The sequence below is a fragment of the Sesamum indicum genome, linkage group LG4 (genome assembly GCF_026168435.1).
Source record: "Sesamum indicum cultivar Baizhima isolate 11 linkage group LG4, ASM2616843v1, whole genome shotgun sequence".
In the NCBI taxonomy this organism is placed as follows: domain Eukaryota; kingdom Viridiplantae; phylum Streptophyta; class Magnoliopsida; order Lamiales; family Pedaliaceae; genus Sesamum; species Sesamum indicum.
The window spans coordinates 19,570,776-19,642,864 of NC_142660.1; the positions used below are offsets into that span (position 1 = coordinate 19,570,776).

The window sequence follows — 72,089 nt, forward strand, 5'->3', positions numbered from 1 at the left end:
TATATATAAACTTGTGTGAGAGTAAATAAAAAAGAATGTACTTTTTTAGGGGAAATTATTGTAATAATGCAAAGAAAAAGAAAGTTACAAGAGTGGGGTGGTTTTGGAGGTGTTTAAAAAGTAGGCAGCACCGCTGCTGCTATTTTTTATAATTATACTGTTTTTTTAAAATTCTTAACAAGTAAAAGAATATTATTTATTTTAATTCTGAACAAATAAAAGGATTTATGCTATATTTTGAACAGTTACGAAACATAAAAAATAAAAAATAAGATAGAATTATGGAACAATCACATCATTATGGGCATCAACTGTGGAGTGTTAGGCTGTGGCCCACTGCTAGCAATTTTCAGCCCACATGCGATAATTGGAAACTAGCATTCCACCATTTGAAAATCAGTATTTTCAGCCCAATTTAAGGAATGTTATTTGTTCCAACGTGGCTTTATTTGCTTTTAATTTCTTAAATCCGATTGTAATATTTCAAAATATCGTTTCGATTGCTTGAAATCAAATATTTTTCCAACATAACCCTTCTCCTTATTTTGTATTAATAAATAAATAAATTAATATTATACTAATATAGTTTAGTATATAAAAAATTTTAAAACCTTATTAAAAAATATTTTATCAATCAAGAATAAGAAATTTTCTTGTTAATAAAAATATTCATTAAAATGATTATTGCTCATTTATTTTAAATAAATTCCTAGCAAATTAACAACGTTGAAATGTTATTTGCCTATTTATTTTTAAGAATATAGTGTTCATTCTTTAATTAGTTTAGAGAAATTAGGAATTAATGGCAAATAATTTTCTTCTTCGACAGAGTTTTGCTCTTATGTCTTTATACAATAGGACTGAAACACTTAGACTATATTTGAATTGATGGATTTGAAGTTTAGATTAGTGTTTATATATTATTCACATTTTATTTATTTTAAATTTTACTATGCCAAGTAAAGTATAATAAAAATATCTTCTATCAAATTAATCGTGTTAAAATATTATTTTGTATTTAATCTTTTTATTGGATATATAGTCTGTTTCCTACTTGGTCGTTTACTTGATTCATCCTGCTGTCCCCTTGGACTTGATGTTGTCATGTGTGGCGAGTTAGCCAGATAATTCGAGTGAAGTTTGTTCCTCTCAAAATAAAAAATAAAAAAAAAACAGAAAAAGATAGAGAAGGTATAATAGTGCACATGAGAAAGGAAAAAGAAAAATTGCTTGCTTGCTCAAACCATGGTACCACATCAAATATTTACTAACAAGATAGTAGGAAACAACTACATAGGATCTCTAGGTATCACTTTTAGGCATGAACCAGACATACTTTCCCTGTTTCTGGTTTCCTTAATACATGATTATGATCTAAGTATTACAAACATGCTTGGTTCTATTTACAGTAGGAAGATTTACTTCCACGGCGAACCCATGAGGCTCATACTTAGAATTACTTGAACGCCACAACTGATATCGACAAATCCATGAACGTTGTTAAGTAGACTCTTTCATTCAGATCATCTTCACTGCTAACTTAACTGCAAAAGCAAAGAAGAAAACTTGAGCAAAATCAACCATATAAGAAAAGTATGCAACACATAATGGCATGTAAACTATAGGACAACCTATATCCTTCTCTGGCATTTCTACCCAAAAAGCAACCTTTGTCCCCATCCATTTCACCTCTACTGATTTTTCCCCATATTTAAAAATCAAGAAATATTGAGACCATTTTATTATCCTTTGCATAATTCAAACCCAAAATTCGGACTGATTTCTATTATGCCTTCACGTTCTCAACATTCTTATGGGGAAAGCAATAGGATTATGAATTCCAAGGCCACTTTAAACATGACGGACGCAAGGCAGTTCGGAGTTGAGGCCTACAAGAGAGATAATACTCCAATGTTTTTGTAGATTTATTCTTGGTCTGTTCATTATGTTGGCTTTTGGCCTCATGTTGCTTTCTTAGAAATTTTTGTTTGTCATACATTTGTATTTTTGTACAAATTTTACAAAAACTCCATATATGTCCATGTCATTGACATCTAACATTTGAAGGTGTATCACAAAAAAATTTGTTGAAAAATCATTATAACACAATCACACGAAATTCAGAAATCAAATACTGCATACTAAATTGCAAAACAGTCGAGATGCCAATCTCATTATTTGTGTTAAAATCACTTGTATATATATCTTAAAAGACTTTTATCATTTATCAAAATAAAAGATAGTGATGGATGCAATTTGCTAAAAAATAGTGTACTTTTTTGGAAGTCTAAACAAAGATGGTGATGAATGCAATTTGCTAAAAAACAGAAAACTTAATGCAGCTTAAAATTTTCCAAAGAGCTGCAAAAACTGTTTTGAATCCAATTCTTTTTTATGGAAATAAAAATCAATAACAGATTTCCTTGAAAATCCAAAAACGTGACTTATTCATGCATTTATCAAAAATAATTAAATGAATATATGCCCATGAATAATCAAATACAAAAAATATTCTAAATGCTGTAAATTTATTTTAAATAATTTGAAAGAAATTACTGCAATTCAAGCTGATTTTGAGAATTAAAGAAGACCACAGCTGATTTTGAGAATTAAAGAAGACCACCCACAAGAAAAACAAATCTTTGAGTCAAAGAGAAAAATTTATTTTAAGAACTTTACGTGAAAACAAAAGAACACTTGACAAGGAAAACAAATCTTTTGGGCAAAAGAGAGAAACAATTCTCTAGTAATACATTTCAACTTATCAAAACTTTGTGTTCCTTAAAAATCATTGATGAACTCTTGAACGTACATAATAATACTCACAAAAGTTTTACCAAGTAATCTTGAAAAATATATTTTTAATTGGCATCTCGACAACTGTTCCACATTAGCATAGCATTTAATCCCAAAGTTCGCAAATAAAAAATAATTCATGATTGTATAATATAGATGTTCCAACATATTATTCTGTAATACACCTTCAAAAATAAGATGTTAATAACAAGAACTAACATGGTTTTTGTAAATCATACACAAATGTCAAACGTATTAACAACAAAAAGTTTTAAGGCAGCTCATGAAGAAAACCCAACATAATAAACGAACCAAAAATAAATTTACAAAAAGATGAGGTATTTGTTCTCTCATTAAGGTCTCAACTCTATACTTGCATCATTCACATTTTTGAGCAGCCTAAAAAATCCCTAATCCCATACTTTCCAAACCAGAATGGAGAAAGCACGGCTTTCCAAAGAAATCAGAGCAGCAAATTTTAGGTTTGAATTATACAAAGTATAAAATCAATGGTCTCAACCATTCTTGATTCCAAAATATAGGAGAAAAATCAGCAAAGAAGAATTGATAGGGGCCGTTGGTTGCTTTTCAGTTAGAAACTTGAAGAGAAGAATATGAAGATACGTAAGGCTACCATTAGGTTCTAAAATGTCAACAAATTCCCACACAATTCTTATCGATATGAGGTTATCTAGTTTGCACCTAATTGGCAAACCCAATTCAAACTCTAGCCTTCAATCTTTTAATAAACAAGTATGAAAAACCTATACTAACTTATATGCTTCACTTTAATGCATGTGGAGAATGATGTATCAGGTAGGGTGATGCCCTTTGCTAATTGAACGCTATATGTGTTAGGGCTAAAGAAAACCAGATATCACCTCCAACATCAGTTCAATATAGTCCAATTTTTATTTGAAAATCTCTTAAAATTTCACTTTATATGTACGGATAGAAATTCACCAATAAATAAATACTCACCTTACCTAGTCAATGGGTTGTGGGACCCAAAACCTATCGAACAATTCACAATTTTAATGCAATTAGAAACAAACTTGCAAATAAATATGGGTTTCAGCGAGACTTCAGTGACGGCATTGCCTGCATCAAATTTAGAGTATAGTGCTTTTTTCAACAAATAAAACTTGCAAATAAAAGAATTGATAACAGCAATTCCGTGTGACTCTATTGAATCTCTGTACTTTGTATCAAGACAGAATTACGAACAGACATGGAAGAAAACAACATAGATACAACATTGTAGCACTCTCCAATTAAAAGGCATAAGAACAAATACCGCACTTGATGCACTTGAGAAAAGATATTTTGCTGGCCCATCAATTGAGCAAGTATCAATTGGTTTACGAAGTTCCAATACAGTCCAAAGAGGAAATTGAGATATTTAAAGTCAAGTTCATATTCAGCGAATCACATATATGCATTAAGAAAGAAGATAAGTGAACTTGATCGGCAACAAAGATAATAGCAGGAAAAACAAAGTGTTACTTACTGTCTTATGCTAGATTGTGTAAGATAATCGACATGGTGTGACTAACAAAAATCATCATATTTCTAGTATATCCTAGCCCCATATATTAACAACTGCAGCCAAACATTTTCAGAAACAAAGTCCCACGTAGACCAAGGATCATTGGCAGCAATTTATACGGATGGAAAATGAAAATCATGGCCAATACATTCACACAAGCAAAATATATTAACAACTGCAACCAAATATATTAGTAAATAACTTTTCTGAAACACAACATTCATGCAAATTATAACATTGCTAGACTCACATTCTTTCCCAACCTAATGGTAGGGAAGATCAGCCAGCGTACAAAGATGACAATCCAATCCAAAGCCTGCAGGTTCTCCTGGCAGATTTGGAAAAACAAAGGTTTTGCCCTAGGAGTTACTATATCATTAACACTCGTGAAAACTTGATTCGAAACAATGATTAACGCATGCATTATTAACAAAGAACATGTAAAAGACCAAAAGATTACCAATTCAATGCCAGTAGTCTCGTCGATTCGAGTCCCTAAACCCAACATAAGTTTCGTTCCCACTCCATCTCTATACGAATCCCCTGTGAAAGCATTTGGATGCAATTAAATAACATTATAAGATGGGAAAAGACCAATGAAATCAGAGCCAAAAAGAAAAAAGGAAAAGCTAGACACAAAAAATGCAAGTGGAATAAGCAAAGCCAAATCTGCCTTCAAGAAAGAAGCTCTGAAAAACAAGACTGCCAAAAAATTGACCAGTTTGTGAGTGTAGGCAATATGTATTAATATCCCTCAAGACACTAGCGATCAAAATGACAACAGGATCACTACTGAATATAATCATATGAAAAAACAACCATACCCAAAGGGAAAAGCCTTCAAAACCTCCAATTCAGAGAGCCATCTTGCCTATTCTCTGAACAAGTTCTGATCCAGCAACAATGTCCACACCAGCATCCTTGTATGTAAGTCCCAGACACTTGTCCGCAGACTGCAGTCGTAATCCAAGACATACAGTAGAGCCCATGTGTAATTGAAATTCAAGAACCTTGAAATAACAAATCGAGACCTTAAAAAAGACAAAAAGGAAAAAGAGTAAGGCCGTAATTTCACAATTCAGTGACACTGAAAAGTACTCGTATTAAATCTTCCGTTGGGAAGACAGACTTCCTTTAACCAAGATACTCTTAAGTTCACAATGCAAGAACCCATAATGCAAGAAACTTAAAAGAACTCTTATGCAATGAGGTGATGTCAGACTCTCAAGAAATACCTTAAGAAAGAACAGATCGAGGCTGAGGGCAGTCGGCGGAGGCGGCCGGACGTCTGAGACGATGTTCAAAAACGCCGCTGTTAAAAAAGAAGGGCATGTCAATGTGAGCGCCCTCTTGCTTTTCTTCTGCACTATTTTTGATTTTTCAAAATCTGGTCGTGGATGTTCCTCTTATATAAATATGCGCCGGCGCGGGGAACACAACGGTAAAGTTTTTTTGTTCTTTTCTTTCTTGAAATCACAACGGTAAAGTTGGGAAGATTAGGTTTCACTGTGGTTTGAGGGTGAGAAAGTGACAGACCCGTGAACAAGATGATGATTTCAAGGGTAAATTGCATTTTTGCCCCTGTATTATCATCAAAATGCAAAGAACCCCTATATTAAAAAAAATAGGTTAAAAATTCGATGTTTTTATTAATCTTGTGTAGAACCTTATTCCTGTTAGGATCTGGCGAAGAGCGAGAAATATTAAAAAATGCTATATCAATACAATATTATATCATATGATATCAATTAGAAAATCCACACCATTTTCGTGTTAATACATTAATATATGACTGGCATGTGTTGAATTAAAATATAATTAAATCATACATAATTTAAAAATATAATCACATATAACCCACACATGTAGGTGAAATAAGTGCCATGTTATAAAAAAAATGGGGTTAAATGCAATTTACTCATCTGATATACGAAATGAGCAAATATCCCCTTATGACAACACATCAAACAATTTACTATTTTATTTTTTATAGAGGATTTTTTGCTCATTTATATTATGCAATTTGATATTTTCTTTTTACATGTAAGTGTTTATGTAGCGGATGAAAGACTAATTAAAAAAATGTCCAATCAATAAAATCCTCAAATTAAAAAATCTCAATTTTGTCCATCTCACCATATTTTAGCCACTTTTAAAATCGACGATCAGAATCTTGCAATTGTAAAAAATCAATTAATTCGAGGTTACTATTTTGCCACCTCTTATATACATGACAGTAAATGCAATTAAAGCTTAAAAAATCCCACTATTCAATTTCGGCATTGGATCTTCTATTTCATCTCCTATTGCTTTTTGGGATGATTGCCGTGTGGATAATCTTAAGTGAGAGAAAATGTGGTGTAAAAATCGTGGGGCAAGAGAGAGAAAATATATAGAAAAAGTAGATCGAAATAAAAAATTAAAAAAGATAAATTCTATGGCAAAGAGATAGAAAATTATCGATAAAAAATAATTAATGATAATTTTAATATTATCACAAATTATATTTATTTAGTGGAAAGAATTATTATTTTATTACAACAATGAATTTTAAAGTTTTATTGAAGATAATTATTTTATAAAAATTATAATTAGTTTCTAATTGTAAAAATTAACTCTTATATTTACCAGTTCAGTAACTCTTGAGAGAGTTAATGGTCGTGAACAAAAAAATAACGCCAAGAGAGGTAGTACAGTTAGTGAGCTGGTAAATACAGGAGTTAATTAAGTGAACTAGCAGATATAATTATTTGGCAAAATTTCACTTTTGGTCCCACTAAATAGGGCCATTCTCACTTTTGGTCCCGTGCTTTAGGTGCTCAACACTTATAATCCCAAAATCCTAATTTTTGAACACTTTTAGTCCCACACCGTTAAAAACTGACGGAAACAGCACGTGACGCGCACGTGCCGTTAGTTAGCTGGTATGGTCCATGTTGGTCAATGGCAAAATATCACTTTTGATCCCGCTAGATAGCGTTATTCTCACTTTTGGTCCCACGCTTTACGTATTCAACACTTGTAGTCCCAAAATCCTAGGGCCCGTTTGGTTGTGTTTTCATTTTCATTTTCAATTTCCAACATTTGGAAATAGGTAGAAATGCTTTATTGGTTTTTGTGCGAAAACTGATAATATATTTGGATTAGTTGTTTCCAAATATAGGTATATAGGTGTGAGAATGTTGAATATATGTATATGTATTTTTGATGTGACAGAAATTAGTTATAAGGGTTGACCAAATTGATTGAACATTTGTGTCTTTTTCGATTCATATTTATGTATAGATATATACATATATATTGTGAATGCCAAATAAAAATATGAAGAATATACTTTATTCAATACTTTATTTAAATAAGTTAGGTCTAAATTAAATAAATAATTTAATATGACCAAGACATCAACAATATAATTCTGTTTATATTTTCAATTTCAATTAAAATTTTTTTTTTTTGATTTTATATATATCAATAAAATAGTATTTTATATTAAGGTGCAATATAAATTTTTTAACACCTTTAGACCCACTCCGTTAAAAACTGACAGAAACGGCATGTGACAAGTCATGTGCCATTAGTCATAGGGGTGGCAGATGAGTCGAGCCGACTCGACTTTGAGCTCGAGCTCATGTTTACTTGTTCACCGCTCGCGAGCTGGTGAATTTTTTTTATATATTGTTTTTAATTTTTTTATATATTTAATTTTATATCAAATATTTGATCAGTTTTATAATCTAAATTGATCGTATATTATAATTATTAATCAATATCATCTATTTTATTTTGTATAATAATAAATTATGATACTTTTATTTATATATTTAATCTTTATACAAAAATAAATCTAATCAACAACTTAGCAAATTATAATATTTTTTATAATTAAAATTATTATTTAATATGATATATAGAACTTTATGTTATATTTTAATATATATTTGTATTACGTTAATATTTTTTAAATTGACAAGTAATTCACTTATGATTCTTTATTATTTATAAATTTATGTCAAAATTTAGTAATTCTTATGAATTAATCTAAAAATCATAATAATAATAATAATAACAAAAATAATAATAATGATGATGATGATGGTTGAACAATTCTAATTATTATTTTTATTAGATATATAATGAGATTAAAAAGTTTAATCAATAATTAAGATATCTTAAAATTTGGGCACCTGATTCATATGAAATTTAAATATATACAAGATTGTGTCTATTAGATCATATCAGACGGTATGATTTAAAATCACATGGCCTGATTCAACGATACACCGTCTTGAATGATTACTCTTATATTTCGATATCAGATGGTTTGGGTGTGTTTTTAGCATCTTGTTTAATTTTTTTTCTTGGGTTTGAGTGTGTTTATAGGGGACAATGATTTGTTTATTTCTTGTTGTTGTTGTTTGGTTTTATAAAAGAGTTGTAATGTTGTATGGAAGACCATTATCGATTAGCAAAATTTCTGAAAAATTTTGTATGTAATATTGTAAAATTCCTCTCCTTCCCACCTCTATTCTTCTGCAATTTCTGGAACAAAATCGAGCTCGAGTTCGAGCTCGAAAATAATGTATCGAGCTCGAGCTCGAGCTCAACCTCGGTGAGCTTGTCGAGCTCGAGCTCAAACAAAGAACCCTCTCACACTCAGTTTCTTTTTCCTTCCCAACCTCATTCATGGCGGCTCTTAGGCCTCTCTGTCTCTCTGCATTTTACCATACCAGTGGTATTTGACTGAGAAGTTGCAGGATTTGGTCTAGAGGATGACTCAATGAACATAGCTCAAACAAAGAACCCTCTCACACTCAGTTTCTTTTTCCTTCCCAGCCTTATTCATGGCGGCTCTTAGGCCTCTCTGTCTCTCTGCATTTGCATTCTTCTCACTCTCACTCACTCTGCTTCAGATGTTGAGTTGCTTTTGATGAAGATTAAGCTTTCACTGCAAGGAACCGCCGAGAACTTGCCGTTGTTGTGCTGGAATGTCTCAGTCCCACTCTCCATTAGGGTTTTGGGACTACAAGTGTTGAAAACGTAAAGCGTGGGACCAAAAGTGAGAATGACCCTATCTAGTGGGACCAAAAGTGATATTTTGCCGTTGACCAACATGTACCATACTAGTTGACTAACGGCACGTGACAAGTCACGTGCTGTTTCCGTCAGTTTTTAACGGCGCGGGACTAAAAGTGTTAAAAAATTAGGATTTTGGGACTACAAGTGTTGAGCACCTAAAGCGTGGGACCAAAAGTGAAATTTTGCCTAATTATTTTGTAAAAACTATTCTTTAACTTAAGAAAAAGTATTTTAAATACATTTGAAAAAAATATATTACATCAACTATAATCATTATATATTATTTTATCTCACAATTAATTATGTATTAAAAAAATATTGATTATACTACAAAAATAATGATTATTTTATATTATTATATGTGTCTTTCATTAACGCGTATTATTATTGAAAATACATTAATAAGTAACTTAAAATCATTATTATTGAAAATATTAATGAGTACGTGAATGTACCTTTTAAAATAGTATAACATATTTAATATTTTGTAATTGTTGTAAATAAAAAATTTGCATTTTTGGCACAAGAATATCATCTAACTATGAGAATCAAGACGCCATTTATTATTGGACCTAGCCAAGTATTTTCCACACTCAACCAATTACATAATTAACTTAAGAACAGTGTCTCTTTATATCTCAAAATGTAAATAGTTTAGGCTGTAATTACTTGCGAGTAAAACATATTTGATTGAGATAAGATATTAAAATTATGATTAAATACTTTTTATTGATAATTTTCTATTTTCTTGTAGTAATAAAAAATAAATTTTTGTCTCCTATCTATCGACGGTTGTCATGAGGGATAATGGCACATGTGACAGGGAAGACAACAACCATAAAAGTGCCACACATAACTGCTATCATCAATAAGCCTGAGCGCATATATTCCCGTTCTTCCGCGACGCACATTGTCTGCTAGTCTGCCGCACGTAGGGTGCTGCCTGCCGCACAACTTGATGTCGTCTAAACATTAGATGTTGCTTGCGCGTGCAACTTCCTGCCTTTTGAACGTCGTAACCTATATGAGTGCATGACATCCGGTCTTACTGCAAATGCATGCGGCCTGTGTGGGCGGCACCTTTCTTTGTTGCTACTCAAGTGCTATCTTCACTAAACTCGGGTACCATTTAGCCAACCCCCGCAACCTTCCATGCAAAGCCCCTATCCACACATACCCACAATCATTCACCACTGTAGAACAAGGCTACGACACCAACGTATTGTTGCTCATACCTCTGCATGGCTAATCGTCACTCTAATACGATGAACAGTCTGCCTTAAATTGGTTCAACACTTAACCAGCTCGAGTGCCACACCATGCTGGCACCCATGCACACTGACAGGCAAACCTGCCATGCCAACGTCTGATAGAGCTTCAAGGGGCTTACAGGAACATCGTGTAAGACTGATCCGCCATTTGCTTCCAAATATCAAGAATGCTGAGGCATGGCCTTCTCAGGTAGTATAACATGTCCCCTTTCTTCCAGATTACCCCATCCACCATTAACACCCTGTCTTCACAATATTGGTTTCTTCTTTACATGGATGGGAAATCAAAGAGTGTAGCAGGCCTAGCGTAGCGATCGAGGGAGAAAGCGGCTTCCTAGTTGGAAAGCGCGAGAGACCGACTAACGGGGGGGGGGGGAGGGGGGGTTACGGGGGGGTGTCCCCCTTGTTTGGCGTCGTAATCTATATACCAGTGCCCCCTACCAGATTACTATAACTAAACTATATGCCCTAATCCCCTTTAAACGACACTTTTTTGACTATATCATTTTAGAAGCGGGCTCGGGATCTTTAACAATCTATAAGACAACTCAGAAGACCATGATAGTCTAGAGAAAGCTCATAAAGAAAAATTATTCGTAGCTTCCTTGCCAGCAGAATTACCAATCCAGGGCCTTCATCAAATCGAAGTGCTTCTTACACATATCTACGAACTTCGGATGCCATGAAAACGCTGCAGGTACAGGACAACCAAGAGTATGAAACTTCATCGTCTGAAAAAATTGACTGCATTTTTTTCTCAATTTTATCGGCCACAAATTTGAGAAGTTTTGCTTAATGATGCCCCCTCCTTGTTTCGAATTTTCCATTTCCTTGTCTGTCCGTCTTTTTTTTTGTGGTGCCTGGGTGTGGTGTGTGTGTGTGTGTGCATGCACGTGTGCGGTGTTGGGTGTTTGTGTGAGTGTATGCGTGTGGATTGTGTGGGGGTGTGTGTGTGTTTGGGGTGGGGTGTGTGAGTGTGTATATCACGATAGGACATGTTTTACTTTCATTTTGAACATAGAAGAAGTGAGGTGTTGCTTTTATCTTCAGCGCCAACGAATGTCATCTGTCTTGTTACATTTGCCATCCTCCTTCAATTTCTAAGTCTTCATTTTTATCTACACAACCTTTTTTCTTGTGCAGGATATCACCATAGTTTTGCAATATTTTATACTCATTACGGGTATTGTGTGTCTTTGTGGTCTATTTATGTCCTTTGTAATATTTTTGTGTGCTTGCATAGATGTGTATCCTCATTTTTGTTTACCTGATATTAAAGAGTATTTATTGAAATAAGAGCAATAACAGGATAGGAGAGAGTGTATTGCCCTCTTCTTTTTTCCTTTCAATATATCTCGTTAGCAAGAGTGGTCTTGGATTGATTTACTTTACTAGAGGGGATATAGTAAGGAAAAATGAGTGGAGGATTGATAAAATCTGATAACTGCCTTGGGTGGTTATGATATGCTAACCAATTCTTGAATTGGTTGTCAGCGACCATTACAAAATGTTGTAGTTTTGATCTTGACTTTGGTGTGTTTAGCCATATTGATTTCTTTCCTGCTAATAGTGGTCTCTATAATTTTCACCTTTGAATCACATGGTAGTTTCTGTAGCTTCACCGCGATTTTTGGATACTCGCATGGAAGAGGGAGAATGGTGCTTTTGCTCAAGAACAATTAATCAGTTATATATGTTGTAGCTGATGCTTGACTCATGCTTGTGCTTACATGTGGCTTACTGTTTATCAGGTAACAATTAATCAATACGTGGACTCTGAGCATTTTTTTTCCATTGCTCAGCTAAGGTACAGTTGGACTTCAATACATTCATTTATATCATATTTGTTTTTCCAGGCAAATGAGGTCTGTGCTTGATGTGATAACCAAAGGAAGACTAGTTCGTATTTTTGTTCCTTCTCTTACAACATAGTTCATCAATCAGTATGACCTTTGCTCAGAATTATTGAATTGATTGTTTCCCATATTGTTATTCCTGTAGCTAAAGCATATTCCAAGTAAATAATTGCAATACTCAAATCTTATTAAAATTTGAACTCTTTCAATAGATTAAGAGATGTCTTAATTAACTTTAACTGTTTGTGGCGGCTATAGAGCTTGGTAAGTTATCCACTCTGCTCTTTTTGTCTGGATCCAACCTCAGATCAAATGATATTCTTAGATGATGGATTCCATGAGCAACAGCAGCAGCAACAACAAACACTAGCCTGAAGATGATGAAACCATGAAGAAGACGACACTGATATTGTAGACGCAAGATGAAGTCGCTATTGTCACACGCTTGTTTTATTTTTTCACTTCTTACATCTGATGTGTATGCTGATTCATTTATTCTCATGTCTATTCGGCCACGTCATTACTTAGTCAGTTAATCTGTTAGTGATAGTTATAGGAGCTCATTTGTATATAAATCACAATCATCTTCTTCCTCATTGATATATACACGAATTCACAGAAAACAGAGCTTGAATGTTCATTTTCATGGCTTCCACTCTGTCATATCTCTTCAAGATCAAACTTTAACATGGTATCAGAGCCTTCCTTGTGAAGATCTCGGGGTGCTAAAACCAATTTTACTTCAATGGCGCATAGAGAATTGCTGAATTATGGCGGATTCGATTGTGAGTCCGAGCAGCAAAGCTGCTGCAGAACAATTGGAAAGAGATGCACTATATATATATATCCCTCTAAGAATTCGAGCTTGACACTACCCTCTTCTCCATTAGATGGAACAAACTTTCTACCATGGAGTCGCTCCGTTTATGTAGCGCTTGGGACAAAGATGAAACTCGGTTTCATTGATGGGACTTTCCCCAGACCAACAGCTAGTTCGGTGATCTTTGAACAATGGAGACGGGTGGATTTAATGGTCACGTCATGGATTTGGAATTCAAGTTCCAGAGATTTCGTTGAGTCGTTCATGTACGTATCTTCCTCACGTGAACTTTGGCTTGAGATTCAAGGTAGATATGGGCGGAGTAATGGCCCTATGGTCTACCAAATTCAACGGGATCTATCACTGACTGCTTATGTGACCAGACTTAATAAAATATGGAACAAATTGTCGTACCTGGCGCCTAATCCCAAATGCACCTCTGGAGGCTGCATATGTGGTTAAACAAAGCAATTGCAGAGAGGAATGAGAACACACAATTGATGCAATTACTCATGGAGTTACATGAAAACTTTGATTATGAAAGAAGCTAGATTTTGATGCAAGAACCTTTGGCAGATTCAGAGCGAGCATTCTCCATGGTTTTCACGGTGGAGAAATAAAGGCAGGTTCACACTGATATAGGAGAAGTCTCAAGACAAATGGTCTACCAGCTCATGTTGAAACATAACAAGAAGGATGTAGGAGATATGTTCTCAAACAGGAGGAAACCATATTTGAATAAACATAATTTGTTGCGCACCTACTGTCATAAACCTGGTCTTACATAAGACACATGCTTCCAGGTTCATGGAGAGCAAAACTGGTACAAGTACAAGTAGAAGGAACAAGCAATCAAAATTTTGTTGCTGCAGCAACACTGGATGAAAGGGCAACATCTGTAGATACCAACCACTACCGAACTTTGCTTGTCACAAAATACAGAAGAGTTTGCTGGTAATACCTCTGGACCATCTGAAAATGATTCGGACTGTTGGATAATTGATTGCAGGGCTACTAACCATATATGTGAAACATTCAACTTTTTCATTCATACACTAAGCCTCCACACACCAAATACATTCACTTGCCTGGTGGTTCCATGAAGCTTGCATCATATGTTGGCATTGTTCACTTAAATGACCATGTCACACACACGCAAGTCTTTATATTCCTTCTTTCTCTATCAACTTGTTATTTGTCAGCCAGTTATGTCATCACAATGCTTATACTTTTCAGTTCCCTTAAGCTAAGTGCTTATTGCAGAACCAAGTTACGAAAGAAGCTTGGTTGAAGGGACTGCTCCCAAGAATCTCTACATTGTTAGACAGTGCCTTAACACATATGCCTTTCCTCCCTCTGTGCATTGCAATATTGCATGTTCTAGCTCAGTTCAATGTGAGGTACAAACCTAGCACAATAGGCTGTGACATTCTTTTAAACGTAATGAAACATATTCCAATTTGTGCTTTCACTCATGTCGATCTTGATGTACCCTGTGATGTGTGTCACAAAGCCAAACAAACTAATGACATTTCTTTCCAGTGAATCACAATCTGAAGCACCCTTTCATCCTATACATTTAGATGTTTGGGGCCATTATACAACCTATACAATTTAAAAGTGCAACTATGTCCTCACAATTCTAGATGATTACAGTCGCGAATTAATGGCAAATAATTTTCTTCTTTGACAGAGTTTTGCTCTTATGTCTTTTCACAATAGGACTGAAACACTTAGACTATATTTGAATTGATGGATTTGAAGTTTAGATTAGTGTTTATATATTATTCACATTTTATTTATTTTAAATTTTACTATGCCAATAAAGTATAATAAAAATATCTTCTATCAAATTAATCGTGTTAAAATATTATTTTGTATTTAATCTTTTTATTGGATATATAGTCTGTTTCCTACTTGGTCGTTTACTTGATTCATCCTGCTGTCCCCTTGGACTTGATGTTGTCATGTGTGGCGAGTTAGCCAGATAATTCGAGTGAAGTTTGTTCCTCTCAAAATAAAAAATAAAAAAAAAACAGAAAAAGATAGAGAAGGTATAATAGTGCACATGAGAAAGGAAAAAGAAAAATTGCTTGCTTGCTCAAAACATGGTACCACATCAAATATTTACTAACAAGATAGTAGGAAACAACTACATAGGATCTCTAGGTATCACTTTTAGGCATGAACCAGACATACTTTCCCTGTTTGTGGTTTCCTTAATACATGATTATGATCTAAGTATTACAAACATGCTTGGTTCTATTTACAGTAGGCAAGATTTACTTCCACGGCGAACCCATGAGGCTCATACTTAGAATTACTTGAACGCCACAACTGATATCGACAAATCCATGAACGTTGTTAAGCAGACTCTTTCATTCAGATCATCTTCACTGCTAACTTAACTGCAAAAACAAAGAAGAAAACTTGAGCAAAATCAACCATATAAGAAAAGTATGCAACACATAATGGCATGTAAACTATAGGACAACCTATATCCTTCTCTGCCATTTCTACCCAAAAAGCAACCTTTGTCCCCATCCATTTCACCTCTACTGATTTTTCCCCATATTTAAAAATCAAGAAATATTGAGACCATTTTATTATCCTTTGCATAATTCAAACCCAAAATTCGGACTGATTTCTATTATGCCTTCACGTTCTCAACATTCTAATGGGGAAAGCAATAGGATTATGAATTCCAAGGCCACTTTAAACATGACGGACGCAAGGCAGTTCGGAGTTGAGGCCTACAAGAGAGATAATACTCCAATGTTTTTGTAGATTTATTCTTGGTCTGTTCATTATGTTGGCTTTTGGCCTCATGTTGCTTTCTTAGAAATTTTTGTTTGTCATACATTTGCATTTTTGTACAAATTTTACAAAAACTCCATATATGTCCATATCATTGACATCTAACATTTGAAGGTGTATCACAAAAAAATTTGTTGAAAAATCATTATTACACAATCACACGAAATTCAGAAATCAAATACTGCATACTAAATTGCAAAACAGTCGAGATGCCAATCTCATTATTTGTGTTAAAATCACTTGTATATATATCTTAAAAGACTTTTATCATTTGTCAAAATAAAAGATAGTGATGGATGCAATTTGCTAAAAAATAGTGTACTTTTTTGGAAGTCTAAACAAAGATGGTGATGAATGCAATTTGCTAAAAAACAGAAAACTTAATGCAGCTTAAAATTTTCCAAAGAGCTGCAAAAACTGTTTTGAATCCAATTCTTTTTTATGGAAATAAAAATCAATAACAGATTTCCTTGAAAATCCAAAAACGTGACTTATTCATGCATTTATCAAAAATAATTAAATGAATATATGCCCATGAATAATCAAATACAAAAAATATTCTAAACGCTGTAAATTTATTTTAAATAATTTGAAAGAAATTACTGCAATTCAAGCTGATTTTGAGAAATAAAGAAGACCACAGCTGATTTTGAGAATTAAAGAAGACCACCCACAAGAAAAACAAATCTTTGAGTCAAAGAGAAAAATTTATTTTAAGAACTTTACGTGAAAACAAAAGAACACTTGACAAGGAAAACAAATCTTTTGGGCAAAAGAGAGAAACAATTTTCTAGTAATACATTTCAACTTATCAAAACTTTGTGTTCCTTAAAAATCATTGATGAACTCTTGAACGTACATAATAATACTCACAAAAGTTTTACCAAGTAATCCTGAAAAATATATTTTTAATTGGCATCTCGACAACTGTTCCACATTAGCATAGCATTTAATCCCAAAGTTCGCAAATAAAAAATAATTCATGATTGTATAATATAGATGTTCCAACATACTATTCTGTAATACACCTTCAAAAATAAGATGTTAATAACAAGAACTAACATGGTTTTTGTAAATCATACACAAATGTCAAACGTATTAACAACAAAAAGTTTTAAGGCAGCTCATGAAGAAAACCCAACATAATAAACGAACCAAAAATAAATTTACAAAAAGATGAGGTATTTGTTCTCTCATTAAGGTCTCAACTCTATACTTGCATCATTCACATTTTTGAGCAGCCTAAAAAATCCCTAATCCCATACTTTCCAAACCAGAATGGAGAAAGCACGGCTTTCCAAAGAAATCAGAGCAGCAAATTTTAGGTTTGAATTATACAAAGTATAAAATCAATGGTCTCAACCATTCTTGATTCCAAAATATAGGAGAAAAATCAGCAAAGAAGAATTGATAGGGGCCGTTGGTTGCTTTTCAGTTAGAAACTTGAAGAGAAGACTATGAAGATACGTAAGGCTACCATTAGGTTCTAAAATGTCAACAAATTCCCACACAATTCTTATCCATATGAGGTTATCTAGTTTGCACCTAATTGGCAAACCCAATTCAAACTCTAACCTATACTAACTTATATGCTTCGCTTTAATGCATGTGGAGAATGATGTATCAGGTAGGGTGATGCCCTTTGCTAATTGAACGCTATATGTGTTAGGGCTAAAGAAAACCAGATATCACCTCCAACATTAGTTCAATATGGTCCAATTTTTATTTGAAAATCTCTTAAAATTTCACTTTATATGTACGGATAGAAATTCACCAATAAATAAATACTCACCTTACCCAGTCAATGGGTTGTGGGACCCAAAACCTATCGAACAATTTCACAATTTTAATGCAATTAGAAACAAACTTGCAAATAAATATGGGTTTCAGCCAGACTTCAGTGACGGCATTGCCTGCATCAAATTTAGAGTATAGTGCTTTTTTCAACAAATAAAACTTGCAAATAAAAGAATTGATAACAGCAATTCCGTGTGACTCTATTGAATCTCTGTACTTTGTATCAAGACAGAATTACGAACAGACATGGAAGAAAACAACATAGATACAACATTGTAGCACTCTCCAATTAAAAGGCATAAGAACAAATACCGCACTTGATGCACTTGAGAAAAGATATTTTGCTGGCCCATCAATTGAGCAAGTATCAATTGGTTTACGAAGTTCCATTACAGTCCAAAGAGGAAATTGAGATATTTAAAGTCAAGCTCATATTCAGCGAATCACATATATGCATTAAGAAAGAAGATAAGTGAACTTGATCGGCAACAAAGATAATAGCAGGAAAAACAACGTGTTACTTACTGTTCCTAAAGTAGGTTCGTAGTTGCTGATCTAAGTGAAGATACATGTGGGGTCCCATTAGTTTCAAGCAACTGTCTTATGCTAGATTGTGTAAGATAATCGACATGGTGTGACTAACAAAAATCATCATATTTCTAGTATATCCTGGCCCCATATATTAACAACTGCAGCCAAACATTTTCAGAAACAAAGTCCCACGTAAACCAAGGATCATTGGCAGCAATTTATACGGATGGAAAATGAAAATCATGGCCAATACATTCACACAAGCAAAATATATTAACAACTGCAACCAAATATATATTAGTAAATAACTTTTCTGAAACACAACATTCACGCAAGTTATAACATTGCTAGACTCACATTCTTTCCCAACCTAATGGTAGGGAAGATCAGCCAGCGGACAAAGATGACAATCCAATCCAAAGCCTGCAGGTTCTCCTGGCAGATTTGGAAAAACAAAGGTTTTGCCCTAGGAGTTACTATATCATTAACACTCGTGAAAACTTGATTCGAAACAATGATTAACGCATGCATTATTAACAAAGAACATGTAAAAGACCAAAAGATTACCAATTCAATGCCAGTAGTCTCGTCGAATCGAGTCCCTAAACCCAATATAAGTTTCGTTCCCACTCCATCTCTATACGAATCCCCTGTGAAAGCATTTGGATGCAATTAAATAACATTATAAGATGGGAAAAGACCAATGAAATCAGAGCCAAAAAGAAAAAAGGAAAAGCTAGACACAGAAAATGCAAGTGGAATAAGCAAAGCCAAATCTGCCTTCAAGAAAGAAGCTCTGAAAAACAAGACTGCCAAAAAATTGACCAGTTTGTGAGTGTAGGCAATATGTATTAATATCCCTCAAGACACTAGCGATCAAAATGACAACAGGATCACTACTGAATATAATCATATGAAAAAACAACCATACCCAAAGGGAAAAGCCTTCAAAACCTCCAATTCAGAGAGCCATCTTGCCTATTCTCTGAACAAGTTCTGATCCAGCAACAATGTCCACACCAGCATCCTTGTATGTAAGTCCCAGACACTTGTCCGCAGACTGCAGTCGTAATCCAAGACATACAGTAGAGCCCATGTGTAATTGAAATTCAAGAACCTTGAAATAACAAATCGAGACCTTAAAAAAGACAAAAAGGAAAAAGAGTAAGGCCGTAATTTCACAATTCAGTGACACTGAAAAGTACTCGTATTAAATCTTCCGTTGGGAAGACAGACTTCCTTTAACCAAGATACTCTTAAGTTCACAATGCAAGAACCCATAATGCAAGAAACTTAAAAGAACTCTTATGCAATGAGGTGATGTCAGACTCTCAAGAAATACCTTAAGAAAGAACAGATCGAGGCTGAGGGCAGTCGGCGGAGGCGGCCGGACGTCTGAGACGATGTTCAAAAACGCCGCTGTTAAAAAAGAAGGGCATGTCAATGTGAGCGCCCTCTTGCTTTTCTTCTGCACTATTTTTGATTTTTCAAAATCTGGTCGTGGATGTTCCTCTTATATAAATATGCGCCGGCGCGGGGAACACAAAGGTAATGTTTTTTTGTTCTTTTCTTTCTTGAAATCACAACGGTAAAGTTGGGAAGATTAGGTTTCACTGTGGTTTGAGGGTGAGAAAGTGACAGACCCGTGAACAAGATGATGATTTCAAGGGTAAATTGCATTTTTGCCCCTGTATTATCATCAAAATGCAAAGAACCCCTATATTAAAAAAAAATAGGTTAAAAATTCGATGTTTTTATTAATCTTGTGTAGAACCTTATTCCTGTTATGTTCTGGCGAAGAGCGAGAAATATTAAAAAATGCTATATCAATACAATATTATATCATATGATATCAATTAGAAAAATCCGCACCATTGTCGTGTTAATACATTAATATATGACTGGCATGTGTTGAATTAAAATATAATTACATCATACATAATTTAAAAATATAATCACATATAACCCACACATGTAGGTGAAATAAGTGGAGTTAATTATTTTTTTATTATAAAAAAAATTATTTTATTATAATTATTTTTAAATATATAACAAAAACATGTCGAATCGCGACTCGTCATTAAATAAAGGGGAAAAAATGCAGAATTCCCCAAGTCGGGAAACAAAATCCCGACTTCAAGTCGGGTTTTTGAATCCCGACTTGGAGTCGGGATTCTGAAACCCGACTCCAAGTCGGGATCCTGAAACCCGACTCCAAGTCGGGATTCTGTTTCCCGACTTGGGAATTCTGCTTTTTTTTTTTCGTTTAAATTATTATTATATAATTTAATTTAAATATAATTAATAACAATATACTAAAATCCAAAATTAATAAAATTAACATTGCATTAACTTAAAAAATTACAATTAAGGGTACAAATGTAATAGTTATTTATTATTTTGTACAATTGTAAAAAATTACATTAAATGTATACAATTACAAATATCAAAAATGTCCACCCGTTCCACAATGTCGTCTGTGGCGTTGACGTCGAGGTCTTCTAATTTCCTCGCTCACATTTTGAACTAGCTCATTTTGCGCCTCATTTTCTTCACCAACAAACCGACTTGATGTTTCAGAACTTGACTCCACATTGTCACGATATGCACCAAATGATGGAAATGGAATTGGTGAAATATTATATCCTTGTGTATATGGTTGATTAAAACCAAGACCAAGGTCAAGAGAAAAATCTTGTGTTTGATTTGACATATATGGAGTCGATTGAAACCAATCACCTTGAGATGGTTGAGGCATATAATAATCTTGAGGCGGTTGAGGTACGTAATAATCTTGAGGTGGATATACTGTAGAAGGACCAGCTATATCCACCCCAATATCACGACGTTCAACTGAACCAGTTGACATTCGGCTAGAACTTCTTCTTTGCCTGTGGGATGTTGTGGGAGCATCATCGGATGGAGAAGCAATTTGTTGTGGCTATTGGGTTATAGCCTCCTTGATAATATGTAACCCATGTTCAAATCTATCCACCAATTGACTATATCCTTCGATATTTGGTGGTCTAGATCGACATAAAGTTTCAAGGGCATTCACCTCATTTGCCTGAAAAGTGTAGAAAAATAATTAGCCTTGTGTTGTTAAAATATATATAAAATAAAACATGTAATATTATATAATAACGTACCACAACTTGCAACATAGGTGCTTCTCCAGGTTGGTACCCGTTTTCCACACGTCTATCAGTAGATGACGACACGAAATTTCTTGTTATGTTGTAGTACCACTCCCAATAACCTCGTTCTGTTTCCCTTCTATTAGAAATGAGTGGCCTATGTACAACCGTGTCATATCGTCTTTGCCATCTATTGATGTATTGTATGTGTTGCAGAGACCAATCTGCGCCCGCGTGATTTTTACGGGAAATCTGATGGAGGCTCATATCACGGGTATCCGTCGATTCTGGTACATTCTGCCTCATCCCGAATTGGCGAACAACTCGTTCGGGACGATGCATTTCAACTATTGCGTAGAATATCAACGGAACAGATGACCTCCACAATTGGGGGTTCAATTCATCGGCGTAAGCCATAATGACATCCGAGTCCATGTCATACGGCTGCCATATGAACTGTAATAAAAACAAAGATGTAAATTAATATGAATTTAATTCACGGTATAAATATACGAATAATATTAAAATTTAGTTACCTGATCCGTCTGCATCTCATCCAAAATTTCTCGTATGACTCGTACAGTTCCCCGAACTGTAGTGGTGAAAGTGTGCTGACAATTCCAAGTAGCACCATATGGTGCTGCTGGGAGCCAGCGATTATTGTCCATTTGCACTTGGCCCATAAATAGCCGTTGGGCACCAAGTCCAGGATAAAGTGGCGTAATTCGTGACCACGCCCAAATCTACACGAACAATACAAATATGTGTTATTAATGAATATCAATAGCAAAAAAAAAAAATGTGTAAGACTTTTTAAGTCAATTTTACCTGTAGCAATTGCAGCGCTCCACCAATTGCCGCTTTGCCTTTTGTGCTGGCATTGCACAATTCGCGATATAAAAATGCCAGCACAGCACTCCCCCAACTATAGTTCCTCGCGGTTTTTATATCTTCTAATTTTGAAAGATATAGTAATGAGACATAGTTACCTGAGGAATTTGGGCACATCAATCCCCCAAATAAAAGTAATGCAACGGCACGTGCGTACTGGACGACGACAGCCTGGGGAGTATTATAAGTAATTTTGACCGCCGCCAAATGAGATGTAATTGCCGATGTCTGTAATCTCGAGCCCTTCAACACATTTGCATCCGGGCTAAAGCCTATGTAAGTCAGGCAATATTCTTGCCATTGTTGTGTTGTGCGGTCGAAATCAATTCCAGTCACCGGCTCGCCGTCTATTGGGAGTGCCCAAATTATTTGTACATCTTGTTGGGTAATTGTGGCTTCCCCTACACGAAAATGAAAAGTGTGCGTCTCCGATCGCCACCTCTCCACTAATGCAGTGATGAGGTGTTGATTTAATTGAAGGCGTCCGCACCTATAAACTCCATAAAATCCTATTTGGTGTAGGATTTCTTGTACACGCTCGGACATATTATTTTGGTTAAAGTAGCTCCAAAAGGTACCATCCGCACGCCGTGAAATGAGTACGGCGTCTAGGTCACCATCTGGAATATCGTCAGACCTATGTTGGGCTTGTTGAGATAATACAGTACTATCATGAGGACCGTAGACTGATCGTCTATCCATTTGTGTGGAAAAAAAAAATTGAAGACAAACTCACGGTATAAGATGAAGGTGGGTGAAAATTTTTGCTGGTGGATGAAGTGAGTTTCCACCCACCTTCATCCGTCCAATTTATAATGGTGGATGAGGGTGGGGGAAAATTTTAATTTTAAAAAATTAAAAAAAAATTAAAGGCAGGCCGCGGTCAGCCGGCCAGGCTGCCAGCCCTCCATTAAAGGGGGCTGGCCGCGAGATCCTCAGGATTATGAAGACGAATTTATGGAGGAAATTAACAAAATAGAAAAATTCGTCAGGAAGCCAATGCAAACCAAATTTTATTATCCTAGGCCAACACCCCAAGATGTCCTTTATGAAGAACAAGAGATAATTGACCAAAATAGTTATAATGGGAAATAAATTTATGAATGGAACATTGATGGATTTACAGAAAGACAAATCTATAATACTATACATAGAATGATGATGTACAGTACTATTTGTAAAGGAAATAATAATTCCGATAAATCTATTGCTAAAATGATCATAGCTGGATTTACTGGCCAATTAAAGGGATGGTGGGATAATTATCTCAGCCAAACTGATAAAGATGAAATATTAAATACAGTAAAAATTGAAAATAATATCTCAGAAGAAAAGGCAGTTTATACATTAGCCATAAACATAGTTGAGCATTTTACAGGTAGATGGTCAGATAATAGTGAAAATATTCGAACACTTTTACAGAATTTAAAATGTAAAACATTAACTTCATTTAGATGGTACAAAGATGTATTCCTTAGTAGAGTAATGGAACTCCCAGAGTCAAATGATTCTCATTGGAAGTCTAAATTTATAGACGGCCTCCCTCATCTTTTTGCAGAAAGGGTTAGAAATGTCCTAAGAAAAGGAGACCTGCATATCAACTATAATCAATATACTTATGGGAAGTTAATTGGAACCTGCATTCAGGAAGGATTAAATTTATGCAACGAAATTAGATTAAATAAATAAATTAAAAGACAAAATTTGACAGAGAAAAGCCAATTAGGACAGTTTTGTGCCCAATTTGGGATGGAAATGAAACCATCCGATAAATCAAAAATCTCTAGGAATAGAACTTCGAGGTTTAAGGAAAAAAGGTACAAAAAGAGAAAATTTAGAAAAGCAATAAATAAAGAAAAAGACTTAGCTAGAAAAAATGAATGGAAGGCTAAGAATAATACCACAAAGAAAATAAGAAGCTGCTATATTTGTGGAGAAACAGATCATCTTGCTAATAGATGCAGAAACAAAAAAGGTAGAAGGCTGAAAAAGAAAATAAATAATCTTAATTTACAAGAAGAAGAAAAACAAGAAATACTCAATATAATATTTTCAGAAAAAGAAGAATCCTCTGAATCAGAAGAATCGGAAGAGCAAAATGAACTTAAAAATATCGAAGAGAATTTTGAATATTCATCAACCACTTCTGAATCTGAAGAAGAAGAGCCATCTTGCTCATGTAGGCAGGAAGATAACTCACATCAAAAATTTTATGAATTAATGGCAAAATTTAAAGAAATGGGAAAAATAAATGTTCTCACAGATAATCATATTATTGAATTACTTAGGGAAATAAAGGATCCTAAAGTTAGGGACATTATCCTAAGCAAGATTGATAGTAATAATGCCTCCACATCTGAGCCTATCCCATTTCATGATAGGACTATTAATAAACCCTTTGAACCATATACAATAGTGAGGTCAAGAAATTACTTAATGAAAAACATTCCATTAGAGATAATCCCTCTACTATAGAGGATCTCAAAATTGAAGTCGAAAAGTTAAAAGAAGAGATAAAGAATATTAAAAAATACAAACAGTCTCTTACAAACAGACTTGAAAGGATTGAAATTAGTAAGAATAAAGAAGTAGAAGAAGAAAATAAGAATAAGGAAATAGGAGAAGAAAAATACGAGGAAGAATTTTTATCCACTTTAGAAATTGTCACCAGTCAAAAATGGAATGTCAAAATTGATCTCTTAATAAATAACAATTTTAGAAAAACATTTACGGCTCTTATTATTACTACTACTACTATTATTATTATTATTATTATTTTAAATCATGAGATGGAATTATAAAATTTTTACATAGATAGTTGAAATTAATATATGTTCACTATCTACAAATTTTATATATTTATAAATATTAGTATAACATTGATGTAACTATCATCTTACATTGTTGAACAACATAGGTTAATCGAGCCATCAACATTCAGATCAGATAGTTAGATATGATAAAAAACTTACAAAAAAAATACATTTGGTAAAATTTTAGACTTATTGAATTTACAGATGTCGAGATATCGTACTCGAAATATAAGACTAATCATTCAAGATGTTGTATTGTTGAATCAGGCCATGTGATTTTAAATCATACCGTCTGATATGATCTAATGGACACAGTTTTATATATATTTAAATTTCGTATGAATCAAGTGCCCGGATTTTTAATTAGTTTATCAGTAATTGAACAACTGCAAATGCAGCTCATGGATGTGGTAACTGCATATCTGTATGGGTCATTGGATACAGATATCTAATCTAAGTGTGGTTGCATTCACTATAGGTGAATATATTCCAGTATAGTTAATTTCGGGCTTTTGAGTAAAGCCTTAGGCCACAAGTCTAGCTTTGTACTTTACAACTTCATTTCGTTCATTTCTCTTTCATACAAACACTCACTTATAGCCAATTGACTTAACACCTTTTGGTGTTGGAGTTATAGATCCAAATACTTCTCGCTCATTTAGCGAGTCTAGCTCATCTTATATGACTTTTTTCCAATTTTTCAATAATTTCGTTATCGAATTTCCTCCATAGTTTGAGAATCATTTTCAACTTCATCAATGATTTTGACGGCTACAGAATAAGCAAAATTATCATTCATTTCAATTTCTTTTCGATGCCAACCTAAACTGTTATGAGCATAATTAATAGACATCGTAACTGTTTTAGAGATCTTACTCATTACTTTATAGTCTTCAGATAAGGCCGCTTCAGAGATCTTATCCTTAGAGATAGTACTAACGGTCACATTAGCATTGTGATTAATTGAGACGATATATTCCTTTCTCTTTCGAGGATTTGCATCTTTAGAGCCAAGTGGTCTACCACGCTTCTGGCGTATTTGTGACTCAGATGCCTTTCATTGAGTAAGAATTGCTTCAGGGGCTTTTAAATGAGCTGGAACAGTTTCAGCCGGAATATGTGATTTTGTGACCTTTTTTGTATCTATCGACGCTTCTGGTAGCCTATATGCAACACTTTGCAAATGTATAATCTATTGAACTTCAAGTTCACTATCATTTGTCCGTGGACCCATAAAAGATATAGATGTTGATTCCATGCAATATCTTTCCTTTTAATCTCCTTATCTACTCCCCATAATGTCGGGACTATTGTCTCATCAAATTGACAATCCAAGTACCTAGCAGTGAATTGATTATTGGTCATTGGTTCAAGGTACTTAATATTTGAGGAGACTCATAACCAACATAAATTTCAAATCTCTTTTGTGGCCCTATTTTAGTTCATTAAGAAGGGGGTATCGGGACATACACCGCACAACCAAACACCTTTAAATGAGAAATATTTGGTTCTCTTTCAAAGATAAATTATAATGGAGAAAATTTATGGTAAGCGGTAGGTCCAAAACGAATTAGAGCTGTTGCATGCAAAATTGCATGCCTCCATGTTGATGAAGGTAATTTTGATCTCACCAATAAGGGTCTAGCTATTAATTATAACTGCTTAATTAATGACTCTGCCAAGTAGTTTTGAGTATATACATGAGCAATTGGATGCTCCACAACTATCTCAATTGATTGACAATAATCATTGAAGAATTTAGAAGTAAATTCTCCCGCATTATCTAATCTTATTTTTTTTTAATAGGATAATCAGTAAAATGAGTTCTCAATTTAATAATTTGGACTAACAGTTTTGCAAAAGCAATATTTCATGTTGACAACAAGCTTACATGTGACCAACATGTTGATGCGTCAATCAACACCATAAAGTATTTGAATGGCCCACATGACGGTGTTATTGGCCCGCATATATCTCCTTGAACTCGTTCAAGAAACCTAGGAGATCCTACATCACTTTTGTCATAGATGGCTTAGTAATTAATTTTTCAAGAGAACAAGCTGAACATATAAAATCACCTTTAACAAGGAATTTCATGTCGTTTAGTGGGTGTCTATCTAAATTTTCAATGACCCTATACATTATTGTTTTACCTGGGTGGCCAAGTCTATCATGCCAAAAAGTAAAAATACTTTGATCAACTAACTTCGAGTTAGTGATACTATGTGTTTCCAACGGAACTTATCAATGTGCCATATAAACTAGAAGTATATATTCTCATTCTTTCTAAAACTTGTTCTCGTCAGTTTTATATGTTGTAAGGTACAGATATTTGATACCATTTTCATTCATAGTTTCAATATGAAAACCATTTTGTCGAATATCCTTAAAACTCAATAAATTCCTTTGTGATTTGCTAGAATATAAGGCATCATTGATATGTAATCTTGTTCTTTCAAATAATAAGATAGTAGCTCTTCCGGAGCCTTCAATAAGAATACTAGCTCTTGAAATAGTACTCACATTGGTTCTTGTCATTAACAAGTTTGTGAAAAATTTCTTGTTTCTCATAATTGCATGCATAGTGGCACTATCAACAAGACAATACTCCTTATTATTGAGATTTGTAATGGCTTGATCCATTTGATATAAATATAATACGTAAAAGAAAAACTTCATTCATATTAAAATATTACAGTATTTAAAAAAAATACCCTACAAATGAAAGTAAACATAACTTAATAATTGAAACATACTAATAACATATGAGATAAATCTAATCAATAAGCTGTAAGGGAAACTCAGGGAGATCTTTATCATCATTTTTAATAGACTGGAAAGAATCTGATGCATCCATGTGGGTATTGTCTGAGATTACAGTCTCAACAAAATTAGTCTCAACTTTTTTACCTTTTGCTTTCACAAAAGCCTGGTATAATTTGACTAGATGTTGTGCCGTACGACAGGTACAGGATCAATATCTAGACATCCCACATCTATGGCAAAGATCTCCATTTGTAATTTTCTCTTGTTGATTCTTTGCCTTGTTCCCATTGTTCTTCTGAATATTGGGATTAATCCATGTATTATGATGATTTCCACAACCATTATCACGACCATAACCACAACCGCCACGACCACGTCCATAAGAATGGCCCCGTGGTGAGCCATGGTATCGACCATGCCCCTTTCGTGAAGAAGTAGCATTTGCTTCAAACAATGAACTTGAATTCTCAGGAAGTAGTTTGGAATCAGTGGATCGCGTGTGATGGTTATTCAACAAAAACTGATTATTTTCTTCTACAACAAGCAGGCATGAAATGAACTCTGAATAGGTTTTGAACTCACGTTCTCTGCATAGCTGCTGAAGTACAAGGTTTGATGCATGAAAAGTAGAAAATGTTTTTTTCCAACATTTTGTTCATCCATCACATTTTCTCCACATAACCTCAATTTTGATACAATTCGAAACATCTCATAATTATATTCAGCAATTGGTTTGAAATCTTGTAGTCGCAATTGTATCTACTCATATCTTGCACGTGGTAAGATTACAGTCTTTTGATGATCAAATCGATCCTTTAAATTTTTTCAGAGTTGAAAAAGACTTTTGACTGTTAAATATTGAGACTTCAGGCTCTCATAAAGTGATAATGAAGCAAAATCATCGCTTTAGCACAGTCTTGCTCAGAAGCACTAGTAATTTCTTTTATTGTTTCTCCTAGTTTGTTACTTGCCAAATGTAATTCGACATCAAGAACCCATGATAGATAGTTTTTTTTCCAGAAGCATCAAGAGCAACGTAATGCAATTTTGTGAGATTGACCATTAAGCTACAACAAGTTAATACGCACTTTTAGCATAATATTCAACATATACATATAAAGTAAAATAAAATATTTTACACATGATATAAAGTAAAAATGACATAAAACATTACTAACATTAAGTAACATATAAGTTACCATATAATTAATTTGAATTAGTATGGCATGCATGCATACATGAAGTAAGTATATTTAAGTTTGGCTTAAATCTTATAATATTAAAAATGGCAATTAAATGGTATTCATGTGAAAGTTGTTTTCTTAACAAATAAATTTTATTGCATGTAAATATACTAGCAAACCATGCAAAATACATACATGGGCATATGGAAGAAAACTATGTAGGTAAAGTAAGTTAATTAAATTAACTTCAAGTTAGTCATATTTTAATAACAATAGCTATACTATGATATCGAAAAAAAAAATAACACGAATCAATTAAATAAACAAAGAAGCATCGGGCTTCTTGGTCAAGCCATTATCTCAAAACACTTCAGGTGGTGAGAAAATCAAACATTATACTTATCAACGCTTGAGGGATGATATTACAAATAATTAGTACAAAATATTTCACCTACTACTGGAGATGATTTTAACCATTATGTACTTCAGGAAGCAATGAAATTTTATGGAACACATCCACTTCAGGGAATGAAATCGAAAATTGTATGCCTACTTCTGGAGGCAATATCAAATATGATAGAATTTTTTTTTTATTTATATATGTCCACTTCAGGAGATATTGAAGTATACAGAATATAATTACTCATATTTTATTATTAAATAATCAAGAATAAAAATAACTATGATACTGTAGAGGTAAACAAATACAGAGTAAGAATGATACTAGAAAAATTAACACTCTACCTTGATCGAGTATAACGCAGTGCTGATAACGTGTTATAAACTTAGAGAATATATGTATTCTCCTTCAAATTACTTTCTTATTCTCTCAAAAGTTTATTTACAAATGAAATGCATGGTGATAGTTATAGACCACCAAAATTGTGGTTATAAGCTACACTAATAACTATTATAATTACAGAACTTCATGGGGGATACAAAAGAGTATAACATAATGAACATTAAAAAGGAATATCAAGATGTGTATGCATTCGTATATACATATATATAATAATCTCTATAAAATAATAATTTTTCTTGATCCAAATTGGACACAAGGTCTAAATTAATAATTTTGATGAATTAATAAAATAATAATTTTTTGAAAAACCCTTATATAAATAATTTATGATCCCCTCAATATTATAAATTAATAATTTTATAAAATTACAAATATAATTAGGACAACTTAGTAAAATATGGATCTATTATTTACTTTTTAAAATTTAAATCGAGCTTTTCCTCTTCAAATTTCCCCAATGCATCCAAAACCTCAAGTGTTGTGTTCTCAATATGATTTTCAATAACACTAGTTACAATTTCTTCTAAACTTTGGCCCTCCAAACATGTATCATTTTCACCCTTGTAATCCAATAAGTGATTGACATCCATTTTGTTGTAGTAACCAAGAATAACGTAAGGTCGTTGAATAAAAAAAATCTCATTAAATTAATAAATTATTAATTTATCAATTAATTAATATTTTTTTAAATTAATAAAATTACATAGTCCCAATATTATTAATTTATAGAGGTTTTGCTTTAATTTTTTTTTTCTGTTTGTACAAATTTGGAATTATATTCTTTCATGGATTATAATTATGAATAAATTACAAAGAGATCCCAGGAGGTTCGTTATAATTAGGGTAAATTACATCGACCTCCTTTGAGGTTTGGAATAATTACGAATACCCCCTCGTTATTTGAAAAATTATAAATATCTATTGATTTTAACGGTTGTCAACAATTAGCTCATTCCATAAGTCTCCGTTAGGGTTTCATACATTTTTTGTGATGAACTAACCAAAATGCCCTTATATACTAAAAATTATAATTTTATTTATTCTTTATTGACTAAATGGATAATTTATTTATAATTTTTCAAACTTTTTCATCCACTTCGATTGATTTTCTTTTACAAGTTTTTTTTTTTTTTTTGAAAAAAAATACAGTAAGGGCATAGTTGATAATTTCATACTTCTATTCAAGGATTACGTAATTTCATCAAACATCAAGAGGGATATTTATAATTTTTCAAATAACGAGGATGTATCCGTAATTATGCCAAACCTCAGGAGAGGTCGTTGTAATTTACCCTCATAATCATAAAATACCCCCTCATTGTTTGAAAAATTATGAATACCTCTAAAATTAATGGTCATGTAACGGATATTGTCCTATAACGGACTGCCACAAGGGGTATTGTTAGACGATTATTAATTATGAAAGTATTTGTAATTTTCAAAATAACGAGAAAATAATTGTAATTATGACTAACTCCATAAGAACCCGTCGTAATTTACTCTTTTAATTATTCAAGAAAATATTTATTAAATTACAAAAATATCATTTTACTCACTATTAATTACAAAAAAAAAAACTTATTTTTTATATATAGGAAAATACAATTATTACCCTTCAAGTGCGTACTAATAAATGTATCAAGAATTCGCAATAATACATGGATATTTATTTTAGCATTGACATAAAATAGTAATCACGAAAATCAGATGTAATTTGAAATTAAAAAATAAAATAAAAAAGTTGGCAGAAGAAACAAGATCAAATCTTAACATCCACAGCCTAGTTTATATGCCAAAGGTTAGGATCATACGAAGTAAAAGAATGACATATCTATGTAAGAATTCACCTAAACTTCCAAAATTAATTAGCTAACTTGCTCTGATCATGATCCTGTTTCTTATCCAGAACAGCTTTGCTTGATGGTTGAAGTGCTTCTCCATTGCACGGCAACATTGTCGACTTGAAGTCGAATGATTTGGACTTAAACCTTAAACCAAATCTCTTACGAAAATTGCTCCAGCTTCCCTTTGTCTTCACGAGCTTCTCTATCTCATGTTTCATGTTCTCGCACTCCTTCTCAAGCCCGGACACCCGTTCCTGCATGTCATTAAGTGTGGAGATTTGGCCTCTTTTGGAGTTCACTGGGATGGCACGGTCCTCTGTTTGTCCGATGCTTCCACTTAAGTTTTGTGAGTTTTCGAGGTTGTCTGAGACGAAGAACCAACCAGCAACGGACGTCCGTAGTCGTAGCTGCTCATAAAATAGAACTTGGATGATGACCCGCAACGGTAGTCTCTGATTCTGAGCTGCATGGCTGCTGGCTTCTAAGGAGAGCTTCTGGCAGTTCATGAGCCGGCAGAGCTGTTCCCTCTCTGAATCTGTCAACCAGGGATGTGCCTGCGGTTAACAAAGTTTTGTCAGCCTTGAAATGAAAGATTTGAGGTTACCTAATAACTGAGTCTAGATACGCAGATATACCTTTAAGTATATATCTATCGCTCGGTAAATTCCATCATCTGTCGGCCTAGCATAGTCCGGGATTGTAGCAGCAAGTAACAGGAATTTGTCCAGTTTCAAGTTGACATCTGGTGCAACCTCAGCTAGATACTTGTCTAACAAATTAGCCACCATTGTCATAGGCGTAAGTGAATGATAACTGTCTGCCAACTGGTCCTCCTCTACCACAGAGTTGAAGTTGGAATCATGGTCCTCCCGATTCACAAACAAGAAATGACTGACTATCCGCTGAACACATTCGATGTCATAAAGGGTCTCGACAGAGTAGCCCGTGTTCGGTATAAGAAGGTCCTGCAGAACTGCTTCATCCAGTTGGGCCCCGATCCTCCTTTCCAAGGTCTCTCGGCTTGTTGGACTAGCCTGTAAAATCATGGATGTTCGTAGAAGTCGTAGCAAGAAGTTGGTAGGTGTGGCACCCATTTGATTTGGGAGTAACCTGATTATCTCTTCAATTAGAGTCCTCTGATCAGCATCAGACATAATGGGGATTCTTGATCCTGGATTTCTTTGGGGAAAGCTCGATTGCCTGCCATTCAAGGGGAGATACCTTGTAGCATAGAACATTATCGACCCGGCAATTCTGTCGGATGTCATGCCCTTATAACCAACAGCCAGCACCAACCTTTTGAAGAGAGGGAGTTCAAGAGTTGCAACATCCTTGTACCAGCAATCCTCTGTCTTGGGGCATGGCTTGGAAGTTGAATGTATCCCATTCCATGGAGCTGTTGGACTCTGAGCGGCACTCAGGCATGACATAGGCAGACTGGAAAGAGTCGGACCGGCACAAGCTTTAGTAGCAAGGGAGTCGATGCATCTTGAAATTATATGAAGTTCTTCCGAAAGGGGAAGCACTGCTTCGCAAGTTTCAAGGGCTTTAATCGTATCTACCCAGCTTCTGAGCACGTTATCAAGGAAAACTTCTGTTACTAAGATGAGGTTCCCTTCTCCATAATCTTCGGTCATTTGAAGATACTCAGCGCCACACCTGAGACTGACTACTTCTGCAGCAGTAATTTCGAATTTAACACCATAACAGAACTTGGCTATGAGCAACAAGGACGTTGCTCCCCCAGGCAAATCGTGAAGAGACAAAACACATTTTGTTTCTTCCTCGTTCTCCTGGCTTGCAGAAAATTCTTGGATAAGTTTCTCCAGCAATTGGCTCCTTGACGACAGAGGAAACTGGAAGATATTGCCGAAGAAAAAGGGTCAATTTAGAGTCATCTGCTGAGCAAACAGGGAAACTAAAAAATGGAGATAGATACGATCAGCAAAAAAGAATTGAAAGCTCTCACATTTTGTTCCTCTTCGTGACTATATTGAGAATATGAAGATTGACAACTTTGAAGAGGTTCCAAGAAATATATATAGCTCATCAAAAAATATGCACAACAAAGAAACAAACTTCAAGGTGGCATACAATTCAGACCTTGTGAAGATGGAATGACATCTCTCCAACTTCTATGCAAACATCACTGGGAAGGCCAGAGGTGCACAGCCTGAAATTAGCCGAGTCTCAATAAGAGAAATATTCATCCTGTAAGAGTTACGGAAAATCCAGACATGTTTAAATAAACCATGCGAAGCACTTTCATTGTAAGCCCTTCAAAAGTTGATGCAACTTATGTTTGACATGAATTCAAGGCCCCTAGGTTCTGTATCAACAAGATTGTGAAGTCGTAAAATATTCAATGAGTAGCTAAGTTTGACACATTATAATGTAATGAGTCCATGGGTGACGAATGATTGAGGAGTCAAATGTGTTAATTCATAGACATTGCCTATTTTATGCATCCCAATATGTATAAACAAAGAAACTAGACACCCTTAGGAAGTTCAAAGGCGAAATTGCAGGATCTATTTCAACATTTTAAAGTTAGAAAATCACCCCTCATTATTTTTACTGCCGTTCACCATTGAAAAACATCTTCAGTTTACAATAGCAAGCACAAAACAGGAACTTCCAGCTATAGTCATAACGTGAGAGTGAAGAAAGAAAAAGTCAAGACACTAACCTAAGTAGTATTACTTCATTTTCTTTCTCCAATGTACTTAAAGACTAGCAACCATTTCATCTATTTGTCGGCTGCTCAGATACACCACTTTCTGTTATGAAAAAGATCGGATTTGAACCAAGTCATCATACTTTACAATTTATTCCGGTTATTCATATCAATGTGTTGAAAAACGCAACAAACAATCACCGCCTTCCTTGTGATACATTGAGGACTTATCAAGAGATTTTTCCCAGAGGTTGCATATACTTTCTTAATGCACTGAAATACGAATCAAACAAACACCTCTAAACTTCCTTTCTTTTCGTGCAAATAAGTCGATCCATTGTGGTAAACTAAAAGAATCTTCACAGCCAAAAATGCTCAAGCAGATAAGCAAAAAAAGCAACGCATCTAGATACCACTAAACTGAGTTATATCCAACTTCCATCGGTAAGAACTAAGTATACTAATTTTGGACAATTGAACAGCAATATCTAAAACACTACAAGAAAGATATACAAATGCAGCAATATAACAGTAAATCATACAAATATTAGCTGTCATCATCCACACACTCCATAAGAGCAGCTTTGAGCCTATGGTTCAAGCTTCAAACATCATATCGCCACCCAACCACACAAATATTCATTACTAACAAGAAATAGCTCAAACAAAAACCAGCCCACCTCATAAATTTACCTGAAAAACCCAAAATCATCTCAAAATAGCCTCCTAAATCATTTTTCAAATAAGGAAACTAGAATCATAGCCCAGAAAAAGACTTCAAAAAGAAAAACTGACCAACTCTGGCCCTCCATGTGAAACACGTCTGCTTTACAACCCAACTTCATGCAATCCATTCTATCAATTTCTCATCACAATGCCATACCTCAAACCGCACAGTTCATTCCCACATCCAAAAAACAGGGGAAAAAACTGAAAAAAAAAAGTTTTTTTTTTTTTCCAAGAATGAAAGAGGGGTTATGATAAAAGGGCAGACAGCAGTGATGGTAATGATGGAACATAACAAGAAAAAAGGGATTTTTGGTGTTTCTCAAGAAAGCAAGAACTGAATTAGGATGGTCCCGAGTCCAAAGGGTGGAAAATCTAGGCAGTGTGAAATCTTCCTTTTGCTGCTGTTACAAACATTGTTCAATATAAGGGGCCTCTATGGATTATGCTCTCCATTGTTAACAAGATGTCCTAAACCCTCAAGAACAATTTCAACTTCTATTTCCTTTTTATTTTTTAATATAAATTTAGATTACCATAAGAAAAACAAAATATAAAGAATTATAGAAGAATATGATTCTTGGAAATGGAATTCTTTCAGTTTCAGTATTTCTGTAACCTTTGTTTTTTAATTATCATTAATTGTAACAGTTACTTGTGGAGGACATTCCATTCTTAAGTATGCGTATACAATGTGGCTGTGTGGATTTTTGGTCTGCACGTCAGCAGCAGGCAGGCTGGTGATGCATTGTCGTGGCTGTGGGACCAAAATCTTTTATTTTGGGATTTAAGCATTTATAAATATAGATTTACTTGTTCCAATTTATTATTTTCCAAGTCCCATAAAAGTATAATCGATCAGTCCGAGTATCGTGGATTTCCACATGATTGGTTGATTAGAGAGCAGATATAAATTTGAAAAGTTCCTCACCCACGTCATAAAATCATATGTACAATAGCAGTTGTAACGTTCACGATTTGTTATATATAATTATTAATTATTAACATAATAATATACTATAAAAAGAATTAAGTTTTCACTACATTATAAAAGATCATAACTTAAAATTTGTGGTAAATCAATATTATTAATTAAGGGTAATAACCCTCCCTCTTAACAAAATGACGAAAATGCCCCTCAAATGCAGACAAATAACAAGGGGACAAGATCCCCGCACTTATTAATGGGTCCGGTCACTGGACCGACCCGTCCAATCCGACCCGGATTATCAACCATTGGATCTTTTAACCGGCATTCTTCCAAATGTTGCGATGTGGAGTTACCCAATATGGGTGTGGAAACCTATAAATATTACTAATTATGAGCTTTTATGTTATGTTGCATTTAATAATCTTTCGACTGCATTTAAGTCTTCAAGATCGTTTTCGACCTCACTTATTCTAACGTAAGCATCGGAGGGCCTTAGCTGGAGGCTTCCTACCAAGCCTAACGTGCTTCTTTTTTTCTCAGGATTCACATCTTAGAAAGTTTTGGATCGCCTACGACCCGGCCTGCAACCATAAGGGGTCTTAACCCGACCTATATAAGATATTTGGATCAATTTGGCGTTGTTTGTGGGAATCTTGAGAAAGTCTCGAACAATATGGAGGGAGCGTTTAGGAGATCGTTAGTATAAGGATGAGACACCTGCACGAGAGGTGGATCAATTTTTGCACCTAAGTTGAGCAGATGTTCAAAGTATGATTGAGGGGCCGAGTGGAAAAGCTATCATGGAATATGATAGGAGAAAAGTGACACCCGCAAAGGATGGAGCGAAAAGGCAATTATTTAGAGGGAAAGAAGTGGAGATAGAATATGACAGAATCATACCTGGCAGACTTGATAAAGGTCCTGAAAGAGCGATGTCTAATGAAGTTACTAGCAGGAGGGTGTTTTCGAGGCAGCCTGGAATATCAAAAGCAGAGGTTGATAATGTCAGCAGGCAAATCGAAAAATTAGGCCAACAATCGAGGAGCTTAAGAAACGAGGAGAGATCGTAGCCCAAAATAGTAACTCACCATTTTCTAACAGAATTTTGATGGAGGTCGTGGATAGTAGCTTCAGGTTCTTAGATTTGTTTAAGTACAATGGAACCAAAGATCCCCAAGAGCATGTTGCCGCGTTCGAATTAGTTATGAATTTGTATGGGCAGACAAATTCTATCAAAGCTAAGTTATTTGTAACCGCCCTAACGGGAAAAGCCTAAGAATGATTCATAAATCCAGTTAGTATGTCGATAGATTTGTTTGAACAGTTGATGCAGAGGTTCCCCTTCCATTTTGCCAGTAAGAAGAAGGCGAAGAGTTCGGCCACTTACTTGTTCACCATCAAATATAGGGACGAGGAGAACTTGAAGAGCTTTATGGGACGATTCAATAATGAATATTGGAGGTCCAAGACCTCAGAATTGACATAATGGTTAACATACTCATTCATGGTCTCAAGAAAGGACCATTTGCTTCGGCATTGGCCTGAGATCAACCAAAAGGGGTTGAGCAGTTAATGGGGTTGGCTCAAAAATATATTGATGAGGAGTATATCAACGCCATAAAGGACAATGAATGGTCTAGGGAACTATAACTTTAGATATAATTCTCTTATGGACGCTTAGTACGCTAACTATCCATTTCATTTGCAAACTGAAACTAGCTTGTTATGTGCGTTACCTCCAATCTTATCAAGTTTGTTTCGACAGGCTCGAGTATCATACTTCCACGGATAGTGGTGTTTCTTCATTCAAACATCTTCTGGTACAGCTTCCCCAGCGAGTTCATTCTGTCTACTACAGAGATGATATAGGAAGTATATAATCGTCACAATTACGCAGAGACTACAAGAAGGTAACCTTTTACTTTCTCCTCTCAGAAAACACCCACACACACATAAAAAGACTCTGATTACTGAGGGGAGAAAGTAAGGGTTGTTTTGTTGCAAGTATTTTGCTACCAGACATACAGACTTTGTTCTATGTTCTGCTATCTTACACTTATGATATATGCCTTATTTACAGGTGAAGACTTGAAGTATTCCAGATTCTTATGAGTTGTTGTTCCAAGATTGAGCATTGAAGTCTTGGACACTATTATAAAGCTATTTAAAGTTGCAATTTAAGTGTGGAAATTTGTCTTCTTCTCGTCTCAGTCGAATTGCTCCAAAGGAAATAATGTCAATGAAACTCTTTACTGCACTGACCGTTCCTGGGAACGAGGCACTTCAAAGCCCAAACTTTCTCCTGTTTTTATGATTTTGCAATACACGGGCAAGGAGTTGGTTTTTTGACAAAGGACTCAAACTGCTAGATCTAATAAACGCATCTCAATAAGCTGTCAGTAGCTTTTTTCATCACGGCATTCTCTGTTCCATCTATAAGTAAATGGAATATATGGAACTCTCTCATAGAGCTGCAGAACTAACCACTCTATTTGAAAGTCGAGCAACTTTTACATGAATTTTCAAGTAAGTGAGATCAGTCGAGTTTCCAGATAATTCTGAACCTAGAGCCAGACTGTGGAACCTTGCTTTTTGATCTAGTGACTTCTCTACGATTTAATAACGGCTTCTAAGTACTCTTTCACCCTTTTCTACTCCAATGTGCCCATGCAGCCTGCAGGTCCACTACAGTTTCAACCCAGTTTTCGGTATTTCAGTGCTGCTATATTCCCTTCTACATTCATATCAAACTCAACTCGTGCCATTGACATGCATATGAGAAAAGATTCAATAAGAATCGCTGAAACGCTCCTCGCCTCATCACAAATCAAAGATTTGGCTTAAACATGTTCATCTTAAGTCGATCTGCAGCTAATGTACATGTTTGTAATTTCAGCTCGACAATACTTCAGATATTTAAGGAGTTATAACCATGTCAGTCTCATATTTGATATCATGAAAGAGGTGGAAGTCTTGTTATGTCATCTGAACTATCATACGTCAAAAATGGATATGTTGAATTCGTCCCACGTTGAGGCATACGTAGATGAATGCTTCATTCATCGTCTGAGTTTAGTTTTTAACGTTATGTCGTTGTTGCCAGCATCAACCGTTGTTGCCGTCTTATTCGTAGATCACACAAATGGACTCATATACATGGCTAGGAAGCAATTTGCTAGCATTTTCATGCATAAAGTTTGTTGTGGTAACTGGGATTTTGCTTGCTGGATATACTCAAGGATCTTCTCATTTTGAGTGCATGTCGCTGTACAATGCTTGGAATATGCCAATAGTTTGTGTAAAATTATCCAACAGTATGAATCACACCACATTTAACGTCATAACATAGATATCATTATTAATGTAGTTTACTAAAGTTTTTGATATTCAAAAATTCCCAATCCAAGAAATTAATGGCCACCTTGTTTGGATGGTGTTACAAGAAATTTGTTTCAAAACGTTATTATCTTAAAGAATTGAGAGATATTCTTATTGTTGTTCCCCTTTTTGGTTTTCATATACGATAAATATATTTGCTTATTAGGACAGATAACATGGTTTTACTTTCGTTCGTTTGTTTGTTTTTATTTTTTGACTTTTGGTTTTTTATGATAAACTTGAAAAAATAGATCAAGAATTATACTTTCGATATAATAATTTGACTTGATTTAGTCAATTCAATGAAATCTTGCTTGACTGATAAAATTAAGTTCTCATTATTAATGGGCGTGATAATTGAATTCGGACCAAAACCCATCCTATATTCATTTTTTATGTGGTGGGTTCATTGTCAAAAACTGGAGAGTAGGGGGATCCCAGCCCTAGCTTCCCTCTCTCTAATCTCGCACGCTATGTTATGGCTCTCTCTTTCTCGATCTCTCTCGTCTTGCCCACACCGCCTTGCCTCGCTGTTCGCCACTCGCCTCGCCTCACCTCACCTATCCCCTCCTCTCTTGGCCGCTCGTTAGTCACTGTCACCGTCTCTTTCTTTTTTCTTATTTTTTAAAAAAAATATAAAACTAGAGTCTATTGACTCAGATCCACCACAGTGGGTATTGTAGCAAGGTCGGTCAATTCCGTCATAGAGTTGGTGATACGGGTCTCGGAGCCACCCAAACTTGTCCCGTGCCCATCTGGTTGCCACCCCTAATTATTAGGAAATTTTCAATTTAAGTTCAATTAGCAGATACACATACATAATATTCCATCATTATTTGATATTGATGTGGAGACAATCCGACCTTCTCCCAGCTCGTATTTAATTTTTAAGGCGAATACAATTTACTCCCCTATGATATTGAAAATAAGCACATTATTTCCCTATAAAAAAAATATAGCAATTTACCTCTCCTGTACTTTTAAAATGAAACAATTTACCTTCTTAAATTATTATATTTCAAAAAATACAAAGAAGTAAATCATTATTTATTTTTTCATAATGGGGTAATTTGCTCATTTGCAATATCACAAGGGGGTTGCTTGCATTTTTTCCTTAATTTTTAAACAAACTCTAGATTCATTTCATTCATTTGGAGTCACATCAATCTAGCCCGGTATCTCTAAAATCTTAATGTATGGATTCACTTTGACCATTCGATTATTTTGACGTCTCTAATTGACATAAAATCATATAATTGAGAAAAATCTATAAATAATCTCCCTCCATGCTCCAGTAACAATTTCTATTATCCTAACTTTTTTACGGTCTTTATTCATATTTCTCCTGCGATCTATCTTATTTAAATATCAGAAGCTATTATCGAGACATTTTCAATAAATCTATAACAACAGATATTCTATGTAATTATTAGTTCATAATGATGTTTCTGAAATCCACTCTATATCTTTTTAATAAATAAATATTTGATGATTTATTTATGCATATTGATGTAGTTGCTATTATTGCACTATATAATAATTATAGGTAGATGCGTATACGTCAGAATATAAGCTGCACCTAAGCCGGTTATTGGTCAAATCAGCCGCACAATGTTGCTTATTTTAAATTGCGACTTCCACTTTGTCTTAACGCTTATTATATATAATAATATGAAATAATTTAATATATATATATATATATATATTGTCACAGGCTAGGGTGTCTTGAAATTTGTCCCCCACTCATCATACTGACTCTTTCTCTCTCTCTCCAAATCAATGAAATAAAGAAATAAAATATTATGATAAATTATAATTATTTTTATGATATTTGACATAATTATAAATATTCTCTCATTGTTTGAAAAATTATAAATATTTCTATTAAATAAAAAATAATTATATAGCATTTAAATAGTGAGGTGAACATTACTATTTTACCCTTATTGAATTTTTTAAAAAATTAAAAAAAATTAAGAACGGATGAAATAAATAATCTAGAGGGAATATTAATTCATAAAAATATTATAAAATATATATATATATAATTAGAATTTATAATTAAAAAGATATTTTGGTCAGTTCACAAAATTGGATAAAAACCTAATGAAATTGGCTCATTTCAAAAAACGAGCAGATATTTGTAATTATGTCAAATCACTTCTAATTTACCCAAATAATTGTTATAAAAATAGACATATAATTTATATTCGTAAATTTAAACTCATAATCTTTAGTTATGAGACCTCAACTTTAATCATTTACAAAGACTCATTGGCCCTTCTCTCTTTAGGTGGGGAGAAAGTGAAGTTTGAGAAAATGGGGAGGGCAAAAATGGAACACAAAATGAAGGAAGAACTTCCTTTTTCTTTAGTGAATGTGTGAAGATTAAGTAGGCAAGCTTTGGGAGAATCCTAACTTGCCCATTAGTTTCAATCAATCTCTCAAGGTATCAACATGTTTTGTTTTGTTGTTTGGGGAAAAGTAAAATTAGGGGAAAGTTTGAATAAAAAATAAATAATTCGTATAATCGCCTCAACGAACAAAGTTGTGTTAATATAATACGGTCCCTGATTGTATGACAACAACTGTTCTTATTATGGGGCCTACAACCAGAATACAGTATTTGAGTCGTTATATCATTTTGAAAATTCAAGTTGCAACAACGTCGTTGTTCTACATAATTCTTGACACAACGACAAATGTTTGATTTGTCGTGGTACTCCAGTTAAGATCATTAGACTGATTTTTACAGGAGCAACACATCGATTTTGAACTCCTATAAAATTCTGAATGTTACTATAATTATTATGAATAATTACATTTACATTCCATGATCTATGGTCTATCTACACAAACCATTTATGTTTCTTGAGTAAACACATAAACCACCCCTGGCAGCCTAAAAGGAAGGGGTAACTTGTATAATGTTGTTGACGTTTTTTAGAGATGTATATGTAATTATTCAAAAAAAAATAGGGGTGATTTGTGTAAATGATGATGACACTTTTTGTGGAGTCTAAGTGTAATTTTTCAAAAGGTATGAATAATTTATATAAATAGACGATAAATCAGGAGTATAAATATAATTATCCCTCATTTTTAAATACAGCTTTTAACGTAACAACAAACGTATGATTTATTAAAAATTTTGACTTACCCAATTTTTTTTCACAATAATAATAATAATAATAAGATAAGATAAAGTCAAGAAATTTTAGGTAGCATCTCACCCAATTAAATTCACATTTGTGCAAATTGTGGGGTGGGTGCAATCTTGGGGGGAAATTGGGTAGGCTCATACTGCAATCAAACATATTGTTAATATCTACTATGCTATCTAATTAATAATTGACTAATTAGACTTAGGTATAAGACAATTATTTTATCAATAAAAATTAAAAATTAGAAGTTGACAAAGATTGGGTCATTTTGGGTTATTTTACAAAAAGTGCAGTCGCCTTTCACTACACCACTATTATAACATATTTTTTAAGAGCATAATTTGTTTGATACAAAATATATATATATATATATTAAGATTAATTCTACCAAAACAATTTCTCTAAAAATAAGAATTTATGTTTTTTTTTTGAAAAACTTTTAAAATTATATTCTTTTTAAAAAATTTATTTTTTATGTCTGACCCCCTTTTATTAGGATCTGGATGAAAAATGCTAATATTAGCAAAAATAATTACATAAATATCCCTCATTTAGCATGCCCACATAATAATTTTGTATTATAAGTATGAAAATATATAAAACATATTAAATTATGAGTAAAATTAAAAATTTACGTAATTTTTCTGTGGACATCAATATTTTTCGTCCAAATCATAAGGGGGTTAGGTGTGAACGGAGAATTTTCAGAGGGGGTATAAGTGTAATTTCAAACTTTTTTTAAAAAAAAGTATGATTTTATATTTTTACATGGGGTTTAAATATAATTAACCCAAAATATTATAGAAAAGAATAGTATACTTAGTATAAATGAATATAGAGAAAAATGTGTAAAATAAATAAATAAATATAATATGATATTAATTTTGAAATATATAATGCAAATATATATAAATAATATTTTTTGTAATAAAAAAATTTGAAATGCTATATAATCACAAGTTAAAAGGAGGAAGAAAGAGAAAAGATGTGGGGGGAAGAAAAAATTTAGGTTTGACTTAAGAAATAGGCAAAAAGGGACAAGAAAAGAGTGAAGTCCAGATAAGCAAAACCTTTGGAATTGGTAAAATCTTGAAAGGAATGAATGAGCAATCAACATAAAGAAAGTGGGCACCAAATACCATCCACTTGCTTCCCTCTCCTGTCCAAAAATTCATTTCTTGTTATATTTAATTATCATACAATTTTTTTCCTTATAATAACAATTAAATATATTACAGGCGTGTTTACAATATCTTCTACTTTTATAACGTGAATAAATTAAAAATTTTAGGAGTTTTTTAAAATAGAAAAAAAAACCAGAGAAAAATTAAAGTTGGAGTGTTTAGGAAAGCAGATTAGCGTGTATAATCTTATCAATAAATTGCAAAAATTTATAGAAAGTTATTTATAATTTTTAGCTTAAATTAATTTTATTTAAGTAGTTTAAAAGCAGGACCGTAAAGCAAAAAAAACTACTCCTGCTTAATTTCGACTGCAAGTTAATAAGTACTTATTTTAAACAGTTGCAAGTATCCCAAGTGTACACGAATGAATTACAATAATAAAATATTAAAAACACAAACGGTGATAAAAAAAATAAATATTATTTTTTAAAAATAAATATGAATGAGTGCAATATAGTTAATAGTATTGTTCATATGTTTATAAGTACAAGATCCTACTTCAATTATTATTTTTATTTCTTTTATTTATTGTAATCCAGCTAAATTAGGCAATCTAATAATATTATTTCAATGCATAAGTTTTTTTCACATATTTCCAAAAATATCCTTATGAGGTTATTGATCTATACCAAGAATATAATTCTACGATAGAATTAAATAAATTATTTTTGCATAATATTACTAAGGAGATTTAATACTAATTGTCTTTAAATGATGCTGATGTGAGGCTACATGTTGACATTCTGAATTTACATAAATATCTCCAAAGTCATCAATAACCTCATAAATATCTACATTGTTACGTGGAGATAGAGAGAGAGAAAAATAAAAATAAATAAGTATTTGTTAAAAATAATATGTATATTTGTATTTGTTTTTGGAGATAATATAAAATAAGTATGGTATGTTTGATATTGTTTAGTCAGAAATAAAAACTATTGTTCATTGTCAAATCATGTCTCTTTTATATATATTTATATATATGTATATAATTCTTTTAGTTGTAAGGCCTATAACAATGTACATTTATTTTGACCAAAAATATATGAGGCACTGTTTCAAAACATCTCAAAACACCACCAAAACTTCCAAAACAAATCAAGGCAAACATTGTCCATGCTTTGGGCCAAAAATGAAACCAAACATTACGTTAAGATTCTTGCCTTTTATTTAAGTCGTATCTTGTCATAACTTCAACTTGTATATGTACAAACTCAACTCATGAGAATCATTCTAGATTAATGGTTACGTAAAACCGCACAATTCAAGAGTATCTGTAAATTTTAGCCCTTCATCCGACTTTTGACATTGTAACTATTCTTACAACCTACATGAGAGTCTTACAACCTTACTAACTCAAGTATCGCATGCCTATGATTAGAGCCTTCCCGGTGTTCTTTTTACTGACATACATGTTCGTCTTTTACTGTATCTATTAATGATGTCCAGCTTTCCTGATCACTTTGAGATTATTTCATAAATGAACAAAAAAGTAGGATAACCCATTCTAAACTCGAACATACAACGTATAACTAAAGTGATCATCGAGCCACAAAGATCTATTATTATTATTATTATACATGAGTAGTTAAAACGGAGTGCATGCAAGCGTCCATTTTTATTTATCACATAAAAAATTAATAAAATTAAAAAATAGTTAGCTATCGTTTAAATAAAAATATTAAATTTTTTTTTGGAGAAAAAAATAAGTGCCACAAATTTTATATATATTTTTTTCCAAGAAAAAACAATTAATGGTGGGAAATCAAAACAACTCATACATGATAAATATAAGTCAATCATTTTCAAGACAAGAAAACGAAAATTTGGCCAAGGACCAAAAATGCCAAGAAATGAGCCGAGGTTAGTTTGGTAAAATTACAGGGAATGGACGAGCAGCCTTCCTATAAACACCAGAAATTCAGTTTAATTTCGAACGGGAGAGGAGAAGAAGAAAAACACCAGAGAAAAAAAGAAAAAAAAAATAAAGAAAATAAAGAAATTAAAAAAAAAAAAAGGAAATACATACATTGGAAGCTAGCTAGAAATCTTTAAAAAATTCAGCAGGCGTTCTGCATTTGATTCTCTGGTTCCCTTTGGTGGAATCAGGGGGTCAAATAATCAATCTCCTTTTCAACCTCCCCAGAATTCCCTTCCTTTCTATTATTATATACATGCAAGTGTCTGAATTTGTTGTGTGTGTATATATGTGCATATACTTGGTGAAAATCCAATCTTGGAGCATTCTTGAAATGGGTTTATGATTTGATTGGGAAAAGATTGATTGAAGATTGGAATTTTTTTTCTTTTTTTTTTGGTTCTTGCTTTTTGGAGTTTTGGAGAAATGGGAATGGCGGAAAGTGAAGGGAAAATGGAGGGGTGGCTTTACTTGATTCGTTTTGATCGTTTTGGGCTGCAGTTTTCACGTAAAAGGTACTTTGTTCTTGAAGACAACTGCCTCAGGAGCTTCAAATCAATCCCCACTTCAGAGACGGAGGTGCACTCTTTGTTGTCATTTGTTCTTTGTCTTGTTTCAACGTTGCAAACATGCAGATACATTTGTTCAAGAATATTCTTTCTTTTCTTCTTTTCTCTTTTTTAGATTGAGAAGTTGCGTATTTTGATTGTGTTTCTTTGTTCAATGAGTTTGCTTTTTGCCATAATTGTGATGGTTGAATTTCAGATGTCAATTTCCTTGTGTTTTGTTCAGTTTTGGATTTATTTTTTCCTTTTTTGCTTTTTTGAAATTCTGGGGGTATGTGATTTGGTGGTGTCTATTTTATATGCTTCCATGATGATGTATGACATTCTATAAGCAACAATCTCCATCTTACTGTATTTCATAATTCTGATTTTTATTAAATTGAAAGCATCTCTGTTTTAGGAAATGTTAGAAGTCCATCATATTGGTATAAGGTTGATGTGTGGAGAATATGATGGCTGATAGCCATCCTACTCTGGGCCTTGGAAGAAAGAAGTTGAAATGCTATATGTAGTTTCATTTATAAGTATTTGAATTTTCTCTTTTAATTACTCAACTTTGATTGTTGAGCCCAACTGAAAACGCATGTCACTGAAGAAGCTCTTGGTTTTTCATGCTTTTAAATCTGGAGGAGACAAGAAAAAGACTTAGCTGCTAGTTCTATACGGTTGTAATTAGTGAGGGAAACTTGAGAGGTTTCCACTAATGCAGTCGTTACGTACGGAGCATGTTGTATGCTTCAATATCATAGACAGAAAGAGACATGGGCATCATACTGAGTAAGAATTATACGGTAACTGATGTTGAAAGCAAGGACTTGAGTTGCTACATAAATGTGGATATCAACATTTGTGGTAACATAAGATGTAACAATGCTTCTCAAATGCTCAAATGGGTATTCTGTCAATGCTATGTATATATTCCTTTACTTCTACAAATTCCTATTACTGCTATTGAGTACTGGAAATCTCTCAATTAAGTGGTTACTCTTAAAATAGGAATTTTTGGGCCATAATGATGTGGACTTGTGGATATTGAGCTACTTAGACATGATTTTTTCATAGAATAAAACGGCTCTGAAGCTATTGAGCGAAGCATAGAATGCGGTTAGTTAATAACTGGATCAATTTTCAAAAGGCTATAATTTGTAGTTCATCATTTTTCGCTAAACTCTTTGCATAATCCTTGAATTCTTTACATACTTTTCCATAAGTGTCCAGGTGCAGTTAAGTAAGAGTGTAAGACTATGAGAAGAAAAGTTTGGAGAGTCCCTCCTTTCATTCATGTTTAGGTAATGCATTGGTCATCGGATGATCAATTTCACAAATTTACCTCCGTTTATATTATACCAAGATCATGTGCTTGATTGACCATATTAGAGGAGCCAAAATATGTTTAATCTTGCACTAACTATGCTAGCCGAACAGATACATAATCTTGAAATCCACACATATGACATAGTTATGTACTCATAGACATGAGAAATGAAAGTTTGTCCTAAACCATTTATGTGACACATAATAGCATAAGAGACACATCATTTTGTTCCCGACTTCTTTTATAATGATATTGATTGACCATTCTTGTCTCAGGAGCCTCTGAGAAGTGCAATAATAGACTCCTGCATTCGTGTCGTAGACAATGGAAGAGGGAACCATCATAAGAGAGTATGTGATATACAAGTTACAACTAATTCAGTTTGCACCTTGATATACTAGCAAAGAGCCAAAAATATAAGCTTATACGATTTTCTTGTGACCTGCAGTTATTTTTTGTTTTCACGCTATACAACACTTCTAATCATAATGATACACTGAAGGTATGCCAATTTTTCATTTTAAATAAGTGAAGAATTTATGCTGATAGTACAGGTGGATGAGAATTTGATATCTAATTGTATAGCTTGCGGCAACCAGCTCAGAAGAAGCTGCTAAGTGGATACATTCTTTACAGGCTGCTGCAGACCCAGGAAATAATTTGATGTCTTGTTCCAGACGAAAATATCAGCCCTTTAGGTTAGTGTATTCTGCTTTGCCTGCATTCAAGGCGTAGATGTTTTAATTTCAAAATCTTGAAGTAACATATGGGAATTACTGTCTATGGATATGGTTAACAATTAAGACACTGATACAAAGCCCTATATGACTGTCAGAGATTAAAATTCATCTGTCTGTTAATCCTGGAAGATATATCAGTCCAATTCATTTGTGAAGTTTATTAGATAGGATGGGTTGATTATCTACATCGACCAATATTATGCTTAATCACCAACTTATATCTGAATATTCCCAAACATAACTACATAACACTTAAGACCTACATATGTTTGAAATTTGAAACCATTTTATTGTTTTTCTTTAAACTACATGCTTAGTATCTGCAAGTTTGTTGTTGGGGTGGCCATGGCTGTCTCTGTTGACCATTTTATTATTGCTTTTTTTTTTTACCTAATTGGAAACTGGACATGCCAGTTACAGAGATAAAACCTTTATTATGTGAGATTGAGCAGTAGTGTGCATCTTATATCATAAATTAATCAACTTCCTTCTGTTTAAGAGCCTTTATCTTTCTCCATTTCTTTCGCTGTCGCTCCCCCATGCATTTTTATTATGTAACTTGTGGTAATCATTGGAATCTACTATCCATTCACTGAAACTAACATCACCTTTTATCTTAAAGCTTAACTGTTTCAAGGAGAGAGGCAAAAGCATGTATTGATTGGAGTTCACTATCTTCATGGCATGTGGATGCAATGACCTCCGATGTAATAGCAGCTTCACCATGGAAAATATTTGGCTCTCAACATGGTAACCCCTGACTTTCAGTACTTTGATGTAGCTATTGATAGATGTTGTTCAGACATTATAGCTTATGTCCTTATTCTGGACTCCTCAGGACTACGTCTCTTCAAAGAAGCGAAAGACGAAGATCCAAATGGGAAGGTAGATTTTTCAGACTAGTTGATCCTTTGAGTTGACAAAATGACTGCCTCATTATGCGTTTCTCTATTGTTATTCTCAGCATTGGGATGATCATCCAGCCATAATGGCAATCGGAGCCATCGATGGAACTTCAGAAGCTGTTTTCCATACCCTTATGTCTCTTGGTACTTCAAGAACAGAGTAAGGCTGCTGGGAATTTTCCTTTTTGCAACTAGCTGCAGTTATATCTTCGACGAATAAGTGTTAGGTAATAAGTAAAGGCATAAATAACAGACGGGCATGTATTTGTGGATTTATTTGGGCTAACTGAAGAAAGCTGCAGATGTCACTGGCTGTTAAGTAATGCTATACACACTTCCCTTCCATGAAAATATCCAATCTGTCAATTGTTTTAGGAAATCTACTCCTTATCAAGCAGTCATTATACATAAATGCTGGACCACCGATACTTTTGGCATATAAGTCTTGATATATTGTTTTCATGATATAGGCTAGTGCTTGGTGTAAACTAGCATTCTTTTCAGGATTTCTTACATTTATGTACTTCTTTGCAGATGGGATTTTTGTTTCTACAAGGGTACTGTGGTTGAGCACCTCGATGGCCATACTGATATAATACACGTTCAACTGTATAACCATTGGCTACCATGGTCAGACTTGTAACTTCTGCAAATAATTCGTTTATGGATAGAAATAGTGTACTTAATCACCTTCCTGTTTGCAGGGCAACGAAACGAAGAGACTTTCTCCTGCGACGTTATTGGAGAAGAGAAGATGATGGCACATACGGTATATTGTTTACTGAGAAATTGGTGTCAACTTGATGCCTGAAAAGCGATTATTCTCACACAATCAGCTGCTGCTATTGTTGCAGTGATTCTGTACCATTCCGTGGTCCACAAAAAGTGTCCACCCCAAAGTGGATATGTTCGTGCTTGCCTTAAAAGTAATGTACGCTTTGCCTTGGAAATTCTAAATGCTACTTCTCGATCATTATTATAAGCAAGCTTAAGCTTCAGCACAAACTAGAGACCCTTTATCCCGGTCATTAATCATAATTATATGACATTTGCTAAAACGAATCATAATTATACGACAGTCATCGTTTCTGATCCTGGAAAAGAGAAGAGTGGATAATTTTTTATGTTATGTCGAAATAGAAACAAATTCCTTCACATATGTTTGATGGTATCTTATGTTGGATTTAATGCATCCTACCAAAAGTAAAGTCATCCCTCTAGTGGCCGTGATTCTTTTGGAAACTACATAGTACTTGTTAAGTTGCACTCTAAAATACACCAAGTTACCAATTCAACATGCTTTAGTTTGTAAGATAGCTTCTTCTAAACATTTATTGAAAGGCAGGATGAAGTCATTTCTCCTATCCTAGAGACAATATGGGTATTGGCTTATGAAGTCCAAGAGGAAAAGATTTTGTATGAACCTTGCGGACAGATTAGATGATTGCTGAAACTTAAGTAATTTTTTTTCATGGAGCATGTGACTGTGAGGAAATTAAGCAGCTCATTGAGTTAGATCTTAGATCTGCCTTACGATATTTGCACTTCTTCAGGGAATACAGGAAGAAGAAAACGAAATGCCAACTCAGTTTTTGGTATTTCTGGGTGAACTTTAGAAGTGCAGCAATAAAAGCTTGCTCAGTTATAAGCTAAAACTCATGGTTTATCAATATTTAAGGGATTCATTAAGTTCCAGAATAACACACTGAATAACATACAAGACTCTTTGAACTAAATAGATTTGGCTGTTTTTCTGAAGTTTCTATGTCTAATATTTGACATGCTGCTACTGGAAACTATGATGTCTTTCTTTTTTGCATATTGATTCTCTTCTTTATGTTCTTAAACGAGCAGGTGGTGGATATGTGATAACTCCAATCAAGCAAGGTAGAGAATGTGTCATAAAGCACATGCTCGCTGTTGATTGGAAGTTCTGGAGATCCTATTTGAGAAAAGCGTCGGCGAGATCTATTACTATCCAAATGCTTGGAAGAGTTGCAGGTGTGTGCAACTCCTATTTGTCAATAAAACTCTCTCTTTCTTTGTTTCCTTAACAGTGACGCTCCTTTGCAGCCTTAAGTGAGATGTTCAGAGCGAAAGCAGGAAATTTAAGCCATGGTTTTTTATCGGGAGACCTGCCAATGGATATTGGTATCCCTGAGAGTGAAAAGGAGGAGATCAAAACAGAAGTCAGCCTGAATAGGATACAGAAGAAAACAAGCAACGAGACTCCGCGACAGCGTTCAGGAGCTTCCAGTCTCGTAGGTCTAAACGATGCAGATGAATTTTTTGATGTTCCTGAACCTGCAGATGATGATCTATTAGAGAACGGATGGTCGTTAAACACAGTTCCAGAATCATGTTATGTGGTATTTCTAACTTCTGAAATCCTAATGTTGTTAATAAGATTCGTTGATGTATGAGTGGTCTAGCCTCTGACATGGTCCTTCTAATCTGAACAGGACAAGTACCAGCCAAAATTATCATCAGCTGCCAGCTTAGTGAAAAAATTGCAGGGTCTTGCAGGTTAGACCTTGGGGGAACAACTTAAGACACTGGAATACTTACTAACATAATGATTTACGATTTACTTTAAAACATCTTATGTTTGCAGTCCAGAAAAAGGGTTATGTTGACTTGCAAGGAATATCTTGGGAAGAAAGTGTGTTAAGCTGTTATGGCTCCACACTGCCGAAAGATACAACTTTTAACACCCCCTGTAGTTGGTCGGCATCCGATCCTTCCTCGTTCCTTATCCGTGGTGCTAATTATCTAGAAGACCACCAAAAGGTTTCACTTTTACTTTGAATTCTTGTTGTCTGGTAAAATTATGTTGCAAAATTCCGGGGTGAAAATTATTTTTATCGTATATTTGTCATTTGATCAATCTTCATGGTGATTTAACAGCAATTAACTTCAGAAAAGCATAAAATTGAGAAGTTTTGGACTTGCATGAAGGCAAATTTTTTCAATCTGTAACGGCCAAGTTTCACGGGGTTTTGCATTAATATTCGATCATATTGATCAAACAAATGAAATAGGCATGGCATAAAGACAATGAAACCTTTTCTCTCAGAGGGATTAAGTTCTAAATTATGGCTGATAAACTCTTTTTGGCTGGAAACATGCACATGCCTGATGCCTTGCAGATCAGAAGAAATTTTACTATTGATTATACCTTATTATCCCTCTACCGTCAATGAGATTTTTTTTGGACCTCTTTATTCACGAAAATTTCTCTGTTGTCAGATCACAGCGAAAGGCACTTTGATGCAGATGGTTGCAGCTGACTGGCTAAGATCTGACAAGCGTGAAGATGATCTCGCTGGCCGATCTGGAAGCATTGTTCAGGTTTCTTACATCTTTTTCAAAAAAAAAAAAAATGAATGATTATGCCACTGCTCATTTTATTTACTTTGGTGTTACTATTGGGAGGCGCAAGGATTAGGGGGGGGTTTGGCAGCATTAGGTTGCATTCTTCGATATTATTGGACTTATAGTTTGTGCAATAACATTCTTGGATAATCTGACATCCTAGTTCAATCGAAACTGTGCAGAAATATGCAGCAAGGGGAGGACCAGAGTTCTTTTTCATCATTAACATACAGGTAATCTTACCACTTTTTACTTTATTGTCCGTTCATTTCAACTAAAGTTTAGAGTACATCTCATCACCGGTGTCTGAATCAGGTTCCTGGCTCAATCACATACAATTTGGCCCTATACTACATGTTGAAAACTCCCTTACACGAAACACCTCTGTTGGAGCGTTTTGTCAATGGAGACAATGCATTTCGAAATTCAAGGTTCAAGCTCATACCGTACATCTCCAAGGTTCGTGTGCAATGAAAAAGAAGCATAACTGTCAAAACGTATTAACATTTAATTCCAAAGTTTTCTTAGTATTTCCAGAAACTGCAAAATCTTACACATCTGAGGTGGTTTCACAGGGGTCTTGGATAGTAAAACAGAGTGTCGGAAGGAAAGCTTGCTTGGTAGGTCAAGCGCTCGAAATCAACTATTTCCGAGGAACAAACTACTTGGAGGTAAAATGCAAAAACTACTTGTAAAGAATTTCTGTTTCTCCTTCATGTGTGTTTGTTTGTGAGATTTTCTCCGAAACATATTTCAAACGAATTTTACTATCGCAGTAAACATGTCATATCGAACTATCATTCGAAAATGATTTCTATCTCATCCAAACTCATCCTCGTTTCATTTTTTCTCATTGAGATGAGATAAGATGCTAGCAATCACAGTTAGTTATCCTGAATTTCCAATGCATTTGAAATTTTCAGCTTGGTGTCGACATTGGATCATCAACAGTGGCAAGGGGTGTCGTAAGCTTGGTTCTTGGATACCTCAACAATCTTGTTATCGAAATGGCGTTCTTGATACAGGTATATCAGCATTACCTTCTCATAGATCTATGAAGTTTCATCGGTTAACAAGATATTGAATGTAATAACGAATATGAGATAGGGATGGCAACAGTTGAACCTGACCCGCCCAAGTAATGGATTTTGATTTTTACACCTGGCCTTAACCCATTAGGGTATTTTTATATGAATCATAGATGTATTAATCATAGACCCTATCCATTGTCATCCCTAAGCCCGAACCTCATTGTCGGTTCTAAATCTTGATCTAACTTACATGATTCTCGCCTCCACAAACAACACATACGTATGCTTCACCAGAAACTAAGTTAACGAAAGGGAATCGTACAACTATGAAGCCTATAAGAACTGAGTTTTGTGTTTGGACTTTTCAGGGAAATACGCCCGAAGAGCTGCCGGAGTTCCTTCTTGGAACATGTCGGCTTAACCACCTGGACGCAGCGAAGGCTGTCTCGACCGACTCGGTCCGCATCGGATAAGAGAAAATAGATACAAGTATGAGCAATCATAGAGCTAAGCTCAAATAAGAGAGAGCCTCAGACTGATTCATGAACACTGTATAGTTGTAATTCTTTTCTCTGGATCCAATCAGTTTGAGGGCATTTGAGTAGTATTTATTACATAGCTTTAGAAATTATGCAGTAGTGTTCTCCCCCACTAGCAGTATTCTTTGTGACATGTAGTTCTTTGTCACACAATCAAGTCAATAGTTGTTCTAACTACACTCTGACTCGAGAGAATTAATGTAGTTAGAGATTTGAAATCCCTTCTGTTTCTCTCTCTCTATACGTATAGGTACGTATTTATAAGTTATAGACAATTATAATAATTATCACCTTTTCAAGTGTACAAAGGGTTATTCAACAAAATTGTTGGGTCGCCCCAATCGACCAGACCAATCCAAACCGCACAGCAATTAGCGGGTTAAGGTGCGTTTGTTTCGTTTTTTCAAAAAATTTTGAAAAGTAATCGAGTTTGATTTTATATTTATGTGGACTGCATAGACCACGATCAATCACGATGTTGATATTAATAATAATAGAATTCCTTGTAAATTCATATAGAAGTATTGATAATACATAAATTAATATTCAATATAAGTAACAATTACAATATTTTTATTGATATTGTGAAATATATATAAATATGTATGAAAAAGCTTCGGTTATTGTAATCTTTTATATTTTTTATGCAATTAATAAATGCAAGATTCATCGTATTATATCATAATATGATTTCATAATCATCTTAATATCTTTTTTTTTATTTTAAATAATATCTTTTTTACAACTTTTTACAATCCGGTTCTGAGTTGGGTTACCCCGATTCAGCCCACTGTGTATCTTGATTCGTGTCTTTGAAGTGGGAGCAACGCCTGTTGTTTCCCGCTATTCTCAACAAAAAGAAATACAGATATAATTTATTGACATATTTTTAATAGACGCTTTAAGTTGTTTCCGCTTTTAAAAGAATTATTTTTTTCTGCGCCTGCTCTTGCTCGCGCTTTATGTGACTTAGGTCATGACAGAGCCGCCAATCTGGGTTCGGGCCTCAAGTGAGTGGGCTTTTATTTCGTAGTATGTAAAATATGTAAAGCCCGAAAAAATCTCCCCACACAAGGGCCCAAGGCCTAGTTTTTTATTTTATTTTATTTATTTGGATGAATAAAAATAAATGAAATCTTGTATCCTGATGTAAGTATTTTAAATATTTCGAGGGTATTTTTGTTTTTGTCTTTTATTACAATTAAAATTATGAGGCGTGCACCGTTGGATCTGACTCATGGTGATGTCACTGAAGTTAATCCAACGATGAACAACCATGTAGGTATGAATTATTGTAACATCACATAATACAGATATTTTCAAAATATCAGTAATTATAAAACTTAATGAAAAATAATAAAAAAAATCATAATTATAAATGAAAATGATGGGAAGGGTTTTGTGCAGTGTAATCTTTCAAAAACATAGAACTAATAATTTCCTAAGAAAATTAGGAATCTCATAGTTGAGTTCTTCAAAAGGATGCCTTTATTAATTTATTTATTCTTTTATATGCTAATATAAACAAAATTTACATGTATAATATATAATAAAAAATCATAATATTTCCACTTAATAATAACTTTTAAAAATAAAATAAAATAAATTTCTGGCTTTCTCCTTTACTTATTCGAATAAATTAGTTCTCGTTGTTTTTTTTGTACTCTTTTAATTACTTTTCTTTAACTCGTAAAATGCTACCGATCTGCAGTTAATTTAATTGAAAATTTAGAATAATTTAAATATTTATATATATATATATATATATATATACATATTCCCACTTGCCCATGATTTTTGAATTTATTGGATAGATTCTTTGATTTTTGGTCGATTGGAAATGTTCCCTATGTCCAAATCTATCTTTAGCCCGACACATTTGATTTGAATCGTTGCATGGGAAACCAATCACGTCGTGTGAATTCCCACTATTGCCCCCCCGAATGAATCTCCAACTTCATCCTAAAATCATGGATGTGATGCCCACATTGGTCATTTCAACATCAAATTTTGAATTTTCCACAACGTTGTCCTCACGTTAATGGTTTTCCCATGTGGGCACGTGACATGCCCCATCCTTATAAAAACGAAGCAATTAGATGGATAAAAAAGAAATTGAAATTCGAATTAAAATAGGGTATTGTTCGCTCTAACCTTTTATGCAATTGTAATTAACTGTGTTTATTCTGAAAAGATGGCTCTTTAGAAAGAGACGAAGGCTCTACGACTTATAAGCTGCTCAAACTCTTCTTTTTGCAACAAATATGTTGCGCTTGCCTACATAAAAATACAGGATAAATTATAACAAACTCTCATGAGATTTGTTATAGTTATAAATACCTCCTCATTGTTTGAAAATTTACAAAAACCCTCCGATCGTCCAACAAATATTCCCCCTATAATGGGCTTTCACAAAAGTGTATTTGTTGGATGATTTTTTTTTTTTTAAATAAAGTACCCGAAGGTGGAGGAGGCTTTTCGGGATCTCCATCCCTTCTTCATTGAAATTAAAATAACATTCATCACTACATCATTACTGCAACACAACATAAAAAGAAGAGTACTACTCCTTTACATTGTAACAATTTCTTCCAGCGACATCATGTTTTTTGTTTCTACCATCTTTTCTTATTCTCCTTGTATGAATTCTTGAACCGCAGAGCTACTTCTCTATTTCATCACTCGAATTTTCTCCTCCGTGTTCCTGACCAGGTAATTCGGTTGCTCGTCAATGGGGAATTGATTTCTAGGGCAGTCTGACTGTAGTGGCCAGCTGCTCTGTAGAGTCTATATCAACGTGGTTGCGATTGGTCAAGCAAATTGGGTCACAAATCTTCAAAGGCATGACAGTACTGACCAAAATCTCCCCCTTATCTGAATTCTTTTGAGAAGCAAGGTAGCGTTTTCCACATGTGATTACGCATGATAATCACACATTTGATTTGTATTATTGAAACTTGGTATTTATATTGTGCACTCTTGATTTATGGGATAATATATCCTACGTTAGAGGTGGAATACACTATCCCATTAATTAGTCTACTTAAAGTTCAAATAATTTTCGCAATTCATATATTCACTCATTATTAAGTTGGTCTGTTGTTTTTCATTTTTCAATGAAAAATACTTTTTTTATTTTGAATTTTTTCTTGTGAACTACATATATATGTATGGTCAAAATAATGTTCTTTAAATTATAATAATTTAATAAAAATAATAATTACTCCATCTTTTTTGGGACATTAAAAAAAAACTTGATTTTTTATTAGTTATTAAATTTCAAAAAGTAAAATTTTTTATCATAATCTTATAATTTGTTTTAAAAAAATTAAACCTTTTGTTCTCTCTCTTTCTTTTTTAATTGAATGTCGATTTTGAGCTTCTACTTCGTATGAATGTAAAAAAAAAAAAAAAAAATAGAAATATCTTGCAAGAATTATTATTTTAAAAATTATATTTTCAATAAATATTGAGAGAATTTTTATCTTTTGTAATTATTGAGAAGCTACAATATTAAAATAAAAATAATTTAAAAAACGATACCCTTAATGGTCTCTTTACATTTAACTATATTTTCTGATCCATTCAACCAAACACTATATTATATTATCATAAAAAATATCACACACATAATACGGCAATCCAAATACTATATAACAGATGGTGAAATTAGTTATCGTTCCAATCTCCATCCAACCAAAATCTCACCATATATGCCTAATTCTATCACATGAACTAGACGAAGTCGAAGGGTATTTTTGTATTTCAAACAATGATGAGGTAATTATAATTATAATAAATTTTATGAAAATTTGTTGTAATTTATCTTAAAATATAATATATGTATATCCGATAGGCATGGGGAGACTTTTTTGAGGAAAACAAAAAGATCAATTGAAAAGTTTTTCATCGTAAGTACTTTCAAAATTACTAAAACAGAAAAAGGGTAAATTGCATAACACTCCTTGTGTTTTAGAAAAATAGCGGGAAACTCCCTATGTTATGTTTATAGATAAAAAAATTCCTGTATTATTTAAAAGACGGTAAAATACCTCTCTCTATTAGAAATTAATGAAAGTGCATTTCACACGCTTAAATGAGAGTGGGTTTTCTTTTTAATATTTTTTTTATATTATTTTATATTTGTAAATATCTATTTTACCCCTTTATTAGATGTATATGAGAAAATCACTATTTTAGTTTAAATATATTTTAATAAAATTACATATTATTGATCAATTTTATTTATTATTTAGTTTGATATATTTAATAAATCATATTTTTTTATAAAATATATTAACTAAATATTAAGATACTTAAAATATATATAATCTTTAATTAAATTTTAAATTAACAAATCACAATACAAAATTTAACATACTAAAATTAACTTTTCAAGTTTAAATATTTATACGGATATAAAAAATTGATTATAATAAATATATTGATAACAAACTTAAATATTATTTAACTTAAAAATATATTTTAATAAATTATATTTGTAAATAATATTTAATTACAATTACCATGTTTTAAAAATAAAATTGAATAGTTCTTTTATTATTTTAAATTTTGAAAAATTAATTTATTTTTACTTATTTTTCAAAAAAAATAAATTTTCAAATTCAGATCTGTTTAATGTATATATTTATAAACAAAATTTATATTAAAAAAAAAAAGAGAAATCATCGTTTTGCCGACATTTCCGGCCAGCCCGCTGCCTCCCCCCACCTCCTTGCCATGAATTTGGACGACGGGGGTCGCCAGACCGAGGGGCAACGGCGAGGTCGCCCAGCCGTCGTGCATTTTACTTGCAGAGGGGCCACTACGAGCTAGGCAACCTCGTCGTTGCTCAGGGAATGGGCAGCAACGTTGGTCGCCACTTTATAATATATATATGTTATGTATAACTATATATATAGATATATAAATGGACATATATATAAATGTATATATATACGTAACTATATGTATATATAATATAAAATATATACTTAAAAATAATTTAAAATTTGGACTATTCATTCTTATCTAATAAAGATCAATGGATGGGGGTAATTTGCATTATTTTAAAAAATAAAGGAGTTTTTTTTTCACTTATAAAATTAACATATGAGATTTTTAGCTGAGAAATTAAAATACAGGGGGTTTGTGCAATTTAACCAAAGAGAAAAAAATCCAATTTAAGTATTTCTTGGAAAATAAAATCAGCCTTTTTTTTTGTGGAAAAAATTATTCAATTAAGCAGCACTTTGCGTTGAAACTTCAAGTTATGTTTAATTATACAAATATCTTTACACTTTTTATAAAATTATAAATAAATTTTTAAAATTATAATTGTGATTACAAATATAACATATATTCAAAAATAAAATTTTGCAAAAACAGCCTATCATTATAATTTCATAAATGATAGGGGTATTTAAGTAACATAATGTTAGGGACTGTCCATGTAATTTATCTAAGAAAATAAGTATGAGCTCAAATTATATTTTCCTTTTTTACCCCTATAAAGAAAAAAAGAGGAGCCAATGAGGTCTGACTCAATTGGTGAATTGCTAAGGCCCCATGACCTTAAAGATTATAGGTTCAAAGCCCACTATATGCATGAGATGTTGTTCTACTGTATATTAAATAGTGTGTGTTATTTAAATTTTATTTATATAATATTATTTATTAGTGTACGATTGTAGTAATTGTCTTTATTGGTTACTGATATTTGATAAGAATGATTGTATAAATTTAAAAAAAAAAGAAAAAAAATTGGTGGGGATAAAATCTCACATGAAAATATCACTATCACTACCAAACGGCGCTTAAAGCGGCAGTCACCGTCTGAATTTATTATTTTCCACATCACCATCACTTTGTTCAAAAATTTAAATGTCAGTGACACATGGCACAATCACATGGCCCCGTATTACCTGATTTTGTGAACCACCTCCACATGTTTGTGGGACATTTATGTCATAAAGATCCAAAAAAATATTGCATATAAAATATTTGAAATACACTTGACATATATATGTATATATTAGTCACCGTAACGCAAAATACTTGTATGTATATAATTTGATAGATACGACACACATTTTAAAGCAAAAATTGATATGTAATTAACAGGGGAACAAGTAATGAATATAAGAAATAAAGGTTGCGATTCGATCGATTTTTATTGCGCGAGGTATTGTCGCTCTGATTTCGTAAAAGCCTCACAAGTTTGTTAAAAAGTGCCTCACTCAGGAGAGAAGGTCTTGAAACTTATGGGTCACCTAAGCTCATCTTCTGTAATCAATGCTGGATGCTTGCCCACATCAATTAATGAAAAAATAAAAATAAATAATACTATAATGACGATTAAAAAATGACGTGAATTGTTCGAAATAAACCTACGTCATTTATATTGGTACAAATATTTAATGCCACAATTGATATTTTAAAATTTTGGTATTGCGATATCACAAACTGTGGGTTGTAAGTGGGAAGTATCTTTCTTTTTTATATTACTACAGCAAAATTTCTTCATTAGTCCCTCATCTTTACTTTACATTCCATTTTAGTCCCTTTAAATGCAATAAATATATTTTATGTTTAGGTATCAACATATTTTTTTCATTATATAACTAATTGATTTTTCTTTGTGAAATTTAAAGAATATATTCAACTTGCATTTGTTAAATTGTTGATTTCTTTTTCTTTTATTGGTATTTCTGTTTTGTTTAGTTATAAAAAATGATATTATTGAAGTACATAATATATTTTATTTATTGATAAATTATTTAACACATAAAGTTATTTTAATTTTACCTCCCATTAATAGAATATTCCATCCAATTTAATTAGATTCTGTCAAAGACACTCATCCACCGTTAAAACCATCAAATACCCCCTCATTTTAAAAATTCAATTTGAGTGCACGAAAATAACCTTATATCTTAATAAAAGAATAAATTTATTAAATACATATTATATTAAGGAAAAAAATATATTATTTCTATTAGATGAATATAAATAAAAGAAAATACTTCAAATATGAAACCTTTGGGAGAAAAAATATTTAGAAAACTATATACAACGAAATTATCAACTAATTTAATCTTTCATATAAATTTTATAGTAGGAACGTTGGTTTTTTTTGTCAACTGCAAAACTATGTTTCTTTACTAAAGAATTTCACGTAAAAATTTGGTGATTCGATCCCATGATTTAATCTAATAATAATAATAATAAAATGACCAAGTTTGAGCTCATTGAGTTCGAGTTTGACTCGTTGTCACCCCTAACTCCCACGATGCAGCCACATGACTCTGCGTCCGTTTGAGTTTTAGATGAGTTGGGCCGCCTATTGGGCCTTTCTCGACTCTTCTGGGCCACTCCGTTTGGACCGCCTGCACACTATCGCTAGATTTAGGGGCATCAATATCATTAAATTATTTATGTTCTGAAAATAATTTAATATCATATTTGTTAATATTTTAACTTAAGAGAAGCAATATGATATATGGAATATAATACGGGATAAAATACATGTATTTATTTGTTAAGAAATAAAAATATTAATGTCCATTTAGATTAAAATTTTAAAATCAGGGGAGCGTTTGAAAATTTCAATAATAAACGGGGTCTTTTTATACTATCTCTATAGTACAAGGGGACAAAATGAATTTACCCCATTATTTAATTGAATTATTTTAATTTAATTTTGGACAATAGTTCTAGAAAAAATTCAAATGCAATATTTGACTAACTCATCATCATCATTATATGTATATTTTTCTAAATCATGCATGAAAGTGCTAAATATAAGAAATTATAGGCCTGATTTACGGGGAACGTTGACATTTGATGTGATCTTCCAAGATCTATATATTATTATTTAAATTCAAGATATATATAAAAATAAATATATAGATATTAACATATAAAATATTATCACCCACATTTTTATTTTTTTTTTTCTCAAATGGCTTATGCATATATGCATGCGGGGCCTCTCAAGTTTAGTTCAAAAGATAAATTTAATATTTTAAACTTATGATAAACTTATTTTTGTATTTTGCGCTAATAATAATTTTTATTATTGAATATTTGATATATATATATATATATATATGTGTGTGATTAATTTTTAAATTCGTTAGTCATTAATTGTTGGTATGAACCTATTTTTTCTGCTGAAAAAAAATTTACTCTTGACGGCAATAATAAAATTATATATTAAAATATTTAACAGTTTGAGCGTCACGTTTTGATTGTAGTCCCATCAAAAAAATAGTCATAGTTATGTCATGTTCATATTATAATATATAAACTTAAATATTTATATCAATAAAATGATTTTGATTATTCAAAATTTTAGACGCACATTTATTACGAGGAAGTTAACTCTTTCGCTCCAATCTCAAATAAAATTAATTTTATTTTCAATGTGTATATGAGGATAAATATGATAAAAAAAAAGTAATTAAATTACCGCAGAAGCCTTTTATTAAAACAAAAGTTAATAGTTATGGAAATTTTACTGATAAAACTAGAAGAAGTATGGCTTTTTATTATGGTTAATTATCATTATTAAAAGCAAAAAATTCGACGAATACTAATTAGTTATGATTGCGCAACGACTATTACCCGTTGTTTCTACAAGTGACAAAACGTTTTAGATACTAAAAAACAGTGGCAAATATTTCGTTAATGTGTAAAACCATAGTTAATATTGATTAATTCTGGACAAAACTTATACTATGTTTGATTTCATATTTTGGCATTTTTCGAAACAAGATAAAACACACCCAATATTTATTTTTGTATTTTTTACACCTTATCTGTGTATTTTTTATTTTTTAATTTTCTATATATAATATATATACTTATATATATAATATAAAAGAGATATGATTTAACAATGAACAGTAATTTTTTATATCCAAAAAATACAATATCGCTATTTTTATATATACATATTTATATATAAAAATATATATAAAAGAGATATGACTTGACAATGAACAGTGATTTTTATCTCTCAAATCCCAACATCAAACCTACACCACTTATTTTAAAATATTTTAATTATCTCAAAACACAAATCCAAATATACCATCTATCTCCAACACACTTATTTATCCCTATTTTTCTATCTATCTCCAAAATACTAAAACAAAACACTCAAAACACAAATCCAAACACTATGTTAAGTTTTTCGCATTGATTAGGATTTTTAAGCCATAGTAATTCATAATTAGGGAATAATTAATTTTTTTTTAGTGTTAGACGTATGTATTCGCTCAAATATACAGTTGGTCATGTAATTTTGGTATTTTTATTTTTATTTTCTTAGTATTGCAAAAGAACCCTATGATTGACATTTCGCAATGTTGGTCCTTTAGATGCCGAATTTTGCAAAAGTTGTCGGAGTAAATCATTTGCGACTTACGTGGTTTATTTAAACTGAGGCTATTGTTTTGATTGATTCACTTTTATAAACGTGGACGAAAAAATTACAAAAAAAAAATAAAATGACATGAGACATGATTTATTCCAACAACTTCAATAGAATCCAGCACCAAAAGGATAAAAATTGCAAAATATTAAAAGTTACAGGATTCTTTTGAAATTTTTAAAAATATAAAAGATAAAAAATATCAAAATCGCGAGAGACACATGATTTATTTGGACAATTTTTTGCAAAATTCAACATGAAACGGACAAAAATCAGTTACAAAGTTACGTGACTATTTTACAAACTTAGAAAGATAAAGGATAAAAATATTATAGTATTAAAATTAGAGAAGAAAAATATACTGAGGTCCGTATGTACTATGCTGTATATAGAGATACAATCATACAATTGTATGTGTACTGTACCAAGTGTAGAAAAGAAGAGTAGATACGTAACTTTGCTAGGTATGGGAGGTGGAAAACCGTAGGGTATACGTAGTCACGAGTCAACTACGGCGATATTACAACCACCGACGCCGTATAAGGACCGGCTCTTGCCGGTTGAGGTTTTAATGTGTGAGGGTCTGTCACCTGGTACACCCGGTGGCACTGTCGGCGGGAATCCGTGTCGGTACCGACACTCCAGATCTTTTACCGGTATTTTTAGTTGGCAATAAATTATATTTGGTTGCTTCCAATTCTTACAATGCTTAAATTAGACAAAATGTGTTTTCAAATTTTGATAATGATATTTTTGTTTTTTTTAATGAGAAAAATAAAATGAATTAAGTTGATATATATATATAATTTCATCATACAAAATAAATAAATATATATTTAATTATTCTTAAACTCCCTTTAAAAATGTAAAATTATATTTTCTCCCAAATAAATTTTGAAATTACGCTTACACCCCTTCTGAAAGTTCTTCATTTACACCTGTCCCTCTTTTGTTAGGGTTCGACTAAAAATATTGACATTAGCAAAAATAAAATTCATAAATTTTTAATTTTGTCCGTCATTTAAAATTCTCATGTACATTTTTGTACTTATAAATTGATATGTAATATATACATGTGGAATGAGGTTAACATTATTATCTTTTTTCTTATAAATACAAAATTATTACGTAATAATATTAAATGAGAAGTAAAATTAAAATATATATAATCTTTTTACTAATGTCGGCATTCTTCGGTCAAAACTCTAAGAAAAAGAGGTTATGCATAAACAGTGAATTTTCGAAGGGGTTGTAAGTATAATTTTAAAACTCTTTTGAGGAAAAGAGTAATTTAAAATTACAAAGGGGTCTAAGTGTAATTTATAGATAAACTTATCGTACGAAATAAATAAATAAAAAATATTCACAATCGTTGCTCAGAAAAATGTAATAATATGCTGGAAAATTGTTCTTTTGAACGAAATATTTATTTTTTGACGTGAATGAAACACTGCAGATATATTAAAATCAAAATTACAGATATTTTGGTATAATAAATAAATTTTTAAAATTAAATATTCAGTTTAATGAGATACCGTCGACACGATTAACTTTGTTTTATATTTCAATAAAATTTATTATCTCATATTTATTAAATTTAAAAAAAACCCAATTTATAAAAAAATTTGGAAAATTATTTCTATAGGGTTGCATGTGGATGATCAGCCTATGCACGTGACTTACAACCAAAAAAGGATTTTAATTAATTTGTAGACCATCTTGATATTCTTCACCCTTTTAACATGCAAAGGCATTATTTTATCACAACCAATTAATTGATAAAATTATTTAAATTGCAGTAATTCAATTTTGTAAAATATATGTACATATTTAAAAATAAATAAAAGCTAATCCCATAAAAAAATATAAATAATTATAGAAAATTATTTTGGCATCCAAGAATCTCGCAATTAACGTACCAAAAAATAAATAAATAAATAACGTCGATAGAAAATTTCAAGAACTACGTGTCTCGATATTTTCATCATAATTTTGTCAAATCATATAAATCAAGAAATTCAACTTATTAAATTCATTTTTTTTTTCAAATTTTTATTTTATTGGTGAAAAAAAGAGACATTTTCTTTTGTTTTGGTGTAAAGATTTGTTGGATCATGTGGAATTTGAATAGGGGGCATGTGAGTTTTGGTAGGCATATTTGGATTTTTTGGTAGTAATTATGATATTATAAATTAAGGAGCAAATCAAGCAATAATTGTCTGAATTTGTCAGTCTCATGTTTGGACTACCAGACACATGACTATAAATATGTCTATTTTATAATATTTAATTTAATAATTATAATATACTTTTTTAAAATTTATCATAATTATAAATACATTTATCGTTATTTAAAAAATTACAAATACTCTATAGGATTGACGATCGTGTATCAAATACCCTATATAATGAGCTGTCTCGAGAGGTATTTGTTAAGTAATAATTAATATTATTAGTATTTATAATTATGAAAAATATTAGAAAAATTTATTGTAAATTATTATATATATAGATATATATTTTAATTTCTATTAATTTAAAATTATGGATGAATGATCAATCCCACCTCACCTTCACCTCAATAAATATCTATGCCTCCATCATTTTTGTAATGTAGGAAACTTCCAATCTATGCAATTATATTAGGTCTTATTTTATAAATAATTTAAATAATTTAACAAAAATATTATTTTAATTAAAAATATAAATTCCCCTCTCATTAAAAGGATTTATCGATTTATATATTTATTTAAAATCCTAAAATAATTAAAAAATAGAATTAAAACGTTTGGCAATTCATTCTAATTCAAGAAATTCCATAATAAATTATTGCTTTTTAAAAAAAAAGTTATTTTTTTAAACTTGCCTTTTGGAGTAAGTCCGTCGGTGATAAATTGTATTTAATTCTTAATTATTAATTTAAAATAATATCATAATAAAATATAAGATGATGGAAAAATATACGACATTAGACTAACACTTATTGTCTTAGCCATCTTTCTTTACATAGCAAGAAAGGAGTATAATTCTCAAAACATGGCAGCATAGTGGTGAAGGTCGAATGTTTTATTTGAATTAAATATGTTTAAATATGCACTAAAAAAATACAAATTTTTATTACAATTAATTATTATAGTTAAAAATAAAAAAAATTAAAAAATACTAAGTAATTACGATTGTTCAATGAACTATTAGTCGTTGTTTCTGCTAGCAACGCAACATTAGTTGTCATTAAACACAAAGGTTAATTACACTTAGATCCCCTCTAAAATATAAAATTACACTTTTCTTTTAAATAAAATTAAATTCTACTTACGCCCCTACAAAAAATTCACTGTTTACACATAATCCTCTTTGTTAGATTGAAAGAAAAATGCCTACGTTAGCAAAAAAGAAAAATTTCATAGCTTTTATTTTTACTTATTATTTAATATTTTCATGTAATAATTTTGTTCATATGAAGAAAAAAATATAATGATGTTAACATCACTCTATATATATATTATATTTATCCCTTTATAAGTATAAAATTATACATGAGAATATTAAACGAATGACAAAATTGAAATTTATGTACTTTTTTTTTGCTTACATCAATATTTTTCATCTAAACTCTAAAGGAAGGGGAGTAAATGTAATTTCAAAATATTTTTTGAAAAAAAGTGTAATTTTAGCATTTTTCAAAAGGCATGCAAGTGCAATTAACCCTAACTACAATCAGTGACAACATGGAAATAAAAAACATAGTTGTATTTTTTACTATGCAAATAACGTCGTTTATATGGTATCATTTTTGGTCAACTAAAAAATCACGATGCTAATCTTACAAAGAGCCCCATAGTATGGTATTAAATAAATGCAATTTTCTCGCATTCTTTTACTGCCCGATGATTAAGATTTAAAGAAGATACGTTCTGTAAAATCAAATTTGATAAATTAAAAAGTATTACATTGAACTTGCAAATGTTCTATACTGTAGTACCAAAAATGCAATTTTTAACATAGTGCATCTACGAGTGAGGTGCCACCTCAGCATTTCCGTGCTAAAAATATATTTATATATATATTTTTTCTAAAAAAGGGAAAATGAAAGCAATCTTAGTATTATTAATTAGTGTTGGTTAAGGAGAATAATTATAGGAATTTAAAAGCAGCAGGAATGGTGTCAGGGGCTCAAATCCCTAGGCAGGGTCACGTGACTCCTGTCTGCCTGAGCAGGAAGTACACAGCTGATCCTGCCCTCCGTGTCGGCTCCACCACTCACCTGATTCAGATCTCGACACGTGGATTGTGAGCGGTGGAGATCCTACCGACGACGCCGCAACGTGCATTCCGGGGGACCCACCTAAAGACGTGGGGCCGCCTAACATGGGGATGGGGATGCCTGTGTAGTTAGAAGCAGAGTGCGGGGTGTCACTCCAACTTACACCATCCGAAAAGGGTACAATCGTAAATTCATAACTATATAATTCAATATTTTTTTGTAGTAGCATTGGAAAAGTTATAAAAAATAAATAAATCACATAAAAATTGTGGTCAATACTAATATCCGTAGCTGTCCAATGACTATATACGTCGTAAAAAAATAAATTATTTCCTATATTATAATCATCATATAGTAAAAATTAGTACATATCAATACTATTTATCATAGTAAAATAAAATCAACGCGAAAAGCCCGTTTCTTTATGTTTACATTTTCAGTTTTTAGTGAAAAGTATGTATTTTTCATTTTGTATAGGTTTTCAAATTTAAGATTTTGACCACAGTTAATAAATATTTGCCACGATTTTATGTATAACATAAATATTTGCAACAATTTTTAGATATAGCTAATATTTTGACCTCATTTGCAGAAACAACAACTAATAGCCGTTGAACACGCCAACTGTGGTCAATTAGTATTCGACACAATTATTTACTTTTAACCATAGTTATTAATCATAATGATTATCCATATATCACTACAAGAAAATGACTCAATCGCTATAAAAAAATTTGATGCTAAAATCAGCATCGAACTGATTAGCAAGTAAATGTTACCGTTGCTAATCTACATTATTTAATATACATTCTAAATAGTGCATTGCTAAACTCATTAGCAAGTATTTTCAGTTGCTAATTATACTAACAAGTAAATATATTGTATTAATTATATAAAGCAAAAATCACTGTAAATATTGATTAATCATTATTCGTATTTAATCTCGTTTTACTGTGGTCGACAATATTAATTTATTTTAATTTTTAAGTTGCAATTATTAATAATGTAGGAAATAATCTATTTTTTTTCATCAGTGCAAGTCAAACCCCAATCATTGCATTTTGATACTCAAAGCAAGATGTTGATGAAGGAAATAATGATGATATATTAATAAATATGATCAAATCTTATGGTTCAAACATGTTTAAGCATGTCATGTTGTGTAGTAAACATAACAATATGAATCCTCAATAATAAGTATAATGCACAAATATGTGATATGACCTAATAATTAAGGGGAACATACAAGCAATCTCTTTTTGATATTATAAATGAGCAAATTATCTTCTTATAAAAAAAAATAGTCATTTACCTTCCACTATTTTTAAAAATACAGCAATTCACCTTCCTCAGGGGGTTAAAATGCTATTATTTTTTCATATAGGGCAAATGCTCATTAGCAATATCACAAGGAGATAAATTGCAGTAAATCCAATAATTAATGGATAATTAGACTCTCCTTCTTTAAAATTTGATGTAATTATATGTAGACTTATTGTGGTTTAAAAAATTACATCTAGTACCCTTTAACTTTGATTTTATCTAACAAATAAATGCTTTCGTTAGTCAAAATTCAACGAATTTATTGATATTAAAAAAAAAGAGAGGATAAAAATGCATATTTACTCTTGATTGACTTATTTGTTGGGAATCTATTCCCAAATAAACAAGCCCTAACTCAATTATTAGAGAAAAATTAGTGGGTTACTAAACCCCTTAATACAATTAATGTTACAGAATAAACAACACAAAATATATAGACCAAGTATTTATAAAGTCAGTAATAAAAGAAAGAATAATAACATAATAAGATAATTTGGTGTATGAAGTTAGATCCGGTAGGATAGCCCATAGTTACACAAGCCGACAGCCACAACACCGGTTGCTTTTGTTCCAAAATCAGCCATCAAGACTCAGCCACTCAAACAACCACTAAGGCTTTAGTCACATAGACCCAAACACAGAAACCACCAAGAAACCATTCCACAAAGTACCACTCACAATATCACACCAGAATTCCACTTAGGAACAACCAGGTTCACAAAGAACCTTCTCAATCGAAGCTAAAGAAGAAGAGGGAGATTTCTTAGTCAGGGTTATCTTCATCTAAAAACCTCTTGAGGTATTTATAGAGGTAAGATTTAGAGATCAGAGACAGGAACATTGATTATCGGAGAAGAATTCGAGGAGAGTGAGAGACGAAAAACCGATAGTGAAAAAGACCATAGTTGAGAGAAACCGAGGAAGGAGATAGAGAAGAAACCAGAGAGAATCAGCGAAAAAAACGAGCATTCAGGATAAATGAATTAGGGTTAGGGTTTAGAGATATAAATAACACAAATCAGTCCAAGAAAATTACCCTCCTTCTGCCCACTGAAAACAAAGATATCGATGACAAGCTGTCAAAGAAAAGGGTTAATTGCTTTTAAATGCCCCTAAAAATATGAAATTATATTTTCTTAAAAAGAAATTTTGAATTATATTTACACCCTTTTTAAAAAATTTGCATTTACACATGACCCATTCTGTTAGGATTTAGATGAAAAATGTTGACGTTAGTAAAAACAATTATATAAAAATTTTATTTTTGCCATATAAATTAATATTCCCATATAAATTTTGTACTTATAAAGGGATAAATATAATATATATATATATATAGAGTGAGGTTAAAATCATTAAATTTTTTTTCTTTATAAATACAAAATTATTACTCATGAATGTTAAATAAGGGGTAAAATTAAAAATTTATGTAATTATTTTGCTAACGCCAGTATTTTTCGTCCAAACCCTTAATGAAAGAGGATCAGGTATAAACAATAAACTTTTAGAGGAGAAGTAAGTTTATTTTAAAACTTTTTTTGAAAAAAATATAATTTTATATTTTTAAAAGGGTCTAAAATAATTAACCCTATATAGAATAAGGGTAAATGCGTATTTGTCTTGAGAAATATTCCTACAATTGTATATGTTGAGTTTAAATTAGGAGTATTTTTTGCAAAAGTGAAGTTCTAACACTAACATATACCCATAAATATTCAAAATATATATGTATTTATGGGGAAAAAATTTCTATATATTAAGAACCAAATCTTTTTTTTTAGAATATCTAAAAAAAGAATATAAAAGTTACAAAATTGGGACAGATAAGGTAGGGGTTTAATATAATTTAATATAATTTACCTCATATGATATTGCAAATGAGCAATTACCCCTTTATAGAAAAAAATCACAATATATCCCCCCGCCCCTTGCTTTATTTTAAAAAGCACATGCGGTAAATTGTTGCATTAATAAAAAAAAAAAAAAAAAAATTCAGGCGAGTAAATTACTATTTTTTTTTATAAGAGGTAATTTGCTCATTTACAATGTTATAGAGGGATTGTATGCATTTTTTCTAATAAGGTATATATGTTTTATTAATTAAACATATGCTTATTATCATCAAGTGTTGTAGCTACATACATACATATGAGTGCTTCATTTCTTTGAAGTGAAGTCTTAATTGATACCATAATTATGTGATTATTGTTTACAACAACCATATCCCATTTTTACTCTCTCTCTCTCTCTATATATATATATATATCTATATTTAAGCTGTTTGCAACATTAATTCTTAATTGTCGACTATGGCGTATCCCTTGGCATGTCGAAAGAAACACCTAAAGGGGAACACTATTAATATTATCATTAGTTAATTTATTTTAATCCCTAACAGAAAAAACCATATGGTGGCTCTTAATTGAATTAGTCGTAAATTGAATTTATTTCAATTTAATTTTTAATTTATAAAGATATATATAATTCGTATTTTATTGCAGAATCGTTCTGCGGTACATATTTACATAATTAGACCCCATTTTTAAGTAACATACGATGAATAAATAAATAAATAAGAAGAAAGAAAGATTAATTAATAATTATAAAAAGAACACATTGGTTTCTTGAATCATCATAACACACACACACACACTTGACATTCAA

At 32.4% G+C, this 72,089-nt stretch overlaps 3 protein-coding genes and 2 long non-coding RNA genes across 13 annotated transcripts; 1 reads left to right on the plus strand and 4 right to left on the minus strand.

Moving 5' to 3' along the window:
- Positions 1 to 1,246: 1,246 nt before the first annotated feature.
- On the minus strand, positions 1,247 to 5,925 carry LOC148788529 (uncharacterized). Of its 5 annotated transcripts, none has more exons than XR_016065377.1 (4): positions 5,581 to 5,925; positions 5,170 to 5,376; positions 3,783 to 4,888; positions 1,247 to 1,544 (listed from the first exon to the last, which is right to left on the minus strand). It is a non-coding gene; the product is annotated as an uncharacterized LOC148788529 (long non-coding RNA). The 5 variants fall into 5 exon arrangements; XR_016065376.1 differs by having other exon boundaries at positions 3,778 to 4,888; XR_016065375.1 differs by having other exon boundaries at positions 4,596 to 4,888; positions 5,581 to 5,918.
- Positions 5,926 to 15,444: 9,519 nt separating this feature from the next.
- On the minus strand, positions 15,445 to 20,173 carry LOC148788530 (uncharacterized). Its single transcript, XR_016065368.1, has 5 exons — positions 19,856 to 20,173; positions 19,445 to 19,651; positions 19,081 to 19,163; positions 18,871 to 18,948; positions 15,445 to 15,776 (listed from the first exon to the last, which is right to left on the minus strand). It is a non-coding gene; the product is annotated as an uncharacterized LOC148788530 (long non-coding RNA).
- A 1,572-nt stretch (positions 20,174 to 21,745) lies between these two features.
- On the minus strand, positions 21,746 to 23,243 carry LOC148788531 (serine/threonine-protein phosphatase 7 long form homolog). The gene is made up of 4 exons (XM_088880117.1): positions 22,479 to 23,243; positions 22,187 to 22,393; positions 21,896 to 22,094; positions 21,746 to 21,807 (listed from the first exon to the last, which is right to left on the minus strand). Exons 1-4 carry the CDS (start codon positions 23,241 to 23,243, stop codon positions 21,746 to 21,748), a joined length of 1,233 nt encoding a protein of 410 aa, XP_088736243.1.
- An 8,518-nt stretch (positions 23,244 to 31,761) lies between these two features.
- LOC105161093 (BTB/POZ domain-containing protein At5g03250) lies at positions 31,762 to 35,885 on the minus strand. Of its 3 annotated transcripts, none has more exons than XM_011078667.3 (4): positions 35,423 to 35,885; positions 34,054 to 34,123; positions 32,586 to 33,806; positions 31,762 to 32,504 (listed from the first exon to the last, which is right to left on the minus strand). In XM_011078667.3, the coding sequence occupies exons 1-4, from the start codon at positions 35,479 to 35,481 to the stop codon at positions 31,968 to 31,970; spliced, it is 1,887 nt and encodes a 628-aa protein (XP_011076969.1). In that variant the 5' UTR covers positions 35,482 to 35,885; the 3' UTR covers positions 31,762 to 31,967. The 3 variants fall into 3 exon arrangements, with proteins under 3 accessions (XP_011076969.1, XP_088735556.1, XP_088735557.1); XM_088879430.1 differs by having other exon boundaries at positions 34,054 to 34,161; positions 35,423 to 35,883; XM_088879431.1 differs by lacking the exon at positions 35,423 to 35,885 and adding an exon at positions 34,640 to 35,344.
- Positions 35,886 to 45,948: 10,063 nt separating this feature from the next.
- On the plus strand, positions 45,949 to 54,619 carry LOC105161094 (protein ENHANCED DISEASE RESISTANCE 2). Of its 3 annotated transcripts, XM_088879853.1 has the most exons (21): positions 46,371 to 46,507; positions 47,713 to 47,783; positions 48,085 to 48,159; positions 48,258 to 48,311; positions 48,395 to 48,507; positions 49,172 to 49,299; positions 49,388 to 49,434; positions 49,514 to 49,614; positions 49,989 to 50,084; positions 50,159 to 50,223; positions 50,309 to 50,380; positions 51,309 to 51,455; positions 51,528 to 51,823; positions 51,917 to 51,980; positions 52,069 to 52,244; positions 52,704 to 52,805; positions 53,012 to 53,062; positions 53,145 to 53,288; positions 53,405 to 53,500; positions 53,753 to 53,854; positions 54,229 to 54,619. In XM_088879853.1, the coding sequence occupies exons 5-21, from the start codon at positions 48,473 to 48,475 to the stop codon at positions 54,331 to 54,333; spliced, it is 1,827 nt and encodes a 608-aa protein (XP_088735979.1). In that variant the 5' UTR covers positions 46,371 to 46,507; positions 47,713 to 47,783; positions 48,085 to 48,159; positions 48,258 to 48,311; positions 48,395 to 48,472; the 3' UTR covers positions 54,334 to 54,619. The 3 variants fall into 3 exon arrangements, with proteins under 3 accessions (XP_011076970.1, XP_011076971.1, XP_088735979.1); XM_011078668.3 differs by lacking the exon at positions 47,713 to 47,783 and having other exon boundaries at positions 45,949 to 46,507; XM_011078669.3 differs by lacking the exon at positions 47,713 to 47,783 and having other exon boundaries at positions 45,949 to 46,507; positions 48,446 to 48,507.
- Positions 54,620 to 72,089: the final 17,470 nt, after the last annotated feature.

Bases quoted from the DNA above. Each gene is read 5' to 3' on its own strand.
- LOC105161093 (XM_011078667.3), bottom strand. From the start codon at position 35,481: ATGGATTGCATGAAGTTGGGTTGTAAAGCAGACGTGTTTCACATGGAG. The intron at 33,807-34,053 runs GTCTGAATTGTA...AATATCTTCCAG, and splicing joins TGTCATTCCATCTTCACAAG to TTTCCTCTGTCGTCAAGGAG. The intron at 32,505-32,585 runs GTATATCTGCGT...TGTTAACCGCAG, and splicing joins CGATAGATATATACTTAAAG to GCACATCCCTGGTTGACAGA.
- LOC148788531 (XM_088880117.1), bottom strand. From the start codon at position 23,243: ATGGATAGACGATCAGTCTACGGTCCTCATGATAGTACTGTATTATCT. The intron at 22,394-22,478 runs GTAAAATTGACT...TTGTTCGTGTAG, and splicing joins GAGCGCTGCAATTGCTACAG to ATTTGGGCGTGGTCACGAAT. The intron at 21,808-21,895 runs GTAAAAATCACG...GGTTGTACATAG, and splicing joins GAGCCTCCATCAGATTTCCC to GCCACTCATTTCTAATAGAA.
- LOC105161094 (XM_011078668.3), top strand. From the start codon at position 46,355: ATGGGAATGGCGGAAAGTGAAGGGAAAATGGAGGGGTGGCTTTACTTG. The intron at 46,508-48,084 runs GTGCACTCTTTG...TTCTTGTCTCAG, and splicing joins TCCCCACTTCAGAGACGGAG to GAGCCTCTGAGAAGTGCAAT. The intron at 53,855-54,228 runs GTATATCAGCAT...TGGACTTTTCAG, and splicing joins AAATGGCGTTCTTGATACAG to GGAAATACGCCCGAAGAGCT.